At 36.8% G+C, this 72089-nt stretch overlaps 1 pseudogene; it reads right to left on the bottom strand.

Moving 5' to 3' along the window:
- Positions 1-24334: 24334 nt before the first annotated feature.
- Positions 24335-52453, bottom strand: LOC116887640 (annotated as a pseudogene).
- Positions 52454-72089: the final 19636 nt, after the last annotated feature.

The following is a 72089-nucleotide window of genomic DNA, read 5'->3' as shown; positions in this document are numbered from 1 at the left end:
TCAACAGACTTCATCAGAGAAGATTCTTTATGCAATGCAAAGTTATTAAAAGTGATTAACACAGGCTATCACAGTTATCACAACTGATGAGAGAGAGAGAGAGAAAGAGAGAGAGAGAGAGAGAGAGAGAGAGAGAGAGAGAGAGAGAGAGAAAGTGACAATGGATTTCTCACCATATATATGATTCCTCTCAGTTCCGAGACTATGAGGAAGTACTAATATGGGAATGAGAATCCAGGTGTCCAAGAACCATAAACTCAGAGTAAAACATTGTCTTCTACACAGGATAGGACCACTATATCTGTGAAATTACAGCAGCGGTGATTGCCTGCACAAGATCTAAACAAAATAAAGAAAGCCAACATTTTAGCTTGGAGTGGGAAAGGAGTTGATCCTCTATACCTATAATTGAGGAGATTTTGACAGTTGGTGCATTCTGGAGAAGGAAGTGTCAGGTTTCGTTAAGATCGTGTCTTCTAGACAGTTGATTAAGCATCAGAAGATTTACATCCACCACTTTTACTTCACTGATAACTGCTAATGATAATTAAGAAAATGCAAGTTAATGTAAGGAATGCTAAACATGCAATCACTAGAATTGGTAACAATTCTCACGTGTTGATAGACATGTGTGCTATTTCAGAACTATAGGCACTGCTTTTATGTTCACTGGATGCACACTTTACAAGGCATAGCATTAGCACTGGACATTAGGGAAATCTGACTCTGTTTTGGAAATAAAATTAAGTCAAAAAATATTCAGACTCATAACTTGATGGAGTGGAAAAATGATTTAGGTAGAGAAGGAGACAGCACTGATTAAGAGAGCTCAAGGAACTCAGGGGTAAAGAGGTTAAAATACCTTTCATTTGGCCTAAGTCTGATGTTTTATAGAGTCTGCTAGAGTCTATTTTCAATTGGGCATTATTATAGCTTTTTAAAGGAAAACCCATCCTTGGGTGAGGTTCAGATGGTCTCAGCTGCCAGTGTGAAAACATCGTATCATCACCTTTCATTGTGTATACAGATTTCATGCCTGCACAAGAGTGGAAAGGGACCCCAAAAGTCAGTGAGCAGTAGGAACTGGATTTGTGGGTTTTTTAATGCAAAGACACAGAGTTGAGAAGGTAGGAGAGATTCAGGATATTGGAGGAGTTGCAGTGAGATACATATGATCAAAATGTAGTGTTTACAATGTTCAAATGATTAAAAACTATGGGAAGATAGAAGAAGGACACATTTCACACACTGTAGAAATTGGAGTATAGGTTAGGAGAGTTTTATTTTGAATGAGCAAGAAGTTATGGATTAGAAGTTGAGAATCTGTTTCTCTCTTGTCCCTGTGATGGTCCTGAACTATCTCACTATCCTATAGTGAAATTGAAGAGAGTTTATGACTCATTGATCCACTATAGAGGTTTATGGCTAAAGAGAATGTATATAGCTGTGTATTGAGATATGAAAACAGAAAGCGTGATGCTATATTTACATTCTGTGTGTTGTCAGGTTAGTTTTGTTTCCAGTCTACCTGTGATCAAAATGAGAGAGTCGACAAAGGCTGAGGGCAATAAAGGGATGGGTAGCTACATGAAGTCAAATGGCTACAGATTTTCACTTCTGAATGTATTGTAGTGAGCTGATATCATTTTCTGAGGGAATAGATCAACATGTCAGGAATAATCTGCTTGTTTTCTGTAATTAAAATGTCAGTCTCATAAAAGACAGAAGTTGCCATTCTTTGCCTGGGAAGTGTTGACTCATTTCTAATTTTAGGTGTTGTCTTTTCCCTAGGAAAGCGTTTCTTTGGTTAATACATTTTTGGCTGGAGTACCAAGCAGAAAACTAACCATTTCTGTTAAGTCAAAGTAAAAGAGATTCATATGTCTTTTTGTTCCAGCAGATTCTGGGAAACAACATAGATAAGATTCCATAGCTTCATTAAGGCTAATCAAGCTGTGCTTTTTAATCATGGCTTGAATTTTGCTGATTACACATGTTAAGCATCATCTTTATTCTTTTTGCGTATATTTTATTTCTTGGGTTCCTGGTCAACTTACCATTTCTTATTATTCTTAAAACCAAAACACTGATTAGGCTTCTACTTCTCTTCCCTATGGTAAATTTGCATATTCTGTCTATAACAATGAAGTATCATCAACCTAGGTCCCCATTATTTGTAAAAAGGCAGGAACACAATCCCTGTGAACTTCAGAAGGTAACCATAAAACCTTCACAGAGGTTGTAAAGATGTTGATAACACCCATAAATTCTAAATACTTGGTAAAAGTAGAGCCCATGTACTTGATTAAGGAATCAATCAACCTTCCCTTATCTAATTATCATCTCCATGTATATGTAAATGTTTATGTATTATGTATATATGTATGTTTGTGTACATGCAAGCATCTATCATCTATCTATAATCTACCTACCTGCCTATCTAATCTATGATTATCTACCTCCTATTTATTATCAATTTTTCTATAGAAATCTCATTTATGGATCTAAGTAAATTTTAAAATTGACATACAAAGATAAAATGAAACATATGTTAATCAGATTCAATGAAATATTTCAATACTTACAGATCATTTATAATATCTGTAATATCAAGCTAAACAAGACTATTATAATAAACACTCATTATTCTAGTTAAATCCTTGAAAATTCTTCCTACATTTGAAATATATGGTAATGTGATCAATAATCACTTTGCCATAAAAATAGTGGATAAGATCTTACTACTGCTACTTCGCGACAACTTAGTATTCTAAGATTAATTATTCTCCTCTTTTCACTGTTTTCAGATTTCTTAAAATGACAAGGAGAAAGAAAAGGAGAAAGAAGAAAAATAGTCTCTAAATTCGTAATACATTTTATTTTAGACTCATCATAAATACCTGTTACAATCCTTACCTTCCTACGTTTAACAATGTTCTCTGAGATATCTAACTCTGTTACACTAAAAAATAATGAAAAGAACAAAATCTACAGATAATTGTTGAAAACACTTGTCATTAATTATTTTCTAATATTTTGATTTATATAGTTTTCTGTGGTAATATATAATGCTTCAGAAAGGGCAATAATGAGAAAGTTTAAAGAAGTCCAAAATATGAGGAATACATAAATAGAGGGTTGGAAATCTGTCTAAAATCACTGCTGTAAGCATACTCAAAAGTGACCAGTGCAGGTAGTTTCAGGATTGTAGCTTCAGGATTTCTGCCTGTCTTCCAGAGTAAAATTTGAAATGATTTTCAGAAAAAATCTCTACCATGAAGCTTTCCTATTAAATTAGACTGAGGGACTACCACTGCATAGCACTAAAAGGTCTCTGCAGCCAACCAATTTGAAAGGTGATTACCAATACCCTGATGGTTCTTTGAACATACTCAGGTCAGACTAATCCCTAAGCTAATTGAATTCACATGGATCATACAATAGATATTAAGCTCTTGTTTTATAGATATACCTTCTTTCTGCAGACTTGTTTCTATGCTGATGCCTAAAATTTGTGTGGAAAGTGAGAACAGATATTTACATTTGAACAAGAAACTTGATTTCACTCAGAGAAGTCAATATTTTACACAATCAGTACTTCTGGCTTTCTGTGTTTATGGTAGTGATGCAGCAGGAAAAAAGTCTATAAACTAAATTTAGAAATATTTATGAAAAAATATCAAAATCTCTGGTGTGTTTTATTTCAATGACAGTCTAATAAATACAGATGGTACATAATTTATTGGAGGTATAGTCTCTTTGATCTTTTAACTTACAATGACGTAAAAGAACATGCATTTAGTAGATTTCATTCTATGAACTGGGAGTTTTGATCCTTTTCTACCTAAAAATATATATGTGATGGGGATGAGTAATAGAAAACTCCATGCCAGCTGCATGCTTACCAGGATAAATGTCCAATGTACCCAAGTCTTTATTTGATTACCAACATATTAAATACTTTAGAAAATAAGTTGCTGAATGTTTGTTTCTGTCATTTGAAAACACTATTGTTGCAGTTTATCTGTGTGAAAAGTTCTCATATTTAACAAAGAGATAGCCCCTGTTCAATCTTTTACAAGAGTCCAGTCATTTAACTTTGTAGAGTTGGAAAAGCTGTCGTGTTTTTAATTTATATTTAGTATATGTTTTTACTCAAATATTTTCAATTGAGAGCATAATGCTACTATACATCGAGGAGACTGCATTGGGAGATTCATGTCTATTCAGTTGGACTGCAGACATAAGGAAGATTGTTTCCCTATGCCAAATGAGAGTCCAAATGTCAAAAATCCTTCTTTATTATTTTTTCTCCAACCTAAGTCATCTAAAAGCATTATTCTTAACTATTCCAAGATTACGACAAGACTCAGAGAACATGAGCAATGAACAGAGTCCTGAGAGCAGACACAGTTAAATATTGGACATGGGAATGTTTGGTGGTTGGAGAAAAGAGGTAGACTGGAAGACAAGGTTGGTTTACTGGGAGTGTTATCATCAAGAGAAATCTTAATGAGCATGATTTCAAAGAGGAGAAGTGCACACAAACATAAAGTAAGGATCAATAAAATGCTGTTGGCTATTGTTATTTAATATCTATGAAATTATGACTTTGTACAATGAAACAATTACTCTTGGGTGTTTACTAGATTACGGAAAAATCAATTACAGAAAATTCAAATAGCTTTTCTCATGCTTTTTTAATGTAATGAATTAGCTGTTGTCAGTTCTAATCTGTGCTTTTTTTCTGTGAAGATGAAAAATAATCACATCTCATTGTAGAATGTGCCAATGAAGTATAATTAGTAGGGTAAAGGAACATTTTAATTGGTTTCTGATTGTATAATAAAGAAAGACTAGGCAGGAATATTTTCTTCTTACTCTCTGTAATTGGACATTTTGATCATACAATTAATAAAGAATATATAAAAATAAATTTACTTTAATCTCTTCTTGATAAAAACTATTTAAAAGTTAAGACAATCATAGTTTAGAATATAACTGGCTAGGTGCCAATTAGAATGGCTGAGATAAAAAAAAAACTCAGGTGACAGCGCATGTTGGTGATGATGTATAGAAAAATAAAAATAGATCTACCTTACGATCCAGCTATATCACTCTTGAGCATATACCCAAAAGATGCCCCACCATACCACAGGCACACATGGTCCATTATGTTCATAGAGGCCTGATCTGTGAAAGCCAGAAGCTAGAAACAGCCCAAATAGCCCACAATGGAAGAAAGGATATAGAAAATGTGATTCGTTTACACAACGGAATTCTATTCATCTATTAAGAACAAGGCCATCCTGAGTTTTGCAGGCAAATGAATGGAATTAGAAAATACTATCCTGAGCAAGGTAACTCAGATCCGAAAAGACATGCATTGTATGTACTCACTACTTAGCCAAAAATTACAGAATATTTAGGATACAATCACAGAACGTAAGAAAGTTAATAAACAGAAGGGCCCCATTGAAGATGCTCCAATCCCACTTGGGAGGGAGGAGAGCACTATCATGGGAAGCAGAGGGAGGGAGGGACCTGGTTCGGAGGGGGAGGGGGAGGTGAAAAGGGGAACTTGATCAGGTATGGGAGGCAGACAGGAGAGAAGCACTGAGTCCCAGCCCAATGAATGGAAATATGCAACCTCAGGGAGTGGGTAGTGGTGGTCCCTCTAGAAAGTACCAGAGACCTGGGAGGTGAGAGACTCTCAGGACTCAGGGGGAGAGACTTTAGATGAAATGCCCAACAGTGGAGAGAGGGAACTTGTGGAGTCCACCTCCAGTAGAAAGACAAGGCATCAACTTTAAGGATGAGATTGCAATTGAATAGTCAAAAACTCTGACCCAGAATTGTTCCTGCCTAAAAGAACTGCAGAGAGAAAAATGGAGAAGGGACTGAGGGAAAGGAGGTCCAGTGACAGGACCCAAATTGGGATCCAGCTCAAGGCGAGGCCCCAAGGCCTGACACTGTTACTGATGCTATGGTGTGCTTACAGACAGGAGCCTAGCACGACGGTCTTCTGAGAGGCTAAACAAACTGCTGATTGAGACAGATGCTTACACCCAACCTTGGACTGAAGTCTGGCACCCCTGTGACTGAATTAGGGAAAGGCTGGAAGACACTGAGGAGGAGGAAAACCCCATATGAAGACCAGCAGTCTTAACATACCCGAGATCTCTCAGACATTGAGTCACCAACCAGGCAGCATATACCAGATGGCCCAAGGCCTCCAACACATATACAGTAGAGGACTGGCTGGTTGGGCCTCAGTGGGAGAAGCTTAACCCTCTAGAGACTTGAAGCCCCAGGGAGTGGGGAAGCCTGGCAGAGGGAGGCATCTTCTTGGAGACAGGAGTTAGGAGGAATGGGATGAGGAACTGTGGCAGTGCAGACTGGGAGGGGAGCAATGACTGAACTCTAAAAACATAAAGGAAAAAAATTAAATTAGTCATATATACTCACTTCAAAGGACTTTTAACTAAAAAATATTTATTAGTAGCTGAATATGATCACTTTTTCCCTAAATTCTATAACTTAAATGTCTTCCATTTCAATGAGTTTTGTTTTTAAATTTCCTTCCATTTTACCTTGCTTCTTTTTCTTTATTTCTTTAGTGGGGATTGAAGTCAACATTAGACAAGCATTCTATCATTGAGTTATATTCTAAATATTTTATTTTTATTACTATATTTTCTAAACAAGGTATGCTTATGAAATTTCTCAGCAAAGCTGTGGACGTACTGACTATCTCTAGTAGATGTTCAACCAGTGAAGCCCTATTTCCCTCTGCTGAGTTGCTGTGATTACAGGAATGTGTGATTTGTGTACTTAATTTTACTACTTAGACACGAAAAGATGAAAAGAAAAAAGAAAAAAGAAAAACATTTTGAGTAATTCTCAAAATAAAAACCTTTTACAATACCGAGGTGTAAATGGAGTTCATCATTCTGTTTAGTCCTACTAACACCTATGTAAACATGGCATTAAAATCTGCATGAAAGAGAATAACGAAGGCTAGAGATGGAACAGTAATAACCTCTGTTCAGTTCATTATTTCATATTTTTCTTGTACAAAAAGTATATTGATTTTCTATTCATTTGTATGAATTTAGGCTAAGTCTGCTATGTAGTTCTTATAAGTGAAAAGAGGCAAATGTTAGATCGTGTTAGAAATGATCACATTTTGTTCTCTCCATTGGACCTTAAAGACAGGTTGAAATAGTCCAGTTACATCGGCTCTGAATAACTGAGACACACAGCTTACCATGCTGGCCTTCGCATGCAGTGTATTGGGGGCTGGTTATTGTGCCACTTGACACTAGTTATTCTGACTAATGTTCCTGTGACTTGCATGGCACTTAAAGCTGATAAATGGCGGAGTTGTAGAGAAAATCCTTATTTGATTTCTGAGTTGGTAATCTATGTTGTACATTCAGTTGCCATATCTTTTAGTAATATAAATTAATGAAGAAGTGAGATAAAGACTCCAAAAGTAAAACTTTCCCAGCACTAGCCATTTTTGACACCCTCCCCTATCAAATAACTTCTTCTTTATCTTTATGTTATATATCCAATAGCAAGAATTCCAAGTGAGCTTTACTTAACTTGCCAGATCTTATGAACAGAAAGAATAATTTTTAAAATATGTGTTTATTTGCCTTATTTATGTGTGTGAATATTGCTCTGCATACATGTATGTGTACTATGCTCATGCCTGCTAACTGCAGAGGTCAGAGAGGATGATGAATCTAGGAACTTGAACTATTCAGGTTGTTAGCCTCTCTGTGGCTGAACATAAGAAAATAGCCTTAGCCTTAGCCAGCATGCCTACTATTGAAAATAGTGCTGCAGTCAACAGGGAATAATAACAGCTTCTGAAATCTTGATTTAAATTCTTTTAGATACTTATCTAGACGTGAGAATAGTGAACCCTACAATCGTTCTGTGCCTTGAGGATTCTTCCCATTGCTGTTTTCTGCACAAGCTCCATCATTTACATTTGTAAAAACTGCGCAAAGTTGAAAGTTGAGTAATATTGCAACAAACCTTGACAGCAAATGGTGTTTGACAAGGTGAATTCACAGATGGGAAAGAGTCAGCATGGACTCCCATTGTACTCCATGCATAGGAAGGAATTAAGTTTAGATTAAAGAAATAAATGAAATTTATGTACTTTCATGTATAAAATAAATGTTATAAGTATAATAAATTGGCCCTTCCTTTAGCTTCTGTTCCTGTTCCATTTTTTGTCCCTTTTCTTCCTTTGGATAGGAAGCACCCTCATACAGGCAAAGAGGAGAGGGAGGTATAATGTGAGATGGGGAGTTGGTAAAGGGGGTAACCAGGAAATAGGATATAATTTGAGATGTAAATAAATTGAATGATTAATAAAAAAGAAAAAAAAAACCAAAATAAGTATAATAAATTAGTACTATAAGATTTCTATAATTCACTATGAGTGAATACACAATAAGAAAATGTGACTATTCTAGTGTATTTAACTTGATGTCTTTAATAATCACATTTAATATTGTTTCACAAAAAATCTCCCAAAACTTACAGGAATAAATAAATATTAATGCTGCTTACACAAAAGCTTATAGCAGATATGTTGGTCCTGTAAATGGAAAAGACAATTATTGTGGGTTTTCTAGTTTGCTAACCTATAATTATATCTTTATAGATACATATACATTGGGCTTTGTGTCATGTATGTGATATGAAAGTACAATGAAGACCATCTCTGTCGCAGAAGAGACTAGCAGCAAGGGGAAGGAAAATGATAGCAGGGTAAGTGAGTGATTATGGCTGTACCTGAGTGACAATATTATCATGAAACTCACCAGTATGTGTTGTATACTGTGAAAATATTATATGAATGGTTTTCAGTGCAGATGATTAAACAAACTGGATAAGGTAATTGCCTTTGTTTCTGATCCTGGTGCTTTGAGTCACAGGATAAAGGCTTGTTTCACTTTAGCTGGAACAACACATGAAAGATAGGTACAGAAAAATTTCACAAGCACTCTCCAGCTACTGCCATATTGTGCCAGGACTCTGAGGACTGTTCTTTTGTTTATAACAGGAGGGGGAGAACTCCAACACTATAGTGGGCTTAATCAAAGGTTCATTCAGGGTTAAAATTAACTGAAACTTTCCCTCTTTGGATTGAGTTTTGATTTCTAATTTTATTGAATTAAAACAGCATTTGACAAACATAAGGTGGTTATGGTAATGTAGGTTAATGGTGTTAAATAGTTGGGGAGCATTGATTTATATCATGTATAAAGATGGTTATCTAGAAAGCAATACCCATTATAAAGCCCATAATTAAGTCTAATGTCCTGTAATTGTCCCATTATCCATTCTTTTCCCTTTAGATAAAAATGCTTAGTAAATTTCTATACACTCTCTCTATGGAAGTAAACAGTTATACATGAAGTAAGAAAACATAAGAGCTGATATTAATTCTCTTCCCTTGTAAAACGATGGCTAATATTAATGGAAGACATATTTTGTGACAGGAATTTGGGTGTACATTTACAGGCAGTGCCTACTTATTCTGAACAATAATTTCATAAAAAGAGTGTAATTTTATTATCCTTCAATGTATGCAAGAAGAAGAAGTGAAATAGGGGCCTGGACAATTCTAGAAAATAATCTCTTAAACTAATTGTCAAAAACAAGTTTAATTTTGTTTAATTTGACATCCATAATGTCTTTTATTAGAAGTTTGCATAGCTTTCCAGTATATTGCAAGCACTTCATTTTCAAAGAAACAGTACTTATTTTAAAATGTATATAATGCAATATAAACATAGCAATTTTATGTTTCATTTCTATTGAAATTGTTTGCCATAACTGAGAAAGAATTTTATTGTAGCATTTCTTCTTGTTGCTGCCTCTATCCTCTGATCTCCCCATAGAATATTGGATTAATAAGTTTTTATAAATTTGTGATACATCATTAATTCCTCTATTATACATCTCTAATTCAAAGACTATGAAAATGAACTAAAATTTTATTTGTATAAAATTACCTGCATAATTTTTGTTGCCCATAAGTTTGAAAATGGTCCTATAGTTATCATTATGAGTTACATGTATATGATCACAAATTTATATATGTATGTACATATAGTAACATTTATAATTCCTAAACAGAATTTTACTCTAGAAAATATGCATAAAAGTGAAAAATACTTCCAAATTTATTAGAATATTTGGGGATGAATTATATACTTTTTTGTAGTGCTACAGAATCCAGCTATTCTATTTTTCCTTACACCTGATAGAAGCATAAAATGAGCCTTTTCAAATTATAAATATATAAATATACAAAAATATAAAACTATACATAGAATAGAGTTGATAAAATTAATATCCCTTAATAGATTAAGGGAATTTTTACATTATCCCCTTGCATATGACCTTTGAAGTTTTATCCAAGGCTAATAAAAAATTCTATATCTGAAAATGTGTTTGCCCCCATTATTAAGGTTATGTCTTTTCCAATGTTTGAGAGAATAATAAATAACTTACTAATATGTGAAGATCACTGATACTACACATGCTGCTATTGTATTCAGAAGCAAATTGTTTAAGCTATAATGATAAAAATTACAATTTGTCAATGTGATAAAATACCATCACCAAAGCAACTAATGGAACTGACAGTAAATTGTAACTTATAATTCCAGATGGGAAGAATATAAGGAAGCTGAAGTAGATAGGAGTAATGGGTGGAACTGGATGCTGAATGCCTACACCTTGAGGCATTTTGATTTTCTATAAGCACCCAGTACTTGTACAAGAGACAGAAGCGAGAATGGTGAGAGACTTTGAAATCTGTAAGATGATCCCTGGGGCCATCTTTACTTCAACTATCACAAAATCTCAAAACAGTGTCTGATTGATTTGTGGACCAAGATTTTAAGTCCCAGAACCTAGGAAAGGCATTTCTCATGATAACTACTATAGTTATTGAAAATATTGATAGTTTTAATAAATATGAACCATTAGTATACTTTAGAATAAAATGATTTTGGGTCAAGTGATTTATTAGCATCTATTTTAATAGCTATATCACAATATTAACTTTACAAAGTTTTATATATGTACTTATTTTTCAGTTGGCTTATTTTATAACCAAACATTGACATGAAAATGATCATCCTTTCCTTTTTCCTGAGTTATTAGGCACAGAAAGACAGGAAGAACCGAAATACTGGGAAGTCTGTGAAACAGTGTTCCAAGAAATGGCTGTACTACCAAGACCAGAACAATAGCAAGATAAAAATGATGTCAACTTTAAAAGGTGAAATTTTCATTGGTTCTCTCACCTACACAATGAACAACAGGTAACTAATGATTGCAAGGAGAGAAAAAAACTAACCTTTACCAGTGATGAGCTCTCTTAATGACTATAAAACACAAAGTGGTCAGCCTTGCAATCAAATATAAAAACAACAAAAATGAACTCACTGGGTTATATGTGTAAACTTGTTGCAAATACTATAATGATAATAATCAAAGAGAAGGATACTATCAGTTAAAAGGATGGGAGATGGAGTATTGAGAGGGTAGGAGGGAAGTCCTGAGAGGAACTCGAAGGGGAAAAGGGAAAGGGGAAGGTGACATACTTGTATGTTAATGAAAATATACACACATACAAGCACATACATATATAAACAATAATGAATGGCTTCCCATTAATTAAATGGATATGGGGAAAATTAAGGAGAGGAAGGAGTGAAAACAGTCAAAATACTACAAGCATATTTGAAATTCCTAAAAGCTTACTAAAATATATATTAAAATATGGATTTTGAAGGTATTGCTAGTGTTATTCTTTTAGGAAGCTCCAACATAGACAGAAAGGCATGTTTTGACTTTATATTCTTACTTAGACCATAATCTAAGAGGTAGAGATAGAAATTTCATCCCAGGCTTCCTCTCTTCTAGTAGTGTTCTACCTCAGAATTAAGGTTGTCTTTTAAAATAATCAGGATGATGAAGTGAAGACTGCAAATTAAGTGTTATTCCTCATCTAAATGCCCTTAAAGTTTATTTATTTTATACATATTTTATCTTATATTTGATTTCAAATTCTATGTAAAATATAAAACATTCTGTATTAAATGTCACATTTGCCATTAAGAAATATATAGTAAATAGTCAAAGCCCCAATTGGTTTTCTAGACATGAATTCCTGATCTGCTTATCTAAGCCTTCTAAATGCTGAGCTTACAGGCATATGCTACCATTCCCTCAGTGTGGAATTCTAGAAGCATATGTAAATTGCTCTCACCATTATGACCGTTTGTTTGATGCATAAAATATTTTCAAACCTTCGGGCAATTTTCTATGAAGCGATTTGGGCTAGAAAAACAGTTTTTCCTCAATTTGTGTAGCAAAAGTAGTGCCAGTATGAGAGAGTAAAACAAAAAATGTCTTTCATGGATGCTTTGATTAGGTTTCTAGACAGACCAGTTTTGGTTTCTTGCTTCTACATATTTGATTTTCTGAAAAACTTGCCCACAAATTCCTCAAGCCAATCGCATTTTTGAAAATTCTTCACATACATACAGGGGTTTGGGTAAGAAGTTCACTAATTTAGAATATTTAGTTTACAAATACCACACTGATGAACCAGATATTAAGTTCAAATATCTTGAATTGTATTGATTCAAGATAATTTGCAGAAACATGTTCCTCATTCTTTAGTGTCTGTAATTATCACAGATCTATTACTATGTGTCTGATTCCATAATGACCCTGCTGCAGCTGTGTTAATATATAAATGTGCAGTTGTATGATAGAAGAGAGATCTTTTCCTTTCACACAGTCTTAAATATGGAAATAGAGGTCAAGCCTCAGGAAATTGTAGAGAAATATAAATTCTCCAATAGAATTACCTACATTTCAATGCAGTAAATTTTACTATAGTGAGGTAATGAAGTTTAAAGCAAGGTTTTTGTCTTCAACTTATGCTTTGGCTTCCTTTGCTTCTTTAGTCTTACTCCATTTCATATTAATATAATAGCACAGCATTATTATCAGATAAACATTTCAGATCTAGTCATTGGGGAAACCTCACAATTTTGTTTTAAAAACATTAATCATAGTAATTGCTCAAAATTAGTAGTGTGTACTGAAAATAGTCTGGTTGCCTCTGCCAGCTGAATGTCTATTTCTCTCTTGGGAGTAGTGCTATAGAAAGGTCAGAGCAATGCTGGAGTTCCAGAGTACAATTACTGTATCGTATATCTTAATTGGACAGTACAGTGTTGTTCATCCACTACCATCAATGGTTCTATAACTAGAGATATTGAATTTATTGTTGGAATTGAGAAATACACAGATTGTATGAGGGAATGCAGAAAGAAGAACTGGGGTCAGAAAAGGAGAACTGAAGAAAAGGTTGGGATATTTGTTGACAATTAAATTTTCTAGACTAGCACATCACCAGCTAGACTAAAACTACAACCATTGAATATTAAAATAACAATAAATATTTTCTAAATTATGCCTTTCCTGTGGCGAAATCATGAAGTTTGATGTCACTCTGATCTCATGACACTATATTTTGAATTTTTCTTCATTAATTTATCAGTAATATTTTATCCCATTGGAGAAATACATAAATAATAAAAATCCATGAAATACTTGGGCCATACTAGGCTGGGGACACTTAAGGATGTCACACTGGAAAGGCTGAAATGTCTTGATTTCTGCCCATGCCTATTATCTATAGAACATTATCTTTTTCTAACTCAACAAGCACAATATAAAAAATGTTTCATGTCTTGTTTAATATGTAATACAGTCACATAGGAGTCAAAAGAACAGTGAGAAACTTGCAGTATGAGGAATGCATAAAAAAAGTACAGAATACTGAAATTGTATTTTCAGTAAAGCTTGTGATAAACAGTTTACAGGGTTTAATAGCAGCAAGCAGTCTTCCATAGAAGTTATGTGGCTGGTGAAGTAAACAAACAAAACAAAAACAAACAAAAAGTTAAAATGAACAATTTTATGTTCAGCACTTTGTTGTGGATGGTCTGAAAAAGAGTTCATCACGATGTACCCTATAAACAACTTACTATCAACTACTATATTACAAATTTCTTTCAAACTTTATCACTAATGGGAAACTCTCAGTAGTTTATTTTTTGGTGGCAAAAGAAAATATTGCACAATAAATAAACATGGAAGATCAATTGACAATTATTGCAATAACAGATTGAAGTGAACTGAAACACAATGTTGAAAAGTTTTGATAACTTTTAACTTTTGTATTTTTGAAGTGAGTTGCAGGACCAGGAATTGAACCTACAACCTTCCCTATGCTGGGCAGATGTTTCACTGCTGGGCTATATTATGATTTAATTTATTTTTTAAGGATTTACTTTTTTATTTTTCATTATATATTAGTGTGTGTATGTATGTATGTATGTATGTATGTATGTATGTATGTATGCTGTACATAGACTGTACAGGTATCTGAGGAGGATAAAATTTCATGTATGCTCTCCTGGAGCAGGACATACAGACAGTTGTAAACTGCTGCCTGATATGGGTGTTAGTAATAGAATACATGTCCTCTGGAAGAAAAATGTATACTCAGCCTTTGAAACATCTCTCTTACTCCCAAACTCTTATTTTTTAAACAAATATTGAAGTGTTTTTTGATGTGAAAACAGCTTGATCATAATTTATATTTATACTATTAAAAATTTGGACATATAATATGTGATAACATTACTACAGTTATGGCCATCAACCCATTTATCTGCTATTAATTGAAATAGGTTTATTGTATCTCTCAACTTTATTCTCATCTTTTTTTCTTTTCTTTATTTTCCTGTCCTCTTACTACTTTTTCTCCTCCTCCACCTTTTTGTCTTTCTTGCCTTCATTTTTACCACCAGAATGTGCATACATACACACTTGCGTGCATACACACACACACATAGAGACAGATAGACAGACAGACAGATGCACACACAAATTTTGAGTGAAGGAAAGTCTAATTACATATCTTTACATTTTAAATATAGATGTTTTCCATACAACTCATGGCACACATATCTAACCCTGATTCTAGTAAAAGTTCAAATAGACCATAATTGGAAATTTTGAACAATTTCTCTCCTTAACTTCCCTGAAAAACCTAAGATCGCCACAGCAAGCAGACTAAAGCTGCTGCGTTTAGTACCTTTCTGCCAGATGTGGCAGTGTGATTCTGGCATAAAGTGAAGAATACAGATGCTCAGTGAGATACTGACCTCAGAAGTAACTACATGCAAATGAGGTGATCTGATCTTCAATAGTGATGCCAGGAATGCACGGTGGGCAAAGATGAGTTTTCTTAACAATAATAATGGGAAACTGGATGCTCACATGCAAAGGAATGAAACTTCATCCTGTATGATACATAAAATTCAAGATGGTTTGAAGATGCAAGATATCAAACTATAAAGTATCTGAAATAAAAAAGGGAAGAGTTTTACATTGATCGACTCAACAGTTTCACTGGTAGAAGACCAATGTACAGGCAAGAAATTTAAAAATATGAAATAGACAAGAGAGAATACACCAAGTTCAAAGTTACTTAACCACAAAAGAAACAATCAATGGGGTTAAAAGAGCACATACAGAATGGAAGAAAATATATTCCAACCTCTTCTCTGGCAGATGGCTGATATCCAAAGTCCATAATAATTCAGCAATACATTTCAAGAACTTGGACAGATATTTTTCAAAAACAAAACAAAAATATTCAACTAACCAGCAAGTATACAAACGAGTCACTGATATTAATCTTCTTGCTATTCTTCTGGTAATGCAAATGTACAATGATATATTGTCTCACATTAGTAAGGTTGCTATCTTTTGACATGCAGGAGAATGTGGAGAAGTCGAACATTTGCATATTACTTAGTGAATTCATAGTGAAACTTCCACAGGGAAAAAAATCGAGCTGTGAAAATATTAGAAGTCCCATGTGATCATGATATTTATATCATCCCTGGGCTATTAATCAAAACATACTGTTATCAATTTGGGGAAGGATCATCTGCATTCATGTCCCCTCAGTGTTCCATCAGTGTTGTGCTTTGGTTTTATCACTGTGACAAACTAAATTAAAGAGTTTATAAGGAAGAAATATTTAACTTGTATTGCACTTGTGTAGATTCTATTCTGTCGTCCATTTGGCTCATTATACAGTCAATCAGAAAATGAATTTGGGGTGGAAAGAACCTGTTGTCTGTGCTGTGAGAGGGAAACAGAGAAGAGGTGGATGCCAAGTACAGAGAATAGAGGAAAGAATGAAAAAAAAACAGGCATCCGAATATCATCTGTAGCCCTCAACCACATGTCCTAATTTGATCTTACTGGAGCTCCATCTATTTTTTTTATTGGATATTTTTTAATTTACAGTTCAAATGTTATTCCCTTTCCCGGTTTCCCAGACATAAGGCTCCTATACCTTCCCCCACCCTTTCTTCTATAAGGCTGTCCCTCTCTCCATGCAACCCCCTTCCCACTCCACAACAATTTTCTACACTGGGAGGGGGGTGCATTCTTGGCAGGACCAAGGGCTTCTCCTTCTATTGGTACCCAACAAGGCCATCCTCTGCTACATATGTGGCCGAAGCCATTGGTCAATCCATGCAGAGTTTTTGTGTAGTGGTTTAGTCCGTGGGAGCTCTGGTTGGTTGGCATTGTTGTTCTTATGGGGTTGAAAGCCTCTTCAGCTCTTTCAATCCTTGAAATACAAGTCAAAACAACTCTGAGATTCCACTTCACACCAGTCAGAATGGCTAAGATCAAAAACTCTGGTGATAACAGATGCTGGTGAGGATGTGGAGAAAGAGGAACACTCCTCCATTGGTGAGATTGCAAACTGGTACAACCATTATGGAAATAAATCTGAGGTTCCTCAGAAATTGAAAATAGATCTACCTGAGGACCCAGCTATACCACTCCTGGGCATATACCCAAATGATGCTCCAACATATAACAAAGACACATGCTCTACTATGTTCATAGCAGCCTTATTTATAATAGCCAGAAGCTGGAAAGATCCCAGATGTCCTTTAACAGAGGAATGGATACAGAAAATGTGGTACATTTACACAAAGGTGTACTACTCAGCTATTAAAAACAATGACTTCATGAAATTCATAGGCAAATGGATGGACCTAGAAAATATCATCCTGAGTGAGGTAACCCAATCACAGAAAAACACACATGGTGTGTACTCATTGATAAGTGGCTATTTGCCCAAATGCTCTGATTACCCAAGATGCACGGAACACTTAAAACTCAAGAAGGATGATGAAAATTCGGATGCTTCACTCTTTCTTTAAAAGGGGAACAAGAATACCCTTAGGAGGGGATAGAGAGGCAAAGTTTAGAACAGAGACTGAAGGAAAGACCATTCAGAGCCTGCCCTACATGTGGCTCATACATATACAGTCACCATACTAGATAAGATGGATGAAGCAAAGAGGTGCAGTCTGACAAGAACCGGATGTATATCTCTCTTGAGAGACATAGCCAGAATATGGGAGGACCAAGGGCTTCTCCTTCTATTGGTACCCAACAAGGCCATCCTCTGCTACATATGTGGCCGAAGCCATTGGTCAGTCCATGCAGAGCTTTGGGTAGTGGTTTAGTCCCTGGGAGCTCTGGTTGGTTGTTGTTCTTATGGGGTTGAAAGCCTCTTCAGCTCTTTCAATCCAGCAACAAACCACTGAACTGAGAACAGGACCCCCGTTGAAGGAATCAGAGAAAGGACTGGAAGAGCTTGAAGGGGCTTGAGACCCCATATGAATAACAATGCCAACCAACCAGAGCTTCTAGGGACTAAGCCACTACCCAAAGACTATACATGGACTGACCCTGGGCTCCAACCTCATAGGTAGCAATGAATATCCTAGTAAGATCACCAGTGGAAGGGGAAGCCCTTGGTCCTGTCAATGCTGGACTGCCAGTGAACGGGATTCTTGGGGAGACGGCAGTAATGGGGGGAGGATGGGGAGGGGAACACCCATATAGAAGGAGAGGGGGGGGCTAGGGGGATCTTGGCCTGGAAACAGGGAAAGGGAATAACATTTGAAATGTAAATAAGAAATGCCCAATTTAATAAAGATGAAAAAAAAAAGAATTTGAATTCAGTGGCAATCTATCTTGTAGCTGTACTCCATCACATTATATGGAAATAATATTTAAACGTCTGTTCTAGTTTGCTTCTCTGTTGCTCTATCAACCCCCAATTGTTTCAATTACTGTTCTATTCCTGAGAGAAAACACCATGACCAAGACAACTTATAAAATGAGACATTTCATAGGGGGTTTGCTTACAGTTTCAGAAGCTTTCTTGGTGAACATCATGGTAGGAAGCATAGAGGTCGGCAGTCAGGTATGGTGCTGGGAAGTGACATTTTGTAGGACACTAGCAGAACAGGTGAGACTGGGTTTTTTATGTGTGGACTTTTGGATCCTAAAAGTCTGTCACAGAGAAGCACTTCCTTTAACAAGGTCACAGCTACCGCCCAACGATGTCATACTTTCCAGTTCCTACCAAACACATCCACTAACTGGGAACCAAACATTTATATATATGAAGCTATGGGGCCATTTTACTATTCAAACAAACAGATTGACTTGGACGATTTAGGAGAGGAAAGGTTTTGTTTGGATTGCAGGTTATAGTCCATCACCAAGAGAAGCCAAAACAAAACTGCAGGCAATAATTAAAAGAGACTGTGTGGGTACTCTGTTTGCTGGCTCGGTTCCCCTGGCTTGGACAGGCATCATTCTTATGAAGGCCAGCATTTCGGCCTGGGGATGACACTATTCATGTTGGGCTGGTTCATCGTACACCAACTAGCAATCAAGAAAATGTCCTACATTCTGGGTACCAACAAATCTCATCAAAGTAATTCCTTAATTGAAGTCCTGTTCTAAGCTGTGTCACGTTAACAACTGAAGCTAACTATGATGCCATTCATTTGGATTCCCCTTAAGCAAGTCTAATTAGCATTAGAAATTATTAATCACACTGGTTTTCAACCAGAGTTATTAATCTCAAAAATTATTCTATTGAAATAGAATTATCAATAGGATTCCATCAAATATTACATCTTTGAGAGAGAGAAGCCACCTAACTTATATAAGAACAAACTAGCTGACTGGTCAACGTGGTGAGACAGATGATATTGGAAAGTTCCCTTATAAATGTGTCCAGTATTTTCTCATTGTCATATATCACATTTAATGTAGAGTCTGTGATTTACATATACTTTTGTGAGTTAAAATATTCCAAAACATCATATGAGTAAGATTATGCTGTATTTGTCTTCATGAAACTGCTTTATCATGTTTTGCAGTTTCAACATGATTCTTCCACGTCTATGCAAATGCTAGATTTTGCAGGCTAGAAAGCATCATATAACATGTACACCTAGTGTGTTGACATGGGATACTTTGACTTAGTGGCTAATATTTTGTAATATAAGGTTGGAAAGGTCCTGAAAAGGCCAGGTGTTGATACCAACCTGTGTCACTGGTGAAATATATTGAAAGCATTAAGATGTGAAGCCCACAGCAGCTCTGATTACCCATGCAATACCGCACAAGACCAGCTCTGACAGGACGGTGATTTCAAAATGGGAAGGAAACTGAACTCAGACAATTCCTAAGAGCTTATATGAAGATAATGATTAATGAGTTTTGGAGAGACTTTTTTTTCAAGTGGTAGAGCAATTCTTCAGGCATTGATATTCATGTGAACAACCTTAGTAAATCTCATTCTGCCACAAAAATAATGCTATAAACTAGATGAGTTAGTTGTGAAAAGGAAAGGGAATTAGAGTAGGAGAGGGACATGAGGGCCAGGGTGTGTATGTGACCAAAATATTGTGTAAATGTATGAAGATTTGATGAATACATTATAGTATAATGAAGATTTAATTATATATATAATAAGTTTATGGTTATAGGGCTCTGGCACCGGGTGGGGTTGGGGAGCTCTTCATGGCGATCTCTCACCCAGCTAGGTGCTTGGGGTCAGGCGAGTGGGTCAGGGAGGGGGAACCACTTCCTCTCACTGCAGCAGCTGGTTCTGCTTCTTTCCACTGCTGCAGCTTCGGAGTTGGCAAGGGGTGCAGGGGAACTTCTGTGCAGAGATTTCAGGAGAGCAGATCTCTTCCCCGAGCTGCAGTGTTACAGCTTTATGACAAGCGCTCAGACGATGGAATAATTCCTACACACCTTGAATTCTGAACCTGATACTTAAATACAGTTTTTGGACAGGTCAATGTCTGACAGCAGGTATTTCCTATTGGTTTGGCCTGGGAGCTTGGGAAGACCTCATCTACATATTTGAAACCGTAGTCCTGTTTCTATGACTGATCTGTCTTGAGCCTAAGACCTGTGGTCACATCCTCACCTGTGGAGGAGGGGCTTGGGGCATTGCCCTGCATGAAAGGTCTGTCTCAAACCTCCCTGCAGGGATCTTTGGAGGGCACAGCTACATGAGGCCCTGATACCCTGGGAGACCGGGAATGTGCCTGCCATCCCTTTTAGGATCTCCTGCAGTCGACCTATCTCAACCAGGAATCAGGGTACCTTTCACAGCCTGCCGCCTCATGGATGGTAACAAAACCTTTTCTTTCCATTCAAAGATGGAGCCCTTTCCCTAATTCCTCCAACGGGGATCCTGTTCTCAATGGTTCTCAGGTTTGCTGCTTCCATTTGCCTCTGTATTTGATGTGCTCTGGCTGTGCCTCTCAGGAGATAGCTCTATATGGCTCCTGTCAGTGTCAGTATGCACTTCTTAGCTTCATCAATCTTATCTAGTTTTGGTGAAGATATATATCCTATCCCCTCCTATAAATATTTTTGTTCCCCCTTTTAAGAAGTAGTGAAGCATCTGCACTTTGGTCGTCCTTGATCTGTGGATTGTATCTTGGGTAATTAGAACTTTTGGGCTAATATTTTGGGCTGATGTTTGAGCATCTTTTGGGTATATGCCCAAGAGAGGTATAGCTGGGTCCTCAGGTAGTGGAATGTCCAATTTTCTGAGGAACCTCCAGACTGATTTCCAGAGTGGTTGTACCAGTCTGCAATCCCACCAACAATGGAGGAGTGTTCCTCTTTCTCCACATCCTCGTCAGCATCTGCTGTCACCGAAGTTTTTGATCTTAGCCATTCTCAGTGTTGTGAGGTGAAATCTCAGGGTTGTTTTGATTTGCATTTCCCTTATGACTAAAGATGTTGAACATTTCTTTAGGTGTTTCTCAGCCATTTGACATTCCTCAGCTCTGAATTCTTTGTTTAGCTCTGAACCCCATTTTTAATAGGGTTATTTGTCTCCCTGCGGTCTAACTTCTTGAGTTCTTTGTATATTTTGGATATAAGTCCTCTATCAGTTGAAGGATTGGTAAAGATCTTTTTCCAATCTGTTAATTGCCGTTTTGTCTTAACAACAGTATCCTTTGCCTTACAGAAGCTTTGCAGTTTTATGAGATCCCATTTGTCGATTCTTGATCTTAGAGCATAAGCCATTGGTGTTTTGTTCAGGAAAATTTCTCCAGTGCCCATGTGTTCCAGATGCTTCCCTACTTTCTCTTCTATTAGTTTGAGTGTATCCTGGTTTGATATAGAGGTCCTTGATCCACTTGGACTTAAGCTTTGTACAGGGTGATAAGCGTGGATCGATCTGCATTCTTCTACATGCTGACCTCCAGTTGAACCAGCACCATTTGCTGAAAATGCTATATATAAATGTATATTCAATATACATATGTGTGTTTCTTTATGTCATTTTTATTACAAATATTTTATTTATAACTATTTAGCTTATATGTATACCTCTATATGCACCATCTTTATCTATCTTTATTGTGTATATCATTTATTTATATACCTAATCTTATTAGTTCTCTCTCTTTGGGTAACACTGACCAATACAACTGGTGACGGATTGTTATATTTATACATTTAATTTAGACTTAACAACTTAAGGCTGGCAAGTTTTCTAAAACAAAACCTCCAAGCAGATTGATGACATTCTTCCATAGCCAGAAAGAAGTGTCTAAAAACTTTAAAACAACCTTTTTCTTTCCTCGATGTTAATTTATTTCACACATCTTCCAATTCATTATACATAGGACTTTTTAAAAAATATATATACTGAAGAAAGTCTGATTTCCACTTTATTTAGTAAGCCACCAAATCATTTCTCCATTTCCTCCTTGACTTTTGGAAAATAAAATGGAAATGAAGATAGTGGGTGAAGATTTACATTTCACTCACAAAGCCTTTTCCCCATGCAAGCTCTCAGTCGCGTTGATATTAATAAAGACAGGTTCATGCAGGAAAAAGTATTTATATAGTGCTTTTCTAATAATGAAGTTATATTCAAATATCAGTATAATATGATTTTAAAAACAACAATATAATTCACTGGCATCTGTCGTCCCCTTAACTATGCAGGAGAGCAACCTCCATTGGTATCTGCCAATAAAATCCAGTGAATCATAAGGAGAAGCTAACAATGCTGTATCTTCACTTCTGGAGATGCGGCTCAATGGTCCCTTAAGGTGGGACTTGAGTTATTTTCTGAGATAGACTTTCTTGTGTTCAGTGTTATTATTTTACTTAACATGTAGTCACTAGTATGACTGTTAAATGAAAAAGCATTAGCATTTAATGTCTGAAATTTTTTACTCCCTCCAATCCTCTCTTACTATTTATATGAAGTGACAAAAGTCCCCACCCCCAAATGAATGTTAATGGACTGGTTCTGTCTGTTTTCTAGCTCAGAGGGATATTTCCCCTGGGGGAAATCATGGCTTTGTTAATCATTGCTAGAGCACTTTACTGCTTTCAAATTCTGTCATGGGGCTTTTAGTTGGTGTCTGAGAAGAAAACTGACAGAAGATTTGAGACGGCAGGAAAACCTTCACTCCAGGACAAAGCTGCTGCTCATTATGGGAAATCATCGTGCAGTAAGCTTAGAGGTTTCTTCTTCTCCCGAGGGTTCCAACGAAGGAGTAATAAAGGACCTTGAGACTTTATGTCGTTTATGGACAGGAAGATTGGAATCTGGAAGGAGACTTTAACTAAGTAAGGAAAGATACGGTGTAATGATGTTGAAACCATGGGTCTCATGATCTCTTCACACCATTCATCTAGTTCCATAAACTTGGCAGTGATGAAAAGCAGACGATGAGGACAAAGTGGGCCCAGGACTCTATTAGCAGTTATGCCAGCAGTTGAATAAACAGGCTTGGAAGGGTCAATTTGTTCTTTCCCTTGAAAAAAATATAAATGTGTCACTGTACGGCAGCCACATATAGGTCAACTGCTATATAAAAAAATTCACATGAATCACTTAGATATTTCATATTGATTATGGTTGTGTGTTCAGGATTAACTTTGAATGAGGAAAATTAGGTAACTTGAAATTACACACAAATTCTTCCTTATAATCTCAAATTCTCAGAAGTTTCTCATTATTAACTACTTTCTTTTAAAGTTCCTAGTGAAGTTTGTCTTTTATAGATGTCATCATATTAACCTTAGTTAGAAATGCAGAAGCTGTCCCCAGGAGCACTTTTGAGCCTTTTGTTGTGGGAAAAGATCATATCTGGAAGGGAGCTTGCCAGAGGCACTGACCAGACCCAACCTGACACGGGTGGCTTTAGTCCACACAGACACTGATGACTTGGCTTCTCTAGATCCACTGAATTAAGCATGTGCACACAGCAGACTGTCCTATCCACATTCCAGATTAATGTATTTACCATGAACAACTGAGTTGTTCACCTGTCCTAAATGTTGAAACATTACATAAAGGATTCTCCCTCTAGAACAGTAAGATTTAAGTGGTCTTTGAAAGGGAAGAAGTTGCCTTCTACACACTGACATTTCTTTTTCTATCACCGTTTTAATGGTGTTTCAACAACAACAAAATCACAGATATGTGATTACTTACATATTTTAAATCTGGAATAAAGCAGAAGAAACAACTAGCAACAAGGAAAACAACAACAACAAAAACCCAAAAACCAAAACACTTTTATACCCTAAATAAATTTCCTGCAAAGATCTGAAAATTTAAGCTTGTGGCACACAGGTTCTTTTTAATATTTGAACCAACAGTTTGCAGACATAGAAAGTGAATTGACTTTTTTTTTTATTATTAGGTAACAATGTGCACATTAGCCCTCGCCAAAGATGTTCTTGATGTCCAGGTGGTTGCCCCGGAGCTCTGTTGAACCTCCCTGTCCTTTTATCTCCTGAGTGCTCAGCGTGCACACTCTCTTCTATGGCCATCGTCACCATGGCTTCCGGTCCCCTTTCTTCCCTTCTGCTCTTCTCTAGGGCTCTGGTGGGGCCGGCTCCTCACCTCCCTGTGCTTCTTTAGGACTGCAAGAACGCCTGCTTCGGCTTCACCTGCTTTCCTCAGTCTCCTCTGCACTTCAGATGCCCTCGTTTCTGTCAGACCTTTCTTCTCTGAACTGTGCCGGTGGGCTCTGGACTTCCGGTCAGAATCATAATGACCCATGTACTATTCTCCCCAGAATTCTCGTGTTTTAGAAGCCTTAATTTTTCCTGGGTTTTCCCCTGTCACTATAACTGCTAGAAAGTTCTTCATAAAGCATGTTCTTAGACCTGTCCTCTTTACCGTCGCTGGATTTATTTCCAGAACATTTGGTTTTTTTCTTTTTCTTCCTCTTCTCTATCTGATATTTCCAAGCAGGAGGAGGAGAAGGGAGAGGAGGAGGAGGAGGAGGAGGAAGATGAGGGGGAAGAGAAAAATTAGTTTTTACGTTTTTGGTGTTTACTTTTGTTCTTCTGTAACTTCTTTTTCTTATCACTTTTCTTTTTCTTGTCTTTCTTTTCAAGTCTATCCAATTTCCTGAGAAGCTCCTGTTTGGTGGTGAGTGACTTTGAGAACTCAACTTCAGGGTCTTCTTCATTGTCACTTGCAACATAGTCCTGTGATATTTACTCACTTCTTCCCTGTTCGACTCATTGATTTGTTTGATCTTCAGTGAAACAAATTTTGTGAGGTTAACATCTATTTTTCTATTAGAAACATTATTATTTATTTTACATCTGGTATTTATACTTTTCTAAGAGCTTAGCCATTTTTAATATATTTTCAAATGGGAAATACTTTTAACATAGCATTGAGATAGTTCAATCCTGTATTTGTATAAAATATTTTTTTTATTTACAGTTGTATTCATTTCAGAGATTTGCTACTGAATAAGTTCACCCTTTCTAGTTCATTCCTTAATCTCAGCCTGGTTGGTTCAACTCAGCTGTTCTGGCTCAAAACTGCTCTCCAAGATGACTGATTCAAACTGGCTTTTCTCTGCTACCCACTGAATTGTTATTTTTGGAAAAACTGCCCCTGAATTCCACAAACTGAACTGCACTGACTGTACTAAGCTCAGCTGAACTCCACTACACTGCCTGAAATCAACTGAATTGCATGCACTCTATGAACTGAATTCCTCCCCTGACTCACTCAGGCAACTCTTTTTCTGATTTGTCAGTTTGTCTGTCTCTCAGTTAGATGTCAGCTTCTTGCTACAAACTAACATGACTTACATTGTTTGGGATTAGCAGTGTCAAGTGCATGTGTGTGTTCCAGCCAGATCCTACTGTAACCTAGGACATGTCAGCATTCTGCTTGGATCATAATAGACACTGGAGGTCTTGGATACGATCCCTTGCCAGAGCAGCCATGCTGCTGAACAAAAATTCCTCTGCATAGTTCAAACATATTTAACTATTGCTGTATTGATTATATAAGTGCATGTTCTCAGTTTGTACTTGGCACAGTTTTGGCATTAACCAAAACTACTTGAAACCTATGGTGTGACTTTATCTTCTGAGATGTGAATAAGTGCCCACTTGCACCAGTTAGGCAGCAATGACAGATCAAAGAAAAAAATAGCACCCAAGTTTATCTTGGCTCAATGACTGAACTATTGCTTTTTTGGTTTTAAAGAGTTGAGGGTGAAAATTTACTTACATGAGTATGGCTGAATCAACGGTAGCTTTGATCTACACATGCTCATCCCAGAATGGATAACAACTTCCCAAATCTATGTCCCAGAAGCAGTATGTCAAGTTGTTTTCAATCCTATGACCTTTAGATGGGGTAGGGTTGGGTCTTCTTAATTTGGTAACATTCTAATTTTCTTGAGGGTCGTAATTTTCCTTAGGTCTTGGGGATTCTAATTCCTCTTTCGAGTCCCAAATGTTTCAATTTAGAGCAAATACTTATACATTATTTCTGTCTATTGTGTGTGTGTGTGTGTGTGTGTGTGTGTGTGTGTGTGTGTCTGGGTGTATACATAGGTCAAAGATAAGTGATACATAGAAAAATAATTATATGGGTAGATGAATGGTATAATTAAGAGATGTTTAATCTTAAAAGGGACTGTAATCTTTTTATCATTTAAAAATTTGAGATTCTAATTTAACTAATATTTTTCTTTTTCTTTCCTCTTTCAGCTTTCTTTCAATTTCAACATCTATTTTAAGTAATAGTTGGACGTTATTTCTAAATAAATATTATTATTAGGAATGCTCTCAGCTGATATAATTCTTATAATCTTAATACCTATTGGTAATACTAAATAAATGTATAAATAAAACAATATGTTAATAAATTAATCTTTGGAGAATTAAAACCAGAAAGTGATAAACAAAATTAAAAGGAAAAATAGAAATACAGTGGAATCTAAATGTCTGTATCTATCAATCATCTATTAATTTATCTATTGATTTTATGTGTTTGTGTATGTGTGCATGTGTAGATAAAACTATGTACAAATCAGAAGCTAAGTTATACGAGTCTGTTACCTCTTTCTACCATGTATAAACTTGGAATCAAATTCAGGCCCTCACCCTTCTTGGTTTTTGGAGAAGAACACTCTGAACTAACGCTACTCTAGATTCTCTTTTGACAGCTGCCTGCAAACTGATTTTGCTCAACAGTGATTCCTGAAGTTAAATAGTTTTTCTTTTTGCAGCACTATTATAAAGAAGATTCCATGTGATTCTTTTTAAAGTAAATATGGATAAATTTTCCTACATTGTCATCTACTGTCAGTAAATTTGTGCAAACAAGAGTTAATTTATATTACCTAGAATGATTTAAATTTCAATTTAAAAGTTCCTTGGTTGTAGCTCATTGTTGCTCAGTCAAATTTCAAATAGCTTCTGCCTTCTCATCATACATTTCTAAAATGGAGTGATCAATTAATAAAATGGAAGAGATTGTTTCCTTTCTTCAGATTTCTTCCCACCACTGGAAGCCTCTCTGATTGACTACTTCATAAGATCTCATGAATTATCATATTTTACCTAATGTTTGTGTCCTCTAGGAAACAAAACCTCTAATTTACTGATAGAACTTCTTGCTTTTGTTCTATTTTTTTAAAGAAAATATTTGTAAGAGTATTATGTTCATTCAGTTTTCATTTAACATGTACAGGTATAATTGCCAAATTTATAAGCATATGCTTCATACAATTTTACATTAATAATCATGACCTTATTTTTATAAATGAGGAAAATGTGCTGAGATTCCTCATAAAGGTGAATTACCTGTGAGAAAAGTGACGAACCAAGTTTGTAACATTCAACTTGATTAATGGGGGTCTTTATTCTTCATATGTGATATTTTGTGCATAAGAGACAGAAATTGAATGAAATTGTGCTAGTGTAAGTTTTACATTTGGTACATTAAATGGAGGAAATATAGACTAATATATAATCACAGTAAACTATTATGAAAAATGCCAGTTGGTGATATATCTTTTATATACTTAATACATTTTGCGTATTATCAGTAAAATAGAGCTTGCTTAAAGTGATAATTAGCTGCAGATCTAATTTGCAGCAGATACAATTTTGTGTCTTTTTAATACGTATATCTATAAAGTGCTTGGTATCTACCTTATTGTGATCTATATTTTTACTGTTGAAGACACTGAGGGAGTGAGACATATATACCATTTGTACAATTTGAGATGTTTGATACAGAACTCGTAACGATTATTTCTGAGTCTAGTTTTACTGGGACAAAATATTATAATTTTTACATTGGAGGTAATAATGAGCAGATTGTAAACTTAATGCACTGGAAAACATGTTTATTTTTATTTTGGGGAATTCACATTTAGTTTTTATAACGCGTTTTTATATTCAGTTTTCTTGCATAATGTATTTCCAGTCTTGCTTTATTGGTGTTGGAGAAATAAATATTCTTCTGTATTTTGAAAATGATATAGAAATCATATTGCTTTATAGGTGTCTGATATGGTGAATAAATGTAACCATTAATTTAATGAAAGCTAGACTCAAGGAGAAGGTTCTATGAACATGCTTGTGAGTGATTATCTTGATTAAATTCGCTGATATAAACAATTCACATACCATGGGTGGCAACATTCCCTGGAAGGGATCCTTGACTGCATCAATGGAGAAAGGGATCTAAGCAGCAGCTTGCACTTGATTCTCTCTGACTTCGGAATGTGCCTGCCACTTGAGCTACTGCCTCTGCCTTAAGTTCCCTGAGGGGATGGACCTTGAACCGACCCATAAACTGACTTCTTTATTCTCCTTTAAATTGTAGTAGTTATTTTTATTCCCACAGTAACAGAAAAGAAAGTATATATTTGGTAAGCCATTTACTCTCAAAGATTGCTGTGTTCCTTAGTGTTTTGATTATAAATTATGTTTTATTAACAAATAAGTGGCAATTTATGTTCCCTGGTTTTGTTGTTGTTGTTGTTGTTGTTGTTGTTGTTGTTGTTTTAAAATAGAGTTTGGTAGCTTGCTACATTGGAGGACTTTCTGTCTCTTAACTGAGTCACAATATTTTCAGCAAGCAGTCTGTAGTATCACATGTTGGGGACCAGCTGTGATTCTGCGTCCTCTGTTGTCCAGGTACCACTGGACATGAGGCTGCACAGAAGCAGCACAGTCTGAAACAGCTGCGATCTGCAGGATCCTAGTCCAGCTGGAGTGAGTGTGGGGTGGGGAGGGCTTCACCAAGTATTTTAGTGTTACAGCACTTTTAGAAGAAACAACAGAACAACTCTCGGATGATCATCAGTAAAACACCTGGTGTGCACTTTATTTGTGGTGGACAAGGGCGACATATGAACCTTGGAGAGTGGAAAAGGGTTTTCCAGATAAATGCAAAATCAATGGCTGGAGCTAATGGTTAATGGGTACCTCATATCTGTCTGATAAATCATCATTTTAATCTAGATTTTCCAGTTTTGTTGAGTATGGACTGTCGTAGTAGCATATGATGATTATCTTTTTTTTAATTTCTTCAATTTCTGTTGTTAAGTCTCCCTTTTCATTTCTGATTGTGTTAACTTGAATACTGTCTGTATACCCTCTGGTTAGGCTGTCTAAGGGTTTAATCTGTCTTGTTGATTTTTTTCAAAGAACCAACTCCTGTTTTTTTGGTTGTTTTTTGTTTTGTTTTGTTTTTTGTGGTTGTTTTTCTTTTTTTGAATCTTTGTATAGTTCTCTTGGTTTCTTCTTTGTTGATTTCAGCTCTGAGTTTTATTCTCTTGTCTACTCCTCTTAAATATGTTTGATTCTTTTTGTTCTAGAGTTTTCAGATGAGCTGTTAAGCTGTGTGTATATGCTCTTTCCAATTTCTTTATGGAGGCACTGAGAGCTTTGAGTTTTCGCTTTAGTGTTCCATAAGTTTAGATATGTTGTGCCTTCATTTTCATTAAATTCTAAAGAGTATTTTCTTTCTTTATTTCTTCCCAGACCAAGTTATCATTGAGTAGATAGTTCCTCAGCTTCCATTTTAATGTGTGATCTCTGTTGTTTTTGTTGTTATTGAAGACCAGCCTTCAATAACAGAAACAGTGGTGATCTGATAGGAGTCATGGGACTGTATCAATTATCTTGTATTAGTTGAAGTTTCTTTTTTGACTGATTATATAGTCAATTTTGGAGAAGGTATCATGAGGTTCTGAGAAGAAGTTATTTCATTTTATTCTTGAAAGAAATGTTCTACAGATATCTGTTAGATCAATTTGGTTCTTAACTTCTGTTAGTTTCATTGTATCTGTTTAGTTTCTGTTTCCATGATCTATCCATTGATGAGAGTTGGGTGTTGAAGTCTATCCCCAGTTTTATGTGAGCTTCAATGTGGGCTTTGTGCTGCAATAAGGTTTCTTTTATAAATGTGTGTGTGCCTTGAATGTGGAGCATAAATGTTTAAAAGTTAGTGTTCATACTGGTAGATTTGTTCTTTGAGGAGTATTCCTTCTCTTTTTTGACAACTATTGATGGAAAGTCAATTTTATTGGATATTAGAATAGCACTACAGCTTGTTTCTTGACACTATTTGCTTAAAAATTTTTTTCACAGTTTTTCACTCTGAGGTAGTTTCTGCCATTGTCACTGAGGTGTGTTCCCTGTAAGCAGCAAAATGTTGTGTTGTGATTATGTATCCAATTTGTTAGTCTATGTCTTTTACTTGGAGAATTGAGTCCATTAATGTTAAGAGATAAGGACCAATGTTGTTTGAGGTAAAATTATGTTTGCCTGGTTATCTTCTTTTTTGTTTGTTGTCAGAAGTTTTATTTCTTGTTTTTTCCTTGTAATTTCCCTCCTCATGTTCGAGTTTTCTTTCTATTATCCTTTGCAGGACTGGATATGCTAAATATAATTTTTAAATTTGGTGTTGTCATAGAATATCTTTGTTTACTCTTCTATGGTAATTGAGAATTTTGCAGGGCAAAGTACTCTGGACTGGCATTTTTGTTCTCCCAGGGTCTTTAGGACATCTCCCAAGATCTTCTGCCTTTTAGAGTTTCTATTGAGAAGTCTGATGTAATTCTGACAGGTCTGCCTTTATATGATTCTTGACCATTTCCCCGCAACACTTTTAATATTCTTTCTTTGTTCTGTGCATTTGGTGTTTTGATTATTATGTGACAGGAAGAATTTCTTCTCTGGTCCAATCTATTTCGAGTTCTGTAGACTTCTTGTATGTTTATGGGCATCTCTTTCTTTAGGTTAGGAAAGGTGATGTCTTCTATAATTTTGTTGAAGATGTTTACTGGCCCTTAAGTTGGGAGTCTTCACTCTCTTCTATACCCATTATCCTTAGGTTTGGTCTTCTCATTGTGTCCTGGATTTCCTGGATGTTTTGGGTTAGGAGCTTCTTGCATTTTACATTTTCTTTGATTGTTGTGTCAATGTTTTCTATGGTATCTTCTACACTTGAGACTCTCCTATCTCTTATATTCTGTTGGTGTTGTTTGAATCTATGACTCCTGATCTCTTTTCTAGGTTTTCCTCTACAGGGTTGTTTCCCTTTGTGATTTCTTCATTGTTTGTATTTCCATTTTTTGATCCTGGATGGTTTTGGACAATTCTTTCACCTGTTTAGTTGTGTTTTTCTGTATTTTTTTAAATGGGATATTTGCATTTCTTCTTTAAGTGCTTCTACTTGTTTACTTGTGTTTTCCTGTATTTTTTAAATGAGTTGTTTGTGTCCTCCTTAAATTCTTCTGTCATATTCATGACATGGGATTTTAGATCTGAATCTTGTTTGTCAGGTGTATTTGGATATCAAGGGCTTGCTGTGGTGAAAGAACAGGGTTCTGATGTTGTCAAGTAGCCTTGGTTTCTGTTGCTCATTTTCTCGAGCTTTCTTCTCGCCATCTGGCTATTTCTGATGTTAGCTGGCCTTGGTGTCTCTGTCTCTGATTGTGGCCTGTTCCTCCTGTGAACCTTTAAGCTTGGATGTGTCAGAACTCCTGAAGGTTAAGCTGTATTTGTGAGCCTGTGTGTGTCCGAACTCCTGGGTGTCAAACTGTCTCTATTTATGGTTGGGGTATGGAGGGCTGTAACCCAGGGCCTGCTCTTGGCCTAGGTGCAAACTGGAAGTTGATCCTGATTTTTGTGGATTGCTTTGTGTTGCTTTCCATTTAATTTGAAGTTGTCTATAAGCTTACTATAATATTTTTTATTGTGTTTAGGTATGTCTATTGTATTCCTGTTTTCTCCAGGACTTTTACTATGAAGGGATTTTGGATTTTGTCAGAAAGGGATTTTAAATTTTATTGAGATCATTATGTGGTTTATTTTCTTTTAGTTTGTTTATTTGGTGGATTACAATTGACTGATTTTTATGTGTTTGACCATCCCTGCTTCTCAGGGATGAAGCCTACTTGATTGTGTTGGATGATCTTTTTGATGTGTTATTGAATTCAGTTTGCAAGTATTTTGTTGAGTTTCTATGTTGGGTCTTTGTATGGTTTGGGTGCTAGGGTGACTGGGGCCTCAGAAAATGAACTTGGCAATGTTCCTGCTATTTCTAATTTATGTAATAATTTGATGATTATTGGCACTAGATTGTCTTTAAAAGTCTGGTAAAATTCAGTGCTAAAATCATCTGACTCTGGGCTTTTATGGGGTTTGGAATTTTTTAGTTACTGTTTCTATTTCTATAAGAAAAATAGGTCTATTTAAATTGTTTACCAGATCTTGACTTAACTTCAGTAAGTAGTGTTGTTTGAGAAAATTATTCATTTCTTTTAGGTTTTCCTGTTTTTTGTAGTACTGATTTTTAACGTATGATCAAATGTCTTAGTTAGAGTTTTACTACTGTGAACAGACACCATGGTCAAGGCAACTCTAGTAAGGACAACATTTAATTGGGGCTGGATTACAGTTTTAGAGTTTCAGTTGATTATCATGAAGGTGGGAAAACAGCAGCACCCAAGCATGCTTGGTGCAGGAGCTGAGAGTTCTACCTCTTCTGAAGGTGCTATAAAAGTACTAATTCCAGGCAGCTAGGATGAGAATCTTAAAGCCCCACATCCACAGTGGCACACTAACTCCAACAAGGCCACATCTATTCTAACAGGGCTACACCTTCTAATATTGTCGCTCCCTAGACCGAGCATACACAAATGATAGTACCTAATGATTCTTTGGATTTCCTCTCTGTTGTTATGTCCCCTTTCTGTTTCTGACTTTGCTAACTTGGATATTATTTCTCTGTCTTTTAGTTAGTTTGGCTAAATGTTTTCTATCTTCTTGATTTTCTCAAGCAACCAAATCTTTGTATACTTGACTCTTTGTATTGTTCTCTTTGTTTCTATTTGATTTCAACATTCAGTCTGATCATTTTCTGCCATCAAATCCTCTTTCATGAGCTTGCTTCTTTCTGTTCTAGAGGTTTCAGGTGTGCTGTTAAGTTGCTAGCATAAGATCTCTCCATTTTCTTTATATAGTCAGTGAGTTTTATGAATGTTCCTCTTAACACTGCTTTCGTTGTGTCTCATAAGTTTGGGAATTTTGTTAATTTATTTTCATTTAGTAGTAGGAAGTTTTAAATTTCTCTATTTCTGCATTGACCCACAGTATTCATTCAGAGAAAGTTGTTCAATTTCTATTTTATAGCTTTCTGATGTTTCTGTTATTAAAATGCAGTTTTAATCTCTCATGGTCTGATAGGGTGTAGTGAGATTTTGTATTTGTTGAGACTTGCTTTATGACTGAGTATGTGGTCAATGTTGGAGAATTTCTCTGAGGTGCTGAAAAGGTGTATTCCTTTGTGTTTGGATGAAATGTTCTGTCAATATCTTTTAGTTCCATTAGATTCTTAACATCTGTTAGTTCCAGTATTTCTCTGTTCACTTTAGGTCTGAAAGACCTATCCATTGATGAGAATGGGGCATTAAGATCTCTATCAATGTATGAGGGACAGTGTGTGATTTAAGATTTAGTAGCATTTCCTTTACAAACATGCAAACCTTGCATTTGGGGTATAGATGTTATGAATTGAAAGACCATCCTAATGGATATTTCTTTTGATGAGCATGGAATGTCTTTAAATGCTTCTTTTGATTAACTTTGGTTTAGGGTTTATTTTGTTAGATATTACAATGGCTACACCCACCTGTTTCTTAGGTCCAATTGCTTGGAAAATTTTTTCCATTGATTTACTTCTTATGTAATGCTTATCTTAATGCTTATCTTAGATTTGAGATGTGTTTCTTGTATGTGGCAGAAGAATAGATCCTTGCATCCATTCTGTTAACCTTTGACTTTTTAATGGAACTGAGTTCATTGATATCGAGGAATATTAATAACCAACTGATTACTGTTAATTCTTGTTATTTTGATGTTTTTGTTGGTAGTATGTTTTTGTCTGTGTATCTGTGTATATCTGTGTGTGTGTGTGTGTGTGTGTTTGCATGCACACACACTCATATACACTTTCCTTCTTTTGCTTTCACTGGCATGAGATTATATTTTTCTTGTGTTTTCTTGTGTCTAGTCATCCTTCATGGGTCGGAGATTTCCTTTTAATATCTTCTGAGGAATTCCAACTCTAGCAAGTAATTTATTCACTGAGCCCTCTTGCCAAACCAAACTAATCTCAATTTAGTTTTAGTTAGTTCTGAATATCATGGCACTGTGAAGAGGGGTTGTAGGTAGGCTGGATAGGCTCTGAGGGTTGGCAGTGTGGAGGAGGGGGATTAATTTGGGTTCTTGGTGCCTCATGACCTCTGGTAAAGCAGAGACCTGGTGAAGTTGTGGACTTAAACAAGGTGACAAGAAGTTGGGGAGCTATTGAAAGTAGGTTGGGAAGGCTCTGAGGGAGTGTTGGTGTTCTGCAGATACGGGCTTCTCTGGGCTTCTGGAAATTGCTGTGAGCCTTGGTAAAGCATGGAGCTTTTGCAGGTAGTGTGGGCCTGGATATACCTATTAATAATTCTTATTTTAAATTTTTGTGTTAAACATGTTTTATTCAATAGTCTATTGTGCTATAGTTTTAAATGGCCTTCTTTGGTCTCTCCTTTTGTTACTGCAGGAAACAAACAAAAGACTAGAAATAAGAATTGTACAGAGATTTTCATCATGTCCTATGCGCTGTAGAACATTTGGTCTGACTCTTTTTTAGAATTTCTTGCAAGTACCTGATGCAAGGAAAGTGCTTATTCTAACTTTCTATATGGCCTGGATGTAGAGTGGTATTTTTTGTTAGTTTTTCAATGTGGTAATAAAACATTGTGGCAAAATCAAGTGAGTTTATATTGATGTATATATCCAGAGAGATAGAGTCCTTCATTGTGGTAAGACATGGCAACATGCAAAAACGTCACAGTGATGAGAGCACCCACGTTCAGGAAGCAGAGAGGAAAGAGGAAGTGGAGTCCTGCTCTACAACCCCTATGTTCTCTTGCAGTTACTTAAGTCCACCAGCAAGTGTTCACCTTCTAAAACTTTCCAAAGCTTCGCAAATACCGCCACCTGCTGGAAACCAGGTATTTGGATTTATTAGACTGTGTGGGAAATTTCATAATTAACACCCCCCCACGCACACACACACATACACACACAATAGGGAGGAAGCAAATAGGAAGAAAAACACAAAACATAATGTCTCTTCGCTTCCCTGTTCTATAGAAAAAACTTCCTGCAGCTTTTATATAAAAAAATAGAAATTCTTATGAATCTCTTTTCATTGCATCCAGTGCACATTCCTGGGTTTATAGAAGTCTCTGAGTTGAGGGGAAAAGAACAAAACGTCCATCTAGAGGGGTCTTAAAATTTTAGTTTCTGTCTTCCTTCCTGCTGGCACAATATACTTTTAGAGTTCTCAAATTTCCCATTCACTCATTCAACTTGGGATTTATAGGTAGAGTCAATGAGAAAAACAGGGCAGATACACATCACATCATCTATCGAACACCACCTGACACTTGAAAGGAAACTGGAATTTTTATAGCAAAATCCATCCATACTGTGTAAGACTTGTAATAATTTCACAATTTCAAGTTTAAAAATAGATGGACTTTAATGTGAAAATAGTATTATATTGAAACAGAATTATGTAATCACTAAGAACATATTAACACGGAACAGTCTAGCTGACATCTACAGAATGTGCCTCAGTTGTCATAAAGTTGGAAAACTTAAGTTGGTTAAGTACAGATTTGCAAATTGAAAATAGTCACAACTGCCTATGTTGTATTTTTTGGTTAGATAGGGTTGTACAGTACATATTATAACCCCAAATTTTATGTGGAGTATATACTCAGAGGTAAAACAATAATCTAGCTATAAGTTGTGAATGCATTAGTAGAAAGGACTAAATTCCCTTTAGTCCCAGACATCAGTAAAATTGAATTATTCAATAAACTATATGAGGATATTTAGACAAAACTAACATCACATTAAGCAAATTAAAATAAAGTATTTAGTTTAAAAACTGTATTTTAGGTATGCATAATCATATGTTATTATGAAAGAATCTTAACTCATTACATAACATTTTGATTACATAAATCATCTTTTTTAACTTCTTTTTTGTTGGATATTGTTAAGTTTACAGTTCAAATATTATCCCCTTTCCTGGTTTCCCACCCATAAGTCTCCTATCCCATCTCCCTCACCTTCTTCTATAAGGGTGATCCCCCATCCAACCACCCACACCTTCCTGACTCCCTGCCCTGACATTCCCCTACATTGAGGGACCAGCCTTGGTAGGACCAAAGGCCTCTCCTCCCATTGGTGCCCAACAAGGCCATCCTCTGTTACATATGCAGCTGGAGCAATGGGTCTGTCCATGTGTGCTCTTTGGATGGTGGTTTAGTCCCTGGAAGCTCTGCTTGGTTGGTACTGTTGTTCTTATGGGGTGGCAAACCCCTTCAGCTCCTTCAATCCTTTCTCTAACTCCTCCAAAAGGAACCCCATTCTCAGTTCAATAGTTGGCTGCTAGCATCAGCCTCCATATTTGTCATGCTCTAGCGGAGCCTCTCAGGAGATAGCTATATCAGGTTCCTGTCAGCATGAACTTCTTGGCATCAGCATTATTGTCTGGGTTTGGTGACTGTATGTATATTGCCTGGATCTCCAGGTGGGGCAGGCTCTAAATGGCCATTCCTTCAGTGTCTGACCCAAACTTTTTCTCCATATCTCCTCCTAGAGATGAATCATTTTTATGTATTGGTAAAGTAATTTAATTTAAATTAAAAAACAAAATAAAAGATAAAATATTTCATTTATGAATTCTCCAAATAAATGGCTTATTTTCCCATTTCCTACATTTTTGAAGAATAAACACTATATCTCTTTGAAATATTTTCTTCCAATTTAAAAAAAATGGAGTGGCTCATTTTTATATTCAATCTGATTAAATTTAAAGTACTTAAGGCACATGCTTCTGAATATATCTATTGTGGTGTTTGCAAAGAGCTTTAATTAATAGTAAAGATACATCTTGAACATGTATTACACTCTGGCCTGTAGTTCCATTTTGAATAAAAAGAGCACAAGACTGCAGAGTCAAGGTAAGCAGCCCCCTCATTTCCCTTGCCTCATGGCTTTTGCAACTTGACACAGTGTTTTACTGTAAAACACAGCCCAAACAAACCTTCCCTACGTTATTTCTGTTAACTGTTTCAGCATAGCCATGAGAAATTAATTCAAGACTTTATAGGGATTATTAAAACTTTTCTCTATTTAACTTCTATTTAGAAGAGGAAAAGCTATTGAGAATCCACTCTAGACCCTCTGTTCTTTTCTATAAGGCTAGAATTTTTCCATGATGCATACAATTCAAATAGAACTCCACGATTCTTTTACTGAAGTCTATTTGCTTCTTTTCAGCTTAAGTGTGTACTTACGTGCATCTATGTGATTGTTTTCTTCTTAGACGTTGTCTCTCTCCAATGTATCTGTCATTCTTGTATCTTACTAATATACCATAACACTAAATGCATGCTTAAATGAGGTTGTCAGTTACACATGAATTAAAAGTTGACTACTCTATTCATTACTCTACTGCCAGGGACATGATGACTGCTTGGCTTACAGGGGGGGCTCAACATTTTATTTTGTGAATTAATCCCAAGGTTTTGTCCATGCCCAAGAAGTTCTCAGCCCCTGAACTAAATAAAATTCAGTCCTCAATGAGGAAAAAAATTGAGACAAGTTCTCGAATCTGTCTGGCTCCTGATTACTATGCACTTTATGAACCCGAAGCTCCCACATGCATCTGCCTCTGACTCCTGATTTCCTTAAGCATGTCATTCAATTTACATACATAGTTTTAACAAGTGCAGTGACTATGTGTTGATCCTATAATGACTGGCATCGTAGACCTATGAGGATGCACTAGATTATAATAGTGAAACAAAAAAAATATCCCCCTGCTCCCTGTCTCTACTGTATTGAAATTACTTACCATTTATTTATTTCCTATATTGCACAAAAGGTGATATTTAAAACTAATTATTGTTTTAGTTACTAAATTAAAAAATAAAACTCATAGCCTTAAGTTAGGAGAATCTCCATAAGTGCTTTTTATTCCATTGTAGAATTACTGACATAATTCTCTGCAAAGGAAATAGGAAAGGTATGATAAGAAAAATCATTCAAGCAACAGTGAAAACAAAGTTTGCCACTTACACCCCAGAATTTAAATCTGTTTCGCCTGGAGATTTGAGATCACGTCCATTGTGTTATTTTGCACAGAGAGTTATTGAGTTCCATTGCACTGTTGTAAGCACCAGAGAGAAATGAAGGAGGAACCTGTCATACAGCGTCAGTCTGGCATGCTTAAAGTGACAAAGCAACACCAAACTGCAGGCAAGTGTCTGACACAATGAGTATTGATTAGGTAACTATGAAGTTTATAAAAATGAGGTACATGTCTTTCCAGGGATGTTAGATAGATTAAAGGCTACCTCTTCTTAAAAGGAGAGAATTAGTTTAGAAAAGCAATTACTAGAATATGGTACCACTGTTCTGGTAGATATAACTATCTAAATCTTCCTGTATTGTCTTTTTAGGAAAGTTTATGGAGAACCTTTTTCTCATGAGCTCTTTGCCACACCCTTAGAATGCTGTTCCACAAATTTACACAGAATTCAACCTATTCTTTTGATAAAGGGCCCTGTACTGGTTGCTTTAGTGTGTCAACCTGACATAAGCTAAAATTATCAGAAAAGAAGCCTCTGTTAAAGAAATGCTTCCACGAGATCCTGCTGTAAGTCACTTTTATCAATTAGTGAACAATGAGGGAGCAGGAGGCTTCAGTTCATTGTGGGTGGTGCCATTCCTGGGCTGGTAGTCCTGGCCTCTATAGGAAAGCAGGCTGAGCAAGCCAGGGGAAGCAAGCAGCACCTCTCCATGGCCTCTATATCCTTTGTCCCAGTTCTTGCCCGGTTTGAGTTCTTGTACTGACTTCCTTCAGTGATGAACAGTAACAAAGATGTGTAAGCTGAATAAACCCTTTCCTTCCCAACTTGGTTTATTTGCTGGTGTTTTGTTGCAACAGTGGAAACACTAAGATAGGATCATACTATACTTAATGAGGACAGTCCATTGAACAACTTTCACTGTCAGCCCCTTCGGCGTTGTTAATGTTGCATGTCCCCGACCATAGTTGTTCCAAAGAGACTTACATTAGGGTTGAAGGAGACATACAAAGATCATTCATTTCAACATGATGCAAATATAAATATGTAAATGAATAAATAAGGGTGTGATCTATTGAGTTATTGCAATAAACTCTCTATGTAGTTGCTAGAGTAACTCAGCTTCTTTCCAGGGAAGCCAGTGGACAATGGAGCATATGAGGGTTTTTTGCGGGCTGCACTTCATTCTTCATGGAAGAACTACAAGACATTTTTTTTCAGTGAACCTAATAAAGTGTTTAGAGTTCACCAGAACTCTCAGAAGCTAACTGATACCTTCGGCACAACCCTCCCCTTACTGGAATTTACAGGTTCATTATAAAACATCCAAAAACTCTGTAATGTTTACCTGAAAAGTTAAATGTACCCTCTTACCTATCGGTGTACTATTTACCACTACAGAGACCGAGACTTTAACAATCCTTTTAGTTTTTTGTGTAACATGCAGAAAATGTTATTAAAGAATTCATGGATCTTTGTAGGGTTGTAGGGCCACATGTGCTCCATCATAGGGAATTATTTAAAAAAAAATCAGTCTTTTTACCTGCCTGAAGATATCTGGTAGATCTCTTGCCAGAAGCACACATCCCAATTCCATGGCGGCCCAGTGTCTCTAGCCGCCGCACACTCTCTTACACTTAAATCCCTACATGAAAGAACATACAACACAATAACCTTTGATTCAATTGAAAAGATATAATTGCCCACCTAAACTGCTCCGGGGGTGGGAAAATGCACCATGAGGTGTGGGAAAGACAGAGTTGGTTCAGAAGTGCCCGGGCCTGTGAAGAGGTTAGTGCGTGGTATTCTCAGGCTCTTGGGTATCTAGGTGCTGCTGGGAGTTGCAGAAGAACAGAGAATGGAGTTGGAGGGCCAGTTGACTGGGGACAGCATCTAGCCAGGGGCCGGGGGAATTGGGGAGCTCTGGCTTGTTCCAGCTGGGATAGTCCTTGGATGCAGACTTGGTGGTGGTTATAGCTGGGATCACAGAGAAGTTCTACCAGGAGATTAGGCAGCACCTCTGTAGGGAAGACCTTCTTCATGACTCCCCACAGCGGATCCTGATGAAAAGAGTCAGTCCATGGTTTATTGTCATGACAGAAAATGGATACATAAAATGATACCCCACTTCTCAGCGTGGGCTTGAGATTAAATACCTTTTGCAGGGAGGAGTGTATGGGAAGGGAAACTCATTGACTAAGTCCTCCAGGCCTCTAGGTACCTCATTAGCAAGGAGAACTCTGTTTCGAGCCTACATGACCTGTGGTCACATCTCTTTTATCTGAGAAGCATGGCACGTGTTCCAAGTCAAGAGTCTGGCAGGGAGTTGGTTGTCACCTAAGCCTCAGGTGTGTGCCCACCGAGTCTCTGGGTCTAGACATGCTCTACCTTACCAAACTTCTTGTCGTGGTTTTACATCCCACGGATCAATAGACACATTAATCTATCACATTACTGTCTCCTCTATATTTAGAATGACATATTCCAAGCTAGATGAGTACACTTCTATGAAAGTTGTATACTCAGTTTCTTCTTAGGAACTGGTTGCTCTGGTGCATGGCTAAAAGCATGACCTACCAAGAGCACCGTACAGATTATCTAATTCATGGCTATAGTTTCTAGTCTTGTAATAAATTTTGCAGTGAATAAACAGAGATGTGAAACATTCTAAAGAAAGCTACAATTCAAAATCACCAAGTTACCAAGTAATCTGATGAACTGCTAAAGTTCCCATGTGGTCTTTGATGTGTCACTGTGATGAATTCTCTACTGGGAGGCTGCCATTAGCCCTCTGGTCCTTTTCCCTACACTTACCTGAAAGTTTGTCACACTCTGATTTGGTTTATAATTATGAAATTGTGGAGAGATTAGAAATCTTTTTGTATTTGCAGATTCCACACATTCCCAGCTTTCTAGAAACTCTACAATTTTCAGTCTTCTTCATACTATTCTGAGTGGTTCCTCTGAGAATTGACAAGTTACAGTTTCTTGAGAGCAAGTATTTTTATGCACAGTGATGTTTCCCCTGACTTGCCGTCTTCTATCTTAGGTCAGTGACTTCTGCCTCCCAAGAAGTAATTATTCTTTATATTTTTACTTCTAATATGGAGAATCATTCAGGGATATCTTTGCATGGGTATAAATTTCTTTAACTCAAACCTAGTAAAAGTGTGAAATTTTGCCAAATTTCCTCCTGTCTAGCCAGGTATTTTTTTTTCATAAGTATTTATTGGAAGAAAATTAGTTTTAGAGAAAAGTTGGAAAATGTTAAGGGGAGTCTGAATGGATTCTTCACCTGCTTTCCCTAACCACTCCGTGGCATTTATCAAAGCAGTGCGTTCCACAGTGCTGCCCAGATGTGAACGGAATCACAGCCTGTATTCAGTTTCATCACGTTTCCACCTTAAGTTGTATTTTTTTTTCCAGGAAGGATCCTGGAAGTCAGGATTAAGGAAGTTAGTTTCCATTTAATTTCTTATACCTCTGCTTCTCTGGTTTGTGGCAATTTCCTAGTGACTTCATGTGTTCATGACTTTGGTCTGAGTGAGATTTTGGTTGTTCTGTAGCTGGAGTTAGCCTAGTGTCTTCTGTCCAATCAGACTGATTGTCACCTGGGTTAAACAACCCCCATCAGTGTCATTTCCTAGAGAGTCACTTTCTTCTTTACTTTCTCAAATGGTGTGCATGCACATCTCATACTCAAAAGCTAGAGAATTCATATATATATATATATATATATATATATATATGAAAGTAGGATATTTATGGAAGACTTTTCTGCTTCATATTTCACTTATTCATATACACGATAAATCACATCATAAATATTTTTATTAACTTGGTGCTTGATATTATACTACAAAAAATAAGACTTTTACTTAAATTGTTCCATCTTTGGCTTTTAAGTTTCTTCTAGGTTTGCTAAGCAGCACTGTGATGCTCTCCATCCTTTTCTTTTGGATTTGTGCACTTTTTGGCACCAAAAACAAGTTCAGGGGCAATTTGCATTATCCTTGCTACATCTTAAAAGAACCAGTCTTCTTTGCCCTGAAATGGTTATTGTTCTTCTACAGAAAGATAGCATTAGAGAATAATATCCTTCGTAATCCCATTTGTTGCTACTGGGATACCATTACGACTAATGTTCTCAGTACACAGAACTAGTGTGCGTGCGTGTGTGTGTGTGTGTGTGTGTGTGTGTGTGTGTGTGTGTGCGCGCGCGTGCAAGCAGAAGTTTATGGTTGTTTCTGAATCTCTTCCCTGTGTTGTCTATGTATGTAAAGGTATATTAATGTAGGTATAGCCTACATTATACATATTCATGTATACATGTGTATGGGTATACATGTGTGTGTGTTTATATATGTCTCGATGTGAAGGGTATAATCTTGTATTCACAGTTATTTACTCTGATTCTAGATTCAATACTAAAAGCCCTACATTAACCACTTTTCTTGCATAGTGTTAGGTTTTGTGTATCAATGTAAAAAATTTCATTTCTCAGTCTTTTCATTAGAGTCAAATAAGAATTTTCTACTCACTTAAAATTTTATAAAATTGCAATAAGTGAAAGATCATTAAATTTCATTTGCTTTATAGAGGATCATTGAAACTCCAATTTTTCTTTGACTTTACAATCCTCCATTTCCTTACCCATTTGGAAATGGATCTCGCAAGTATTGACTCTTTGATTGGGTTCTCTTTTTTCTTTTTCTTCTTTTTCTCAAGATTCAGTTCCTTTGTTTTTCCAGTTATATGTTTTTGAGAAGCAACTTTATGAAGTGTATGTTCCTCTATGTGCCTGTTTATGTGATTTCTAATGGAGATATCATTATTAAGGCTACTTAGGCTGACTTGGTATTTTAAGTACTTACCTTTTCCCTTACTCATTCATTCATTCATTCATGCATGCATTCATTTTACATCTGGATCACTGCTTCCCCTCCCAGTTCCCCACTCACTTAGACCCTTCCCATTTTAACTCCAATTCTCTTCTTAGAGGACCCCACTGAGTATACCCTGACTCTGGCACATCAAGTCTTTGCAGGGTTAGGTCCATCCTCTCCCACCTAGAGAGTTAAGGGTATGGATTCACAGACAGGCTGCAGCTTTGGGACAGCCCCCATTCCAGTTGTTCAGGACCCACATCAAGACTGAGATGCACATTTGCAACACATGTGCCCAGGGCCTAGATTCAGTCCATGTAGGCCCTTTGTTGGTGAATCAGTCTCTGAGAGCCCAAGGGTTCAGTTTAGTTGACTCTCTTGGTCTTTCTATGGAGTTCCTATCCCCTTCATGGCCCTCAATCCTTCAATCACTTTCATAGGAGTCCCTGACCTCTGTCCAGTGATTGGCTGTGGGTCTCTGCCATGTTTCAATCAACTGCTAGAGGGAGCCTCACAGAGGACAGTTGTGCTAGGCTCCTGCCTTCAAGCATAACAAAGTATCATAATTAATAGTTTCAGGGATTGGTTAGCCTATGAGATGGGTCTCAGGTTTGGCTGGTTATTAGTTGACTGTTCACTCAGACTTTGCTTCACATTTGTCCCTTCATTTTCTTTAGACAGGAAAAGCTTTCAGTTGAAAGTTTTGTGGGTGGATTGCTGTCCTATCCCTCTACTGGAAGTCCTGCTTGGCTACAAGAGTTGACCTTTTCATATACCAGCTGCTATGCAAATCAGCTAAAGTCACCTGCATTGACTCCTGGAAGCCTCCCAGATCCGAGGTCTCCTGCGTTTCCTAGAGATTCTTCCTATATCCCCTCTCCTGGGAGATGCAGATTTCCATTCATTCTCCTGATCCTCTGACCCTCTATCCTGTCTCTCACCAGAGTTGATCCTGACTCCCACATTCCCCTCACCATCCTCTCTCCCACCCAGTTCCTTCTCTTCCTCTGCCTCCTATGACTACTTTATTTCCCCTTCTAAGTGAGATTCAAGCATCCTCTCTTGGGTCTTCCTTCTTATTTACCTGAAGACCCAGCTATACTGCACCTGAGCATATACCCAAAAGATATTCCATCATATCATAAAGACACATGCTGCACTATGTTCATAGCAGCTTTATTTGTAATAGCCAGAAACTGAAAACAATCCAGGTGTTTCTCAACTAAAGAATGGATAAAGAAAATGTGCTCTATTTATACAATGGAATACTATTCAGCTATTAAAAACAAGAACATCAAGAGTTTTGTAGGCAAATAGATGGAACTAGAAAGTATCAACCTGAGTGAGGTAATCCAGACCAAGAGGAACATGCATGTAGTATACCCATACTACAGTCCACAAACTGAAAGAAGCTAATGATCTTACTTTTTTTCCATAGCAGTTATATCTTTTAGCTGTAAATACATTCATTTGTCTTTGTTGATTTCATCTTGAAACCTAAAACATTACGGTTGGTCATGTTTTTAGCTGTCAAACATTAGATATAACTGCCATGATTCTTAGATCTATGCATTTTAGAGATGAATTGAATCATAGGCCTATATAGAGAAGGCTTTTATACTAGAAAAGTCGTCTCCTACCACCTCTGTCGTAGTCTACCCTCCTTCCTTTGAGAACTCAAGTTAAACATCAATCTAATCCAAACATGGATCTTGTAAACATCGTTCACAGTGAAGAGCATCAATATTTATCTATGCATGTTTATATTACAGTTCCATTAACACTCATTGTGTGTGTGCATGTATTATTGTCCAACAACCTTGTGTGTGTGTGTGTGTGTGTGTGTGTGTGTGTGTGTGTGTGTGCATGTGTGCAAGCCATATGGCTCTAGCTATTCAGTTCACAAACCAAGTGAATTTATACTTAATCTCTATACCCTTCTCTTTGTTGGCCTAAAGTTCCATAAGAAGGATTCCAAATCCTATTAGAAGAGGAAATTGCTTGGGCTGCCGAATAAATACAGCTCACATACATTTTCATGGACTAATATTTTAGTATTTTTTTTCTCACCACGGCTCTTCCATGTGTCTACTTTTCCCTGCAAGTCATGGAATCTCAGCAGACCTAGTAGAGAAAATTTTAAATGCAGGAACATGTCTTCACCTCCACGTTTCTGTTTGTTTCTTTCTTTGTTTTTGTTTGTTTTTTTTACAAGTTCTTCTATGAGAAGGCGTTCTCCATTGGCCATGCTGCCTGCTTTCTCCAATGTCAAGCTGCATTTTCAATGCTTGAGTCCATAAGCTTCCTGTTTTAAAGCACTTGCTTATCTGCTCCCAAGCGCTCCATAGGTTAAGGGGACTTCATAAGTACTGTCATTCACCATAGTTTACCAAAGGGAAGTGTAAAGCTGCCTTTGTGAATCAACACGGTTAACGGTACAATTACAAAATCAAAATTGGGTCAAGCACAAAGTTTTGGAAATAAATACCTCCAGGTGCTTTTTACTCTCCATGAAAACAAAAAGTAAATATGAGCCCCACAGAACCAGGTTTTATTTCCCAAAGCTGTTGCAAAGTGTTACAAAGTTTGTTCAACAGCAAAATCTGACATGCTGCAGAGAAGAGCCCCATTTATAGTGTTTGTTCTTTGTGTTGTACTGGTATTGATATATGCACAATTACACAGATTTCAGATTTGGTTAGTACTCATAGAAGTGAGATTAATAGAAACCAAGAATTATATAAAAACCTGAAATGTGTGCTGTTTTTATTCATGTGGAAAGATACAATTTAGAAGAAACAATCTGTTTATTTGATCTGCTTCATTCACTGAAAAGATCTGAATTTTCTAAGGACCTTGGACCCTAAACAATGCAATCCAATTCAAAATATTCTATCTGCTTCACACTTAAAAATCATAAAATTATTTAGTAACATGAAAAGTTGAATTGGCCATGAATGGCAATTTCTGGAAATAAATTTATAACATAATGTTCACGGAATATCCTGTTATGCGAGTCTTATTTTCTAACTGCATGTATATATTCCATATTATGAAAATTTTATAACTCTCATTTATATTAAATTAAATATTTAAATCTGGTCAAAATCTGCCCTGTCTGCAAGATTTGCTGTGGCAATGGTAGCCTAGAGTTTGTGGTGTGACAAATCAATTCTGCTCTAACCTGAGGCCCACACTACATGAGGGAACATATGCCTGACGTTATCTAGGTGGCCAGAATTTAGAAGCTGGATGGGTCCGAGACCAAGAGTAGAACCAAACATGATTGACAACCAACCAACCAACCAAAAAAGCAAATCGTTAACAAAATAATTCCTAATCATGGTCTGCAATATTAATATTAATATTAATATTAATATTAATATCAGTGCCTAGCCCAGTCCTCATCAGTTAGCCTTCTTCCAGCAACTGAGGGAAGGACATAACGAAATACAGAAAGCAGCATCTAAATGTTAGGCAGAGATGAGGAGATGAAAGGATTCTAGGAGCCAAATGGTCAAGGAACACTAGGGAACACTGCCCACAGAGTCAACTAAGCAGGCCTCGTAGGGGCTCACAGTCATTGAAGTGGCAGTCATGGAGCCTGCATGGATCTGCACCGGGCCCTGTGCATGTATGCTGTATTTCTTTAGCTTGGAGTTTTTGTTGGACTGGTAACAATGAAGATGGAAAACCAGAATGTGGATGATTTAGTCCTTCTAAGAAGAGAGAACAAAATATTCATGGGAGGAAAGACAGAAACAAAGGGTGGATCAGGGCGTGAAGAAAAGGCCATTCAGAGACTGCCCCACCTGGGGATCCATCCCATGTGCAGTCACCAAACCCAGTCACTATTGCTGATTCCATGAAGTGCTTGCTGACAGGAGCCAGATATGGGTGTCTCCTAAGAGACTCTGCTAGAGCCCTACTGATACAGATGAGGACGCTTGCTGCTAACCATCGGACTGAGCAGGGGGACCCCCAATGGAGGAGTTAGAGAAAGGACTGAAAGAGCTGAAGAAGTTTGCGACCTCGCAGGAAGAACAACAATATCAAACAACCAGACTGTCTCAGACCCTCCCAGACCCCGTGGACTAAACCACTAACCAAAGAGTACACATGGAGGGACCCATGACTCCAGCCGCATATGTAGCAGAGGATGGCATTGTCTGGCATCAGTAGGAGGGGAAGCCCTTGTTCCTGTGAAGGCCTGTTTCTTCAGTGTAGGGGAATGCCAGGGCATTGAGGTGGGAGTGGATGGGTGGGAGTGGAAGCATTTTCATAAAAGCAGGGGGAGGGGAGGAGAGGGTATGGGAGGAGGAAAAGGTGATAACATTTGAAATGTAAATACATAAAATATCCAATAAAAATGTCTCTGATTATTTTGTCTGCTCCTGGAATCTTTATCTTCCTACTGGATTGCTACATTCAGCATTGATATGAGGTTATATGCCTAGACTTTTTGTTTTTATTAATTATTTAATTTTTTATTGATTTTTTCTCTGAAGTCAAATCTTCCACTCCCAATCCAACTTATCTCTGTCCCCTTTGTATCTGCCCAGTGCCCTTGCAACCACACCCCCAAAAGGGGAAAAAAACTCTCACTGTAGAAGCTGTAGTGTGTCACAGTATGCCCAGAGGATACCTCTTTTGTCCACATTTTGATCTACACTTCCTTGCTTGCAAATGTTCATTGCCATGACTCATTAGTCTGGTTCAAGTCCCCTGACTTCTGCCATACTATCAATAATGGCTCTTTGCCTGGACTTCTCTTAGATAGCCTGCTGTTGCTCTGTGTCATGGAGATCCTGCCGCTTTGGATCTATAGGACTGCTGCCTTCTTGTGCTCTAGCCATTGATGGATGGAGTAGATGATGTTGGGGCGGGCCAATTCCAAGTCCTAAATCTGGTGCTGAGAGGTAGCCGAGCTGATCAGACCACCAGCTCACTCGCACCCACACCAGCAGGATAAGCTCTCCATCACCACCCTGGCTAGCTACCCTAGTGCTGCAGTCAGCAAGGAACAGAGCCAGCTTCCCGACTCTCACACCTCTCTGTGTGGTCTTGTTGGCCAGAGATAGATGCCCTCCCTCACCCCTTGCAACCTATGGAAGTTGGGAGAGCTCTCCCTTCCCCTCACCATCTAGAGCACTTGGGAGAGCAGGCGCTGCACCTCTCATAGCCAGCACAGAAGAGGTGACCATGGTTGTGGGGGCTGTGGTTGAGTCAACCTCAAGGGTGGGTGTATGGGGGAGCTATGACTAACACTTGTCTGCCATGTGGTTGTGCAGACGAGGGCGATATGCCTAGTTTAATTGCATGTGGGTATTCTGAGTTTGGTTGATATCACTGGGGACCTGCTTTTTTCTGAAGGAAAATAAAGGAGCCACAGCAGATATGGAGGAAAAGGGAGGTGGAGTGGGGAAACTAGGAGGGGTGTGTGTGTATGAGGAGATGCTGCAGTTGGAATGTGTAATATGGAAAAAGATATATAGATAATATAAAACAGATGATGTAAAATAAGATGCAATTACAAAATGTATCTATTTCTCATCAGATTGGTGATTTAGATGAAAATAATGCTGGCAATATGAGTCAACATCAAATGAATCAACAAAGAAATGGTACCAGAAGTAAATCCATTTTCCCTTAAATACAAGGTATATTTTAGTATTTAATAATAATTATAAAATATTTTAGGACATTCATTATTACATATAAAACACTTTAGTATTTTAATCCCCCAAAGTTAAAGATGGATTATGACTAAACCAAATTATAAATATATCAGAGATAGAGTTGCACATTGGTATACATAAGTATATGATACCATTAACACATTTAATGTATGTTCAAATATCAGATTAGATTTTAGTGGTGAAATTGTTTGATGTTAGATTATTTTCTTAAAAATTGCCAGTCTATTCACTTAATATCCTTTCTGTGTTTGTACTTAAAGAAAAAACAATATTTAGACATTCTTTCTTGGCTGTACATAATATTCTCAAAAGTAAAATTAATTACGCAGGAACAAAATGTGGAGCATTGACTGAAGGAGGGCCATCCAAAGACCGACCCACCTCGAGATCCATCCCACATTCAGACTCCAATGCCCTACACTATTGCTGATGCCAAGAAGTGCTTTTAGAGATCAGACTGATATGGCAGTCTTCTGAGAGGCTCTGCCAGCGCCTGATTAAAACAGATGCAGATACTTACAGTCAACCATTGGACTGAAACTGGGGACCATAATGGAAGACTTAGGGGAAGGACTGAAGTAGTTGAAGAGGATTGCAAACCCTTAGGAAGAAAAAAAACAATATCTACTAACCAAAGCCTTCAGAGCTCCCAGGGACTAAACCACCCACCGTAGTGTATACATGGGTGGGCTCATGCCTTCTGCTATGTATGTAACAGAAGACTGCTATATCTGTCATCAGTGGGAAGGCATGTGCTTGGTCCTGTGGAGGCTTGTTGCCTCAGAGAAAGAGAATGATGGATGAGAGAGCTGGGAATGGGTGGGTGGATGGAGAAGCACCCTCTTATAGGCAAAGGGTAGAGGGAGGGAGTGAGAGATTTGGGGAGAAAAGACTGGGAAGGGGGACACATTAGAAATATTAATAAATAGAATAATAAATAAATAAAATTAATTGACTCTGATCCTATTGAATGTATGTGCAATGAATTTGGGCTCTTGGCTCTGACATGCTGAATGCTTATCCAGGTGGATTTTAGAATGCCTTTCCAGACATTTGTGAAGTAGCCTTTACTACTTTTACTACAACCTTGCTCAGAAGCATTTGTGATTCATTAATGAAAATGACACTTTTGTTGTCAAACCCCACCAATTGACAATATTTTCTTCCAAATCCAGAGTTAGTAATTTTTTTAAATTTTTTAAAATTCTCATCATGTATTTAGTAGTATGTCAAACAATCATTTATTCCTCTATAAAATTATAAAGAAAATTTTTTCATTCTTTTTGTAATTTTGTAATTTCCAGATATATTCAAACTAGCAAAAACAATAACAAGAATAAAATTACATAAGATGAAATAAAAAGAGCATTGACATAGAAATATTTATTTCCTAACTTTTTTTATACAAGGAAGCACATATGTCCATTAATACATAAACCTCTCACCACAGCTAACCAGACACTGGGCCACAGGGGAGAAAAATCCATGACATTGAGGACCCTGGAAATTCTTAGCATTCTTATTTCACTGCCAAGAGAGACAGCGTCCATGGAGATTTCATGGTCATGTGAAAGCCTGAGACATCAAAAACGAAGGGAGATGACAGAGAAAATAGAGATGAGTTAGATAGACATTAGGTAGACAGATAATAGATAATGTAGATGATAGATGATGCACAGAGACAGACGGACAGATAGATATATAGATATATAGAGACAGAGATAAAGAAAGAGGTGATAGAGAGAAGGACTCATCCAGTTGGAAGAAAAAGGTTTTGTTCACAGTGAATGAGAAAGATATAGTCAAATGCACCATGGAATACTTAATAATCATAACTGGTGTGACATCAAGTTATAATAACTCATAACTCTTTAAAATTTTGCATGAATGAATTAATTACCAAAACTTAGGACCACAGTAGATCAAAAACTAGACCATAGAATATGCTATCATTATAATTGTAGTATGTGGGCAAATATTGTATACAAACAGAACCCAAAGCACATATGCCAAACATTCCCTTTTCTGATTGTTTACAATACCCAAAATCCAAGAAGCATAATAGGAAAAGGCATCAGGGAAAGAGCTATTGGGAATCAGTGATTTCCTTCGGCACCTTCTGCATATTTGTAGAAGCTCATCCTCAAGGTAGCACGCAAAGCCCTCCTACAGGTCGCTGCTCTACTTATGCCTTTATTCTCTCCCTCTCCCCCCACAGAGACATACACATACACAGAGACACTCACTTCCTCACTCTCTTTCCTCTTGCTCATATTTACTAGGAGGGATTTATCTTTAACTTTATGAGTGGATAAAAAAATGAAGGGTATAAAATATTGTAAATTTTATTTCATCTATTTTTAGAAAATTCTTATATCTTTGTTTTTTATGAGACACTGTCAATCAAAGTGTCTGAAGTCTTTTTCACTCCCATTAACAATAGCAAAATGATTGAACAACTGTTCTGGGTTCTTAGTACTTACTGAAGCTTTTTATGTTTGTTTGTCTATTTGAACTATTTTGTAAGCATGTGTTAATATACCACTGTGTTTTTAATTTTCACTTCTCTATGCCATATCAAATTGGGCATCAAATTATAATGTTTATTTACAATTTGTATATCTTCGTTAAGGAGAAATATGTTCTTTGAAATTCTTTGGCCATGTGTTTTCTTCAGAGTTTTACCTTCAAGAACAACTGATTTACTGTATTAGTGAGATGAAGAAGGAAATACCATGTGGTTTAGAATAATGAACATGAAAGAATTAACTAAGAAGATTAAACAGAGTCATCATATCCAAAAAAAATTCCAAACACACTGAGTTCTAGCCCTTTTCACACACACACACACACACACACACACATATCAATGGGTCTATAAGGGCATGGCAAATGTAGATATAGCTGTTTTAGAGAGAAAGGAAAGAAACATCCTAGAGGAAAACAGACAGATACAAATCCAATAGTGGATGAATCCACTAATTTCCAAAGGTCAGTTTGCCCTTCATATCTAATGTGGACGTGATACTCAAATGAAAAACAAAACTAACAGCAGCAACAGCAACAAAGCCCAAGGAAAGAAATAAACCTAGAAACTCATATCATATTAAAAACCAATCAGTCTGATGCATTATAGATGTAAATAGAAAACACAAAATTAAAGAACACCTTGACTAAGAATTAGAGTCCTTGAAGAGAACTGTACCTTCTGTGGAAGCTTCTGCAAGGTTAAGGAACTTACGTAAACCTCTATGACATAGAGAGGCAGGAATGTGGCAAGTCCCAAGCCAAGTCTTTTCCTGGCATATTTTGCCTCCTTCATAGTCATCTATTGCCCTCCTTTGTATAAAACCTAACATCTGTGTGACCATTAGGTAAATCCTTTGGAATGTGTGGCTAGACCTCCAGTTTTCATAGACTGTTCCAGAACTATTTCCCCAGGGTGACTCAACTTCAGTATCACTCCCCCATCAGCATATTTATCTTGTTATGCTTTGTGCATTTATCTTTACAGACCGCTAGCTCCCCGTACACCTCAACACACACGAGTTTAAGGTGTTTTTGGCAGAGGTCTAGGCTTACTCATTTTCTTTCCACTGGAGCTAACATACTATCGACTCAATATTTATCATTGAATTGCTGCTTAAAAAGCCAGTATACTTAAAAACATGAGATAATGAGTAAATCAAGATACATTGCCATGTAACTTTTCTTCTCAAATTTTTATTCTTCAATTTATTTTAAGAGAGGTTCATATATTATCAAAATGTACTTATGCAAATTTAACTACACACTTACGTTATACATTTTTTTCATGGTGTATACTCAAGCAATGTCCAAAACTTGGGAATCATGATCCTTATTATAGATAAAACAGAAAATAAAATCATGACAAATAAGTACAGACACACAAACACACACATACACACACAATCGCACACACTACTTACGAACTATTTTCCTTCACAATTTCTCATTTTGTATGAAACTATATTCTGCATATCATTTTTTGGTAACATTCAGCATGTTTTTTAGCTTCAAATCCAGTAAATCTTCAAAAGTCAGGAAAATTTTGGATGACTTCCATTAAAACTCTTGTATATTCATATTTCACACTTCTTTCATGTGCCTTCATTGAAGAGAGAAATCTATTCAGGTATTGCATATAATGTTCGGAAAAAAAAATGTCTTCCATAAAATCCTAAATAGTAAGTAATTCACAGTCAAGAAAGAAGAATTTAGACCCTGACAGGTCTTTCAAACACATAAAATGGGATCTTGGTAAGATTGTTCATCCATGAGAGTATTTTGATGTCCAAAATATGAAATTTCAGTTTGAGAGAAGTTTGAAAGGCAGGGTAACTGGAGCAACAAGAATGGCAAAGTCACACTCTTAAAAGTAGTCCTAGTAAATGGTAATTTCAAAATATATTTTAGGAATGTTGTTCTGAAGCTCAATCATTTGAAGAAATGTTTAGATAATATTCGCATGCCTGTGGAATACCTGCCTTCATGTTGAATGATATTGCTAGCATGTTACACCTTAACAATTGGAATTACCTGTTTTTCACATCACTTCCCACAGTTTCCCCTGGCAAACTTATGTGCCTGTACTGTGTTTCAGAGAATGTCACATTGCTCAACTCAGTTCATTCTGATCATTTGTTCTTCTCACTTACCAGTGTGCTTGAACACTCAGCCATACTGTTCAGTTTGCTTTTCTTAACAATGTCCCCAAAGACACACAGAAATATCTTTCTCCTTTTCTCCTGGTGAGTAGTATTACGTCATGTAATTTAGTAATACTTCATCATAATACTACCAAAAGCTGTGCTGAACACGTGCAAAGAAACTGGCCCATGTTATTTTTAGGAGTGTGCCAAACATGCATGGATTTTTATGTACTTATTCTGGTTCAAAATTCCTGGTAGATCCAAACACTTACTATTAAATACAACATTAAACTTTCTGGCATTCCATCGTTACTATAAGAGTATGTATTTATGTAAAAAGTCAGGTACTTGATCATCTTTAATTTCAGTGTTTTGGTATTGAATATGTGAAAAGCAAATCTGAATGTTCCGACTAATGTAACTTCAATTATAGCCTTTTGGGTCCTGGGGATTGTTTGCTTAGTACTGCTGAGCTGGCCATCTTAGGCATGTTCTTGAGTGACTTTGGAAATCTTATTCTTGTCATTTTAACAAGGCCTAATAATTTAGGTAATTTGTAAGAAATGATACTGGTTGAATTATTGTGTTTGAAGAAAGTGATTTGTTCTTAAGTTGCTGTCAGGTATCTAACAGCACTTAGAGCATGTAGTTAACATGTTAATGTCCATATGCAATATCCATTTTCTTTCATTCCATCTCAATCATACAACTACCATAAAAAGATGATCTTTTTATCAGCTTTTCTTTTATCTAGATATAGCTATATGGTGAGTGTCAAGGAAATATTACATTTGACTCATTTTATATATCAGGCATTTTAATCCTTCCTCTGCTACTATTGGTTTTTCTCTCTCCTTAAACTAATGCTCAGAGATAAGAGTGACTTTGGTCTATGAGCAATATACCTTCCCAAAGGGTATAACAGTGAAAAGAGAGGTTCCATGGAATCAATAAAATGATACATTTATAATACAAAACAGACCCCATATACTAATACTGATATCCATTTATTTTCTGTAGACAATATTAAAATATTTTAATAAATAATTCAATTTGGGACAAAGTAAGAGCAAAATATGATCATGTTTGATGTGTTATTAGAAGAGTGACTATTCTTATCGTTTTTGAAGCCAACCAACACACTAGCCCATTTTGCCATTGTTCTAAGAGTTTTTGGCTTCATGTCATTGCTCCCTAATCAGCACTCTGGGAAGTGACAGAATTGCCAAGTGTGGAAAGACAGATTTACTGTAATTATAGGTCAGATTCCATGTGTTCTCTCCTAACAATTCATCATGAAAGCCTCAAAGCTAACATAATAGATAAGTTGCAAGAGCAGTTTTATTGGTAGCACTTCATGTGTCTGATCTGCAGGTTGTTGTGTGATCCTTATTTTTTGGGAACCATACATACTGCTTCTCAAATTGAATTCTACAAAAGTGGATTCTAATCTTGGGAATTTGAGTTTCCTGGAGGCAAAAAATTATGTTCTATTAAAATGCCTGTCAGTTTCATTGTTTAGTCTTTAGGCAATAGTATGTAGCTTGGCCAACTGTCTTAAGGCATAGAATGGTCATTTCCCCCCATTCTTCAATTATTCAGATAGAACAAGTATGTGAAAAGCCTTTTGAAATTTCTAAAGATAATTCTGCTACAAAATTTAACAAAGAAAACAAAAATAAAACAAAGAAATTTATCTAAGAACATAACACATACTTGTATCTATAGATCCAGAGAATGGTTTTTGAAAGAATGTTTTCCCTATGTAATTTAGAGTTTCCTATATTTTGTCTTACAGCTCAATGCCATGAAGAGTTAATTTATGCTCAATTTTTTGGAGACCACAATAGGAAATTCTACTTTTGGGGGCAAATGTAGGATCTAACAATGTTCATTTCCAATAAGCACCCAAATGACATTGCTATTGTGTTTTCAAGTGTTACAGTTAAGAACCACTGATACAAAATTAGATGAATAAACATAGGGACATAGGAGATAAATGCATACAGTGTAAGCTTAGACAGGTGAGAATATAGTTTTTATGAGAATCAAGGAACATTTACTGGTTGAAGGGACACTCTCGTTGACTATGAAAGAGGGACACCAATGAAAACATTCCAAGTAGAATTAATAAACTGAGTGGAAGTTCTGTGTATATTTGGTTGATATATCACATCAACATGGATGAAGTATTTGTAATAGAGAGAAATAAGGTGATAGTCTTGTAACTTAAACTGTTGTGATATTTAGCATTAACCATGGAGAGTACTGAGCAAACACAGGTATAGAGGATAGAAAGTTCCATGGGCCTTGAATTCAGATTAGTAAAGTTCCCTTAATGGATATTTCTGTTTTTCTGATCTTGAACAAATTGCTTAATGTTTTTATGAATCTCATTATCTGCTTCAATGAAATAGCTATTTTAAATAAAATTTCAGAAAAATGAATAAATATGTACTATCTTTTAATTAATATCCTCATTATGTGACATCATGCCTCATTTTTGTACTCAACTGTGTACAATTCTGATAACCCAGTGTCTCACTGCTAGCCTCCACTTGTGTGGTCAAACCCCAGTTGAACAGCAGACAGTCTGGTATTTGAAGTTTCCTATTATTGTTGTCCCCCAGCCAGGCAGTATGTCACTATGAGTTAATGCTTATACTCCTTTTAAAAAATGAGTAATTGACAAATTTGTTTTCACTTGTGGGCATTAAAATCATAATATTTAAAAAAATATGTTGAGGTAAGAACATATGAAATCCTAAGGCAAAGGAAGGATCCTGCACTAGATAATTTAATATTTCAATTTGGTTAATGGCTATATTGGTTAAAATAATAAGGTAGCTTTGTAGCTACTTAGATTCCCTTCACTGGCATGTACATAGAGCATTCATGAGGTAAAGGGTGGAAACTTTTTTAATGAAAAATATATTTCTGTTGTGATTTGAGTGCATTAAACTAAGCTAATTTGACCTTTAATCTATTGAAACTGCCAAAATGAAAAAAAAATTATTATATTTCTTTGGAGCCAGTGGTGCTGAGGTAATACAGATCAGTGGGGGAAGGATTTTCTTAGCATACTTGAGACTCCATGTTCAAACTCAGCACTATCATAGAGACAAATACCTCTTGACATATGAAAAATAATTTAGAAAAATATCAATGTAATTTTTCATTATTTTGGATAACAGCAGAACAGTTATTGCAAAATTTACCTCCACTCCACTCTATTCTGGTATAAACATTTGAATCATTTTTAAAAATTTTTATAGTGTGAAGCAATTATAAAAACAGACACCATAAATATTATGCTACATTCAATAAAGTTATGATTTATACAGGAAGAAAGTCAAAGTATCAGTTCATAGTTACTTTCCTCTCCTTTTACTCTTATCTATGCCTGTAGAACACTCTGACATTTTCCTCTATTTGGCATGAGTGTTGTGCTTGAAGTAGTCAGATTTCCCACAACGTACTGCCATGGTCTTCTCAGCAGACATGCCCACCCACATTCCCAAAGATTCACAGTGGAAGCCTCTGCACTGTACAGGCCAATATGCTCAATTCTATTGTTTGAGATTTGGTTTTCCAACTCCCGAGGACAGTGCAGTTTTCATATTATTATTTCCAAAGATTAAACCTTTGAAGACTGACAGAGCTGGTGAGAAAAATTCTCATCCTTTCCACAAAGTTTCAGTAAATCTACCATTATTCTCACTTTACCACTGTGTCCACTATGACTTGGTGCCTTTGGTTTCTGAAGCTTTAAAGAGTGCCACATATTTCTTGGAAATGTTTTGGGTTTCCTCCTGCCTGACACAGAGCAAGGTTCTTCTCTTGTATTTGTATATTCCATTCACCATCCATCCATCCATCCATCCATCCATCCATCCATCCATCCATCCATCACCACTAAGAATGCTGTGGTTTTCTGATTTTTTTTTTATTCTTTTAAAATTTTGTTTTGTTTTCCTCTACGTTTTAACCTCTTTGTGTGTTCACTCTGAAACTGCATACATCTGCACTTTATACTCCTCAGAATATAGAAGCTTTAGGATTCTTTTCAAACCGAACATATATACTCAGACGGAAACTTGAATGTTTGAAAGAGTGTGTGGATTTTGACAAAGGAGCCAAATCCATCCAATGGAAAAAAAAAGATAGCATTTTCAGCAAAATGGTGCTGGTTCAACTGGAGGTCAACATGTAGAAGAATTCGATCCATGCTTATCACCCTGTACAAAGCTTAAGTCCAAGTGATCAAGGACCTCCACATCAAACCAGACACACTCAAACTAATAGAAGAAAACTAGGGAAGCATCTGAACACATGGGCACTGGAAAAATTTCCTAAACAAAACACCAATGGCTTATGCTCTAAGATCAAGAATCGACAAATGGGATCTCATAAAACTACAAAGCTTCTGTAAGGCAAAGGACACTGTGGTCAGGACAAAACGGGCAACCAACAGATTCTTTACCAATTTACAACAGATAGAGGCCTTATATCCAAAATATACAAAGAACTCAAAAAGTTAGACCGCAGGGAGACAAATAACCCTATTAAAAAATGGGGTTCAGAGCTAAACAAAGAATTCACAGCTGAGGAATGCCGAATGGCTGAGAAACACCAAAAGAAATGTTCAACATCTTTTGTCATCAGGGAAATGCAAATCAAAACAACCCTGAGATTTCACCTCACACCAGTGAGAATGGCTAAGATCAAAAACTCAGGTGACAGCAAATGCTGGCGAGGATGCGGAGAAAGAGGAACACTCCTCCATTGTTGGTGGGGTTGCAGACTGGTACAACCATTCTGGAAATCAGTCTGGAGGTTTCTCAGAAAATGGACATTGAACTGCCTGAGGATCCAGCTATATCTCTTGGGCATATACCCAAAAGATGCCCCAACATATATCTATGTTCATCGCAGCCTTATTTATAATAGCCAGAAGCTGGAAAGAACCCAGATGCCCTTCAACAGAGGAATGCAGAAATTGGTACATCTACACAATGGAATATTACTCAGCTATCAAAAACAACGAATTTTTGGAAATTCAGAGGGCAAAATGGTTGAACTGGAAAATATCATTCTGAGGAGCTAACCCAATCACAGAAAGACATACATGGTATGCATCACTGATAAGTGGCTATTAGCCCAAATGCTTGATGGCCTAGAACAAAATGAAACTCAAGACGGATGATCAAAATGTGAAGGCTTCACTCCTTCTTTAAAGGGGAACAAGAATACCCTTGGCAGGGAAGAGAGGCAAAGATTCAGAGACTGAAGGAACACCCATTCAGAGCCTGCCCCACATGTGGCCCATACATAGAGCCACCCAATTAGACAAGATGGATGAAGCAAAGAGTGCAGACCGACAGGAGCCGGACATAAATCGCTCCTGAGAGACACAGCCAGAATACAGGAAATACAGTGGCGAATGCCAGCAGCAAACCACTGAACTGAGAATAGGACCCCCGTTGAAGGAATCAGAGAAAGAACTGGAAGAGCTTGAAGGGGCTTGAGACCCCATACGTGCAACAATGCCAAGCAACCAGAGCTTCCAGGGACTAAGCCACTACCCAAAGACTATACATGGACTGACCCTGGACTCTGACCTCATAGGTAGCAATGAATATCCTAGTAAGAGCAAATAGCCCTGGGTCCCTAAGACTGAACCCCAGTGAACTAGACTGTCGGGGGAGGGCGGCAATGGGGGGAGGGTGGGGAGGAACACCCATAAGGAAGGGGGGGGGAGGAAGGGATGTTTCAAATGTACATAAGAAATACAGTTAATAAAAAAAAAAAAAAAAAAAAAAAAAAAAGAGTGTGTGGAATCTGTGACTCACAGAAAGGTTGATGGAGTTTTCTGCTAGAATGTTTCCAGTGTATCCTTGCATTTGTCCTAGGCGTCAATTGCTTGTTTATAAAGCATGAAGATTCAAGGTAGGCTTTGACCTTAAATTGGATGAAGTGCCATTTATGGAAAAGTTCAGCTGTCCTGCAACATTGAGCAGAAATACACACAAAAGGAAGCAATAGAAAATATTGCATACTGCTGCATGACTTATATTTTTATGCTAGTAATGGCTCTGAATTATTTGTCTATCTTTTCTAAATAACGCTTGAATCACCTTAGTGATGCTTTCATTCTACAGATGAAATTTATATGAGTTGGAAGACATTGGTTAACTAAAAATATTTAAGAATATTTGGGAAGTAAATAAAAGGGAATTATGCTGATTCAGTTGTTCTAAAATTTTTATTTTCCCCTTTGTACTGTGAATAATTAAAATCTATAATTTACAGTAGTAATCATGACACAGAGAGTAAATGCTAGAGATTTATTATCTAAAAGGTATATCTTAGCTATTAAATACATGTGTGTATAACACACAATCGATAAACATGTAAATATAGTCTTTCTAGTATATATAATGTTTCTTGTATGTATGTTTTCAGGAATGAACATTTGATATTTGATAATGAACAGGTGTATCTTTTCCTGAGGATAAATATCCTCTCATTATGATTTGTTAATTACTTGTAGTTCTTCATGAAACACTAAGATTTAAAGCAGAGAAAATAGATCCAAAACCCCAGAAGCAGAATCTCTATAATGATAAGCCAAATCATCCTTTTTGTTGGAGAAGCAGGAGGAAGAAATAGCTTCTAGCCTTTATTCATTTTTGCCTCCAGAGTTCTGCTCCTCACTTGTATAATCCACATAAAAGCAAGAGGAGAAAGTTGTTTGCAGATGTAGTCCACTAATAGCTCTGACCTCTGTTTTTGTACACAGCAATATATGTATGTATTTATATTATAAAAAAGGCAAAGCTAAATATATATGAAAGAGGGTATAGCCTTGGCAAATATGTATTAATCAGTAAATCTACTACTAAGACTGTATCTTGCAAAGATAGATTCCTTCAAAGGAATGACCAACTTAATCATATGCTGGAAAAAAAGTGTTACAACTATTGTACCCTTGTCTACTAGAATTTAAAAGGCCAGAGAACAAGTGTGACACATCTAACAATAATGATTTATAAATACATATATGTATGTTATGTTTCAATGTGGAGGAGGGGATTAGCTTTTCTGTTATATACCTTTAAAATGCCCAGTGGCTCAGCTAAATTCAAATGCATGTTTTCTCTAGCAATTTAAAGTGGTACCAAGGGCTTAATAATAGCCATAATTTTAGTTCTGAAATTATTTGGAGAAGAAAGTCTCTGCCTAGTCTGTTTTCAAATCAGTTTTGTTAAGAATTTCAGTGCCTATCAGTTATTTCAATCAGAGTTGACTGTAGGAAACGAAGTCCAACTGTGTCTATGTGTGTGTGTCTAGTTATTTTTCATGGCAAAGAGATGAACAAAAATTGATTATTTTCCCCTGAGCCCAGAGATGAGGAAATAATTCTTTTATTTATTAAAGAAGAATTCTACTTTACAGTCAAAAGTTTTCAATTTTTCAGCAGACAGACTTCTCTATTTTTGGTGAATGCTTTGTTTTGACATACATCGGCATAAATTGACTGCTTCTAAATTCTGATATGTAAGCACATTTTCTCTCTATTCCCTTTCAATATAAGTCCTGTTTTTAAGTAAAAGCTTCAAGCATGGCTGGTTTTGAGTTTATATCCCCAGGAGGATCTCCAATGATCTTTCAATATATAGGAAGTACCTCACGGTTTTCTATTCTATAGTCATTATTTCTTCTATTACTAAGTTTATTTTTCATTATTATTGACATTTAAAGTGACTGTGACTGAGCAGATGGCAGAGTATTTTATTTAAAAGTTATTATAAATTAAAATATTTTATTAATATGCATGATTATATATATGTATGTATTTATTTTAGGTTACAGACTATATTTGAAGTTCACAAAGTTTTGCTTTGAAATTACTACACACACACACACACACACACACACACACACACACAGACACACAGCTAAACATTTTTGTTCTAGTGATGTTGTCTAGTGTTATCAGTACAACAATGTCATTAGTACAAGGCTGGCCAAGCAGCATGAAATTTTGTAGGAAGTTCCCCATTCTCTAGTTTTCTGAGCTCTAGGTTACCTTGTCAACCTTGTTTCATACAAGCAGGGAATGGATTACAGTCTATGCTGCAGCTTTCCATGAGCCAATTTTATGAACATTTTGATTATGACTGAATAATGTAACCGATTCAAGCAGAAAATTGCTTTGTATTACATATCTCCAACTATATCACCTTGGATAAACACAAAGTGTCCTCAACCTTGGCTTCAGCTGGTCATTTGATGACCACAGAATTTACAGTGGAAGGCTTTAAAGAGAAGATAGGTTTGGTGGTTACCAAACAGTACGATGGCTATTTATGGCTGGAAGACATGCATTGTGAAAAAGGTTTGGCAAAGTCTTCGACTTTGAACCAGTGGCCAGAAGTAATTCTCTTCTTCCACATTAGGACAACAGTTCCTTCAGATGCTGCCAAATGTCTCTGGTATTACCAGGACAAAATCAGTCATTCTCTGGTTCTTCAGACTCTCTCACTCCTTCTCCCTCTCCCTCTCCTTCCCCCTCTCCATCTTTCTTTCCCTCTCTGTCTCTGTCTCTCTCTGGCATGAGTTTGTGTGTATGTGTTTGTGTGTGTGTGTGTGTGTGTGTGTGTGTGTGTGTGTGTGTGTGTGTGTGTGTGTGTGTGTGTGTGTGTGTGTGTGTAAAGATGCAGACACGCTGGGCACGCTGTATGGAGGAAAGAAAGGATCAGAACAAGCAAGAAACCAAGAAATAGAGAAAATAAATGACCTTACTCTTCACTGTCACACATTCTCAAAGAAAAATTATCTTGCACTGTCTTTCGACACCATCTTGAAGATAATGTTTGATGTTTCGTTTTCTTATTGTCATTATAGACATCTAGGGACAAAGTTTTAGAATGTGGTAACACAGCATGACTTACAAGGACGTTAATCTAGCTTGTTCTCTATCCAAATTCTGTTTGTTTAGCCCTGTATTTCATCAATTATAAAGATGCCACCTAGGACAGTTTATCAGTCTTGTCTCCATTATGAATGGATCATCTTCAATGCTTGTATTCTCTATGCATGAGTACTACTGACTAATTCTTACTGATATTGAGGATATCAACTTAATTACCAATAATCCCAATAAACCTCAGTATATAATTTATATAGAATCATTTTTATTTCTACATGAAAATGTTCTGTTTGGGGTACTAACAAAATTAAATTAATTAAATATTTAAACTATTTATACATATTTCCAAATAGACATTATGTGAGTAGGGATTATATTGTCTTGGCAAAACTGATTTTTCACTGCCTACTACTGGGTTAAATATGTTAGAAGTAACTGGGAGTTGCTCATTTAGTCTTACAATAGCTTCTTTTTTTACTGAAGCTTAGTAGCTCTAAATTTTTTATTTGTATGCTTTTAGTTTCAAAACGTATGATAATCCATGTTTGCCCATGTTCATTCTTGAGTGTAAAAAAGTCAAAATTTTTAATGAATCAGAGGGTTATACATATTTTCCCTGTAAAAATCTTAGATTATATTTATTGCTGGTAACATATGAAGTGATTTTGATGTGGAATAATACCTAGAAAGTAGCAATTAGTTATACAAAATTAGATCTGAGTTACATTAGGAAACTTAATGTACATAAAGCTAATTATAATTACTACCACAGAGCAAGGCATGTCAGAGTACTTATAATGTACATTAGTTTTGTCAGATGTCAGATAATCTAGGATTTAGACTATCAGTTCCCTTGTCACAACTATACATCCATACTTAGCACCTGAGAAAGTTTGACAAGCTACTTGAAAATACACTCCTTCCACACACCGGTGTGTTACGTGTTTACTTTTCTGCCCATGAACCCAAAGAGCAAGGACTATTCCTTCTAGAGAGGGTTTCTTCTCTCAATCAATGGAAACTTTATTTTTGTGTTCTGTCTTAACAGTTGGCCAACATGAATAGGTAGAACTAGTGACTACTCGTTTTCTACAGATTATCAGTGTGAGAACCTGTAAAATTGATTTGTACATGTTTTTAACTCCAATTTCATGTGGTCATTGTAAGTAGGATTACTATCCTAAAACCAACAAAATAGACAACAAAACAACAACAACAGAAAACAGAAACAACATTTCTTCTTCACCCATGTGGTTATCTAGCCAGAAAACAAAACACTCTGACCTCAGAAGTTGGTTCTTGTAGGAACCACATTATACACGTGAAGGTAGGTATAAGATAGAATGAGGCCTGTCATTGGATGAGAAGGAAGGCCTCCCCATGCTCTGGGGCATCAAATCTCTCAAGGGTTAAGCACATCTCCCACTGAGGCCAGACCAGATAGTTCTCTGCTCTATATGTGTCAGTTGCCTCAGACCAGCTACTGTATGTTGTATGGTTCGTGAGTCATGTCTGAGAGATCTCAGGGGTCTGCTGAGACTGCTGGTTTTCCTATGAGGTCACCCTCCGCTTCAGCTTCTTTTATCCTTTCTCTAATTTAACCACTGGGGTCAGTCCATGGTTGGGTGTAAGTATCTGTATCTGTCTCTGTCAGCTCCTTGTTGGGTTTCTTGGAAGACAATCATGCTAAGCTCCTGTGTGTAAGCACACCATAGCATCTGTAATAGTGTCAGTCCTTGGAGCCTCCCCCTGAGATGGATCCCAAGTTGAGCTGGTCACTGGACCTTCTTTCCCCAGTCTCTTCTCCAATTTTTTCCCTGTAGTTCCTTCAGACAGTAGGGAGGGGATTGGGGGCGGGGATTCAGGATTAGGTGCTTGGGAAGGACAGGAGATATGACTAGATGACCATGAAAATGAATAGAAGTCTGCAACTGAATGATGTGAGAACGTGGGATGGGGGAACATTTCCTGGACAAGATAGAGACATGGGTTAAGGGAGGCACCCAAGGATCAGTGGGAGTGATCTTAGCTTTGACTCACTACATGAAGGATCTGCAACCTGAAGAGGCCACCCTCTGAAGTGAGACAGGAACCCCAGGGGAGTGAGGGAAGCACCAACCCACTCACCAAACTTTCAACCCCAAATCTGTTGTGACCACATGGGACTCAGAAAAGGGGAAGGAGAGCAGAAACCGTGGAAATGGCCAAGCAGTAACCAGCACTACTTGAGACTCATCCCATGGCAAGCACCAATCCCTGACACTATCAATGACATTGTTATGTTTGCAGACAGGAGCATGCTGTCTTCTAAGAACTGCTCACCATCTAAGACCCAACAGCTGACAGATGCAGATACCCAGAGCAAACAGTGGATGAAGCTTGAGTACGCCTGTGAAAGAATAGCAGGAGGGATTGGCTCCCTGAGGGGATTCGAACCTCTACAGGCAGACCAACAGAGTCAACTAACCCATATCCTTGGGGATCTCAGAGTGTGAACCACCAAACAAAGAGCATACACAGGCTAGACCTAGGCTTTCCCTTTGTATATAGTAGATATGCAACTTGACCTTCATGTGGATCCTGAACAAGTGGAGCAGGGGCTATCCCAAAGCTGTTGCCTGTCCATGGGATATGTTCTACTAGCTGGACTGCCTTGTCTGGCCTCAGTGGCAGAGGAAACACCTATCATCAAAGAGACTTGAAGTACCAGGGTAGGAGGAATACCCAGGGTATCCTCAGCATGCTCAGAGGAGAAGAGGAAGGAGGCTAGAGGAAGAACTGTGGAAGGGGGTGGGGACAGGGAGTGAGACATAAAGTAAATAGGTAAGTAGGTAAATTAAAATATAAAAATTCACAGCATACCATGGTCCTGTATTACTGCATGCAGACTTTGAGTAATGCTCTAATCAGGTTGGTAACAGAAATTAACATTGGAGCCTAACAAGCCAGAGTTTGCTTTAAGAGAATGCTAACTTTTTCACCTGCTTAATATTGCTCTTTATGAAATATTTTATGCAACTAATTTGGGCAAAACATTATGGAAGTTCCTGAAATGACTTAGATACTGAATGAGTAGGTTTGCTTCCAGAGTATTGTGGTATTTCTCCCTTCCTAGTTTTGTCCCTCTCTTCCTCTCTTCTTCTTTCTAACAGAGACCTCTCTATTACACAGCCCAGACTGTCCTTGACCCAACCATATTACCCAGACTTTTGAACTTGTGATAACCTACTTCAACTTTCTGTATTCTATGATATGTAGAAATATTGCCTTGCCTGCCTGAATATGTATAAATGTGCCAAAGAAAAGGAATACCCAGGTGGGGGGAGGACCCTCTCAGAGGCTGAGGGAAGGGGGTTTAGGGAGAAAAACTCTGCAAGGGGGAAGCAGGAGATTTGGGTAAACATATGGGATTTAAAAATATATTAATTAATTAATAATAAAAGTATACTTAACTAAAATTTCAAAATTTAAAAAATTAGCTTATTTAATTTTATTATGCTTTTGCTTTGTGATCTTGAAGAAAGTATTTCACATGTTGTTAAATTTCCTCATGTTTAAAACTGACCAGCTCTAACTTCAACATGTATGTAGTGGCTGCATTATAATCCTAATGTATATTATAAATATTTTATAAAATTAAAGTGTTTTAGATTTAATATATTTGAAACATGCTCACTCTGTAGCTCTGGATTGTATTTGCTGCGATTTATGTTAATCCTTGGATGCCAAGTGTCAGTGAGTTGTTATAGTGATATTCCTCATTATTAGTTTTTATTATCTGATGCACAGAAAAATATAGAATTTACGAGCTACTGAAAAAGCCTGAAGAGTAGAGTCTACAATATGTGTCACTCTCTAATGGAGGATAATATTTGTTATACAAATAAGCCAAAATATGACATTTTGAACTCATAATTCCAGAAACATGTTCAAATATATTTAACATAGGAAAATTATTTTATAGCACAGAGTTATGCCAAGGAAGTTGAAAATATTATTAGTCTTTATGTTGCTTGATTTTATTCAGCAGACTGTGACATGGCATTTCATAGAATTTTAAATGCATTTATGTTCTGAGATTGGAAAGGTGCTATTGTTAGCCTATGTTATATATGGTATGGATTTTGGTGATTGATAAGTTGAAATGAAAATGTCAATTTTTTTCTTCTTATGATGAAAATGCATGAATTTAAATATTATTGTGTTAAACTTCTGCCAAAGATTTCATAGAATTTGGAAAGTGAATAATAACATTCTCTTGTCATAATATTTGGTAATTTAATGAAATCTAAATCATCTCTATATCAATAATACCAATACCAGTACCAGTATTATTTCAACTAAAATTTCAGAAAAATTTCTAGTTCTAGAAACTAGAATTTTCTAGTTTCTAGAAATTGAACTATATTGAGATTGTTGCCTGTTTTGGTTGTGAGTAGAAAACAGCTTTATGTGGTCAAAAACACATATTTTCATGCACAAGCTACAGCACTGTTTTGAGGACCAATTAATTGTAAGACTCCTGTGTCATAGCATAGACAATAACATTATTCTGACAGCAGTGTAAATGTATTTGCAATTGTTTGGTAGTGAGCAATACTGCATCACAAATAGGAGAAATGAAAATTGGATTCTCTAACTTGTAGCATTTTTGTGGAAGCTTGATGAAAACAAATACCAGGTTAAGTACCCAAATCATAGATACTAGTAAAAAAATTTATTTAAGGTGTGTGTGTGTGTGTGTGTGTGTGTGTGTGTGTGTGTGTGTGTATGTTTGTGTGTAGGTATGTGCATGTGTGCCTATGTGCTTGTGGAGGCCAGAGGAGGGTAGGCGATTGCCTAGAGCAGTAATTACAGAGAATTATCTAACCTCTAAATGCCTTTATATGGTTGTGTATCTAACAGAGTAAGTTTCTCTAACATAACTGCTATACTTTACTGACTTTTGTTGTTGATCATCCTGACCATGATGAAAAATTCGTGTGGCTTTTAGTGCAACTCACCAAAGTAGTTACAAGCTACTTTTAACTTTGTGAAAACCACTCTTTCACGCCATTTCTGCCATATTTTACATGGTTTTTATCTCCATTATAAAGTGTTCTCCTACTTCTACTGCTCTTCAACTTCTTCCTCTTTTTTCCTCCTTCTCCTCCCCTCATTTTCCCTAAGTTCTTCCCTCCTTCTCTTTCTCTACTTTTCTATCTTTATATCTATTTTCTCATATTCCCATCTCTCTTTTGCTTCTAAGTGACAAAACTATGGTTCACGAATGGGTTGGTATACTCATACTTTACGCTGAGGTAAAAAAGCATAAAATAATCAATAGAATATGGAAGGTGAAAACAAAAGCAGAGAATTTTCATATCCTTAGTTCAAGATTTTCTAGTCAATGTGAGAGTGGCGACAGAATAAACAAATAGGTCAGTGAAATACAATGGAGTCAAGACACAGATAAACATAAAATTAGTCAACTCATTTTGAAAATGTAATGAAGGCAATACATTGCAGTCAAAACAGAATGTTTAGGAGAAGGTGATGGGACAATTCTATATTTACATATAACCCTCCAAACAACAAAACAAAACAGAACAAAAAAGTATAAATTTAATTTTGTATCCTAACAAAAATTAGTTCAAAGGAGATCAGAAGCTATGTTGAAAATGTAACAGGGCAAAACTCATAGAAGTCAAGTATAATTATGCTTTATTGTGGACAACCTTTATATTTAATACATGAATAAACTGGTGAGCAAATTAATTTTGTGATTCTTGGAAAGTCATGGCTAAGAGTATGAAAAATACACTACAAAGTTGGAGAAAATTCTCCTAATAGGCAGACAATGAACTACTAGTCACCACATAGTAAGCACCCTTAACACCCAACAAGACAGAAATAGTACCCTATTAAATATACTCCTTAACAACTTCAATAGATATTACTCCAAAGAAGATTAAAGATCTGGAGAGATGACACATGTTTCTGTCATTAGAGATTTAGAAACTTAGAGAGCATTGAGATAAAGTTGCACAGTTTTTAATAAAAGTCAAAACCCAGAATTTGTATAACACTAAGGGCTAGTGAAAGGGTGAAGCCAAGGAAAGTTCAGTTGTTAGCTCTGTGAATGAAAAACAATGAATTGACATTGGAAAACTAGCAGCTTTGACATAACTACTTTTACTCATTTTCTTATGACTTGGCTGCCATGAACCTTTATACTCGCCCAATGGTTGAAAAGGTTTATGCATACAGACCTGCATGTAGATTCTTAGAGAAGTTTTATTTGTAACTGTCAAGCTGGGAAGTAATCAGCATGGCCTCTCAGGAACAAGTGAACACTTGGAGGCTCATCTACACAATGAAATATTGCCCAGTGCTACAAAGAGATGAGTTGTGGTTCTGGGAGGACATAAAAGAAAGAAAAATGCTGCTGTGCACAGGCTACAAATTGTAGTAGTTCAAAACCAGAAGGCTCTAGAAAGAGCAAACTTGTCGATATAGTAAGATTACTGTTTGCTCTGGGTTACAAGGTAAACCTAATATTTTTAAAACTGAAGCTATTCTCTTTGAATCTTTTATGGTGAGTCACCTCACGATGAATTTGGTACAACCCACAGAGTAAGAAAAGAGTGAACCTAATATGTAGTATACATGTTGTCAGTAATATTTTTCCATGTATTTTCTGCAGTTGCAAGAATTATATTACTCTTGCAGAACATCAGTAGCTAAGGAGATCGTAGGCAGGAGCCAAAATACACAAGAGAGCTTTCTATACTTTTGACTCACACACACACACACACACACACACACACACACACACACACACACACACACACACACAGAGTTTCCTAAAAATAAATCTATTTAAATGGAAATACATTTTTTGTTTTGTTTTTCATTTTTACTCTTTAATCCTTTTTCACAGTTAAGACTTCATCCCCCTCCTGGTCTGTCCCCAACTGCTCTCCTTCCCAACCCCCCTCCACTCCCCACTCTGTTTCCAAGAGAATGCCTCCAGCACCTGCCCCCACCCCACCAGATCATCCCACTCCCTGGGACCTCAAGTCTTTCAAGGGGTATGTGCATCTTCTCTCACTGAGGACAGAGCAAGCAGTCCTCTGCTGTATAGTGTCAGGGGCTTTGGACTAGTTAGTGTATGCTTCCTTGTTGGTGGCTCAGTGTCTGAGAGATCTTGGGGATCCAAGTCAGTTGAGACTGCTGGTCCTCCCATAGGGCTCCCTTCTCTTTTGTTTCTTTCAACTTTCTCCAATTCAGCCACAGGGGTCCCTGGCTTTCATCCATTGGTTAGGGGCTAGGATCTGCATCTGACTCTTTGAGTTACTTGTTGCACCTCTCAGTGGACAGCCATGCTAGGTTTCCTTTTGCAAGCACAGCACAGCATCAGTAACATTGTCAGGGCCCTGGGGCTTCCCTTGAGCTGGATCACAATCTGGGCCTGTCACTCTACCTCCTTTCTCTCATTCTCTTCTCCATTTTTGTCCCTGCAGCTCCTCTAGAGAGGAACAATTCTAGGTCAGAGCTTTTGACTATGGGATGGCAACCTCATCCCTCTACTTGATGTTCTGTCCCTCCACTGGAAGTGGACACTACAAGTTCCCCCTCCCCACTATAAAGCACTTGATCCAAGGTACCTCTCTTTGAACCCTGAGAGTCTCTCACCTACCAGGTTTCTGATACATTCTAGAAGGTCCCCCCACCACTTCCCAAGGTTGCCTGTTTCCATTCTTTCTGCTGGCCCTCAGGGCTTCAGTCCTGCCCCACCTCCCAACACTTGATCATGTTCCCCTCTTCCTCTCCTGGTACCCTCTCCAACCCTGGTCCCTTCCCCCCTCTACCCCTATCCCCTTCTTCTTCCCAGGTGGGATTGAAGCATCCTCACTTGGGTCCTTCAGCTTGTTAACCTTGAGTCCTGGGGTTGTGTCCTGGGTATTCTGTACTTTCTTGACTAATATTCACTTATAAGTGAGTACTTACCATGCATGTCCTTTTGGGTCTGGGCTACCTTACTCAAGATAATATATTCTAGTTCTATCCACTTGCCTACAAAACTCATGATGTCCTTGTTCTTAATAGCTGGGTACTATTCCATTGTCTAAATGAATAACATATTCTGTATTCATTCTTCCATTGTGGGACATTTGGGTTGTTTCAGGCTTGGGGTATCACAACCAAGGTCACTATGAACATAGTTTAACACATGCCCCTGTGGCATGATGGGGCATCTTTTGCACATATTCCCAAGAGTGGTAGAGCTGGAATTTCAGGTAGATCTCTTTCCAATTTTCTGAGGAATCTCCAGATTGATAGTAGAAATGCATTATTACAACATATTCAAATGATAAATAGTTTTAAAATTCAGTTGCCATTTTTATTTTTCCCATTGTTTCTTGCTTATCTATTTTGGTGTTTTCTCTGGTCAGTTGTGATGAGATATTTGTTATTTGCAAAATTTGTCTTCCTTTAACTTATAATACCTTTTGAAACTAAAAGTTCTGTTATACAGTAAAATCTTTCATTTTTTTTCACATTTAGAATGTGCCAATATTTTCTAGATTTTTGAAAACATCTGTTTCTAAGATGTTCAGTGTTTTATGTTTTCATCAAACTGTATTATATCACATACACACACACACACACACACACACACAGGGGCAATGATTTTTATATGTCTGAGACCTCCTTTTCAAAAAGGTTTTTGATTTATGAATTTTGTTCTCTTGTTTTTTATCCTTAATGTTTATGATAATATTCAAGATAATAAATTTTAATAACAAATTGGAACATATTTATTTACTGAACTGACAAATAAAGGATATATACATATATACATAATCATGTATTAATAATTTCCATACATAGATTTATGCATTGCCATCATCAAGTTAATCAATTTACAGATAATCTTGAATATTTGTTTCATACTATTTTTGCAATTTCATATTAATTTAATCAACAAAATTATCATCTAGATAGCAAAATGAAAAGAGGTAGCCAGAAACTGTTGGGAAGATACAGAGAAGGAGCTGACATCTAATTACCATTCAGGGATGAGCTGTATTAGAAGAAAGGTTCAATAAGTGAGCAGTCAGGATTGGGCCTTTGGTGGGACATCATTGTAAATGGTCGTGGCATGACATCAGAGACAACATTATGAGACCTCAGGGACTGAGGCATTTCCCTTTAAAATCTGGAGAAGAATTTCATTAAGAAGAATTACTTAAATGAAAAGCAAGAAAGCTACCAGTCATTGGCAAGATGATGGATCTATGTAGAGAAAACCTCTGTACTAATATATAACTTTACATCCTATAAGCACATGGTGTGAATTTCCATACAAT

Source organism: Rattus rattus, chromosome 1 (genome assembly GCF_011064425.1).
Source record: "Rattus rattus isolate New Zealand chromosome 1, Rrattus_CSIRO_v1, whole genome shotgun sequence".
Lineage (NCBI taxonomy): Eukaryota > Metazoa > Chordata > Mammalia > Rodentia > Muridae > Rattus > Rattus rattus.
This window is presented reverse-complemented; position numbering and strand designations above follow the sequence as displayed.